This window comes from Salmo trutta, chromosome 8 (genome assembly GCF_901001165.1).
Source record: "Salmo trutta chromosome 8, fSalTru1.1, whole genome shotgun sequence".
NCBI classification, from domain to species: domain Eukaryota; kingdom Metazoa; phylum Chordata; class Actinopteri; order Salmoniformes; family Salmonidae; genus Salmo; species Salmo trutta.
In genome coordinates, this window is record NC_042964.1 from 8,443,186 (window position 1) to 8,515,274 (window position 72,089).

The window sequence follows — 72,089 nt, forward strand, 5'->3', positions numbered from 1 at the left end:
TTCTCTCCTCTAACCTCTCTCCTCTAATCTCTCTCCTCTCATCTCTCTCCTCTAATCTCTCTCCTCTAACCCCTCTCCTCTAATCTCTCTCCTCTAACCCCTCTCCTCTCATCTCTCTCCTCTAATCTCTCTCCTCTAATCTCTCTCCTCTGACCCCTCTCCCCCCTCCTCTAATCTCGCTCCTCTAATCTCTCTCCTTTTATCTCTCCTCTAACCTCTCTCCTCTAATCTCTCTCCTCTTATCTCTCCTCTAACCTCTCTCCTCTAATCTTTCTCCTCTTATCTCTCCTCTAATCTCTCTCCTCTAATCCCTCTCCTCTAATCCCTCTCCTCTCTCCTCTAATCTCTCTCCTCTCTCCTCTAATCTCTCTCCTCTCTCCTCTAACCCCTCTCCTCTAATCTCTCTCCTCTAATCTCTAATTTCCTCCTCTAACCTCTCTCCTCTAATCTCTCTCCTCTAATTTCTCTTCTCTAATCGCTCTCCTCTAACCACTCTCCTCTAACCACTCTCCTCTGATCTCTCTCCTCTGATCTCTCTCCTCTGATCTCTCTCCTCTCTCCTCTAATCGCTCTCCTCTAACCACTTTCCTCCAACCACTCTCCTCTAATCTCTCTCCTCTGATCTCTCTCCTCTGATCTCTCTCCTCTGATCTCTCTCCTCTTATCTCTAACCTCTTTCCTCTAATCTCTAATCCCTCTCCTCTAATCTCTTTCCTCTAATCTCTCTCCTCTAATCTCTTTCCTCTAATATCTCTCCTCTAACCCTTCTCCCCTCTCCTCTAATCTCTCTCCTCTAATATCTCTCCTTTTATCTCTCCTCTAATCCCTCTCCTCTCTCCTCTAATCTCTCTCCCCTAACCTCTCTCCTCTAATCTCTCTCCTCTAATCTATCTCCTCTAATCTCTAATCCCTCTCCTCTAATCTCTCTCCTCTAACCCTTCTCCTCTCTCCTCTAAACCATCTCCTCTAACCTCTCTCCTCTAAACCATCTCCTCTAACCTCTCTCCTCTAAACCATCTCCTCTAATCTCTCTCCTCTAATCTCTCTCCTCTAACCCTTCTCCTCTCTCCTCTAATCTATCTCCTCTCTCCTCTAATCCCTCTCCTCTAATCTCTCTCCTCTAACCTCTCTCCTCTAATCTCTCTCCTCTAACCCTTCTCCTCTCTCCTCTAATCTCTCTCCTCTAACCTCTCTCCTCTAACCTCTCTCCTCTAACCTCTCTCCTCTAATCTCTAACCTCTCTCCTCTAATCTCTCTCCTCTAACCCTTCTCCTCTCTCCTCTAATCTCTCTCCTCTAATCTATCTCCTCTAACCTCTCTCCTCTAACCTCTCTCCTCTAATCTCTCTCCTTTTATCTCTCCTCTAATCTCTCTCCTCTAACCTCTCTCCTCTAAACCATCTCCTCTAATCTCTCTCCTCTAACCCTTCTCCTCTCTCATCTAATCTCTCTCCTCTAACCTCTCTCCTCTAACCTCTCTCCTCTAATCTCTCTCCTCTAACCCTTCTCCTCTCTCCTCTAATTTCTCTCCTCTAATCTATCTCCTCTAACCTCTCTCCTCTAACCTCTCTCCTCTAATCTCTCTCCTCTAACCCTTCTCCTCTCTCCTCTAATCTCTCTCCTCTAATCTATCTCCTCTAACCTCTCTCCTCTAACCTCTCTCCTCTAATCTCTCTCCTTTTATCTCTCCACTAATCTCTCTCCTCTAACCCTTCTCCTCTCTCCTCTAATCTCTCTCCTCTAACCTCTCTCCTCTAAACCATCTCCTCTAACCTCTCTCCTCTAAACCATCTCCTCTAACCCCTCTCCTCTCACCTCTCTCTTGCATGTTTGCCTTTCTTTCCATTCTCTCTTCTCCAGCCTCCCTTTTCCCTCCTTTCCTGTACCTCCTCTCTTCTCCATTCTCTATTCTCCCGCCTGCTGCTGGAGTGGAATCAGGACCTCAGGACCCACCTGGAGCTCCAGACATCACTTCTCAGCCAGGAACAGCTCTCTCTCTCTCTTTCCTTCTCTCTAGCTCTCTGATGAGGCCTACTGTATGTTTGTTTATTTGGTATACTTTGCCTCCAGAGAGAAAGAAAGAAAGAAAGAAAGAAAGAAAGAGAGAGAGAGAGAGAGAGAAAGAAAGAAAGAGAGAGAGAGAGAGAGAGAGAGAGAGAGAGAAAGAAAGAGACACGGAGAGAGAGAGAGTGAGAAAGAGAGAGAGAAAGAAAGAAAGAAAGCAAGATAGAGCTCCTGAGATCCCAGACCTTTTTGAGGAGGAGAGCAGACGCTCCTCCAGACCAAAACCAGTAGTACGTCGCTCCAGTCTTCAAGAGAGACCCTAACTGTTTTCCCTATCAATCCATCTCTGTCTTCTCTGCTTTCTCTTGCTAGGTAGACATTAACATTACAGGAAGGTTGTATCACCCCTAAAACTGGACAGTTTTTAGAACCTTGTTTTGGAACCGTGACGACTCTCCAGTGGGGACCGCTGGCGAAGGGGGTTGCTGGCGAAGGGGGGGGTCGCCCTAATTCATCGTACGGGCAGAGGAAACAGGTCTTGTTGATACAGCCATTCGAGTCAACTGGATAACACATTAGGCCATACTAACTGGATCTGTGCTCTGCACCAGCTGTGCACGTGGCCAAAGAAACCATGCTGAGGTAACAACGAGAGCCCCCTAATAGGTATCGCATAGCCGTATTGGGAAGTGATTTACCTGAGCGGTGTGTAAACTTCATTATTAACCAGTCAACTTTGTTTAGGATTTGAGTATTATTTCGATAGGTCGTTGATTTTAGTTGGGTTTTGAGTTCCAACAACAGCCTATGACATACTGAACCAATGGAGACTGTGTGCTTAGAAGCCCCCCTGTGTTTTTCTTCAACACAGGAGCCCTATTCTGGCCAGACATGTTGAGAGATCAAAGGTCAAATTGGGGCTCATATGGTCCTCGAATCAGAACACATGGAACTGTCCTCTCTCTTCTTCTGCTCTCCTCCTCATCCTTCACTCATTTGCCCATTTGTCTCTTTTCTTTCAATATCATCCTCACTGACTTTGTCAGGTTGTATTTATCCATTCTTCTTACCTTCACACCTCCATCCCTCACACCTCCACCCCCACACCTCCACCCCACACCTCCACCCCCACACCTCCTCCCCCACACCTCCACCCCCACACCTCCTCCCCCACACCTCCACCCCTCACACCTCCACCCCCACACCTCCATCCCCACACCTCCACCCCCACACCTCCTCCCCCACACCTCCTCCCCCACACCTCCACCCCCCACACCTCCACCCCCACACCTCCATCCCCACACCTCCACCCCCACACCCCCACCCCCACACCTCCACCCCCACACCTCCACCCCCCACACCTCCACCCCTCACACCTCCACCCCCACACCTCCACCCCCACACCTCCACCCTCACACCTCCACCCTCACACCTCCACCCCCACACCTCTACCCCCACACCTCCACCTCCACCCCTCACACCTCCACCCCCACACCTCCACCCTCACACCTCCACCCTCACACCTCCACCCTCACACCTCCTCCCCCACACCTCCTCCCCCACACCTCCACCCCCACACCTCCACCCTCACACCTCCACCCTCACACCTCCACCCCCACACCTCCACCCCCACACCTCCACCCCCACACCTCCACCCCTCACACCTCCACCCCCACACCACCCCCCATTTCCACCCCCACACCTCCACCCCCACACCTCCACACCCCCACCCCCACACCTCCACCCCCACACCTCCACCCCCCACACCTTATCTTGATGTGAAATTACAAACCAGAACCCACACGATCTAATAAAATGAATGGCGCCGGCGAGGATGGCAGCTGTCTTATTGGCTCTTAACCAACCGTGCTATCTTGATCGTTTTTTTCACATTGTTTGTAACTTATTTTGTACATAATGTTGCTGTTACTGTCTCTTATGACCGAAAAGAGCTTCTGGACATCAGAACAACGATTACTCTCCTCAAATTGGACGAATAATTTTCTTTAATGAGTCAGACGGGAAGGATATACTCCAAACACCCGAATGGGCCCTCATCCCCGTCATTCGCTGGAGAAAGAAACTGAGATTTCACGGGAAAGTGATCGGGGTGCCTTGTGAGGATCTGGCGATGAGTGGCTAATCTGCCTTTTCCATCCTTCCTGCTAGCTAATGTTCAATTGCTGGAAAATAAATGGGATGATGTATATCCTACCAACGGGACATTAAAAACTGTAATATCTTATGTTTCACCGAATCGTGGCTGAACGACGACATTAATAACAGCTGGCGAGTTATACACTCTATTGGCAGGATAGAGCAGCAGCCTCTGGTAAGACACGGGGCGGGAGCCTATGTATATTTGTAAACAACAGCTGGTGCACGATATCAAAGGAAGTCTCAAGGTTTTGCTCACCAGAGGTACAGTATCTCAAGATAAGCTGTAGATCACACTATCTACCTAGAAATTTTTCATCTGTATTTTTCATAGCTGTCTGCATACCACCACAGACCAATGCTGGCACTAAAATCACACTCAATGAGCTGTATACCGCCATAAGCAAACAGGAAAACGCTCCTCCAGAGGCGACGCTCCTAGTGGCCGGGGACTTTAATGCAGGGAAACTTAAATCAGTTTTACCAAATTTCTATCAGCATGTTAAATGTGCAACCAACTCTAGACCACCTTTACTCCACCCACAGAGATGCGTACAAAGCTCTCCCCCATTTGGCAAATCTGACCATAATTATACTGTCACGTTCGTCATAATAATGGTCGAACCAAGGCGCAGTGTTCCACGTCATTTATTACAAAGTGAAACTTTAGAAAAATACAAAACAAATAAAGAATAAACGAACCGTGACTGCAATGCAACTACACATAAACAATATCCCATAACCCCCAAGTGAAAAACAAGCTACTTAAGTATGATCCCCAATTAGAGACAACGATTACCAGCTGCCTCTAATTGGGAATCATACCCAATCACCAACATAGAAAAACAAACCTAGAACCCCACATAGAAATAATAAACTAGACTAAAACCCCCAGTCAGGCCCTGACCTACTCTATCATAGAAAATAAGAGCTTTCTATGGTCAGGACGTGACATATATCCTCTTGATTCCTGCTTACAAGCAAAAACTAAAGCAGGAAGCACCAGTGACTCGGTCTATAAAAAAGTGGTCAGATGAAGCAAACAGGTCAACATTCACAAGGCCGCAGGGCCAGACGGATTACCAGAACGTGTCCTCCGAGCATGCCCTGACCAACTGGCAAGTGTCTTCACTGACATTTTCAACCTCTCCCTGTCTGAGTCTGTAATACCAACATGTTTCAAGCAGGCCACCACAGTCCCTGTGCCCAAGAACACTAAGGTAACCTGTCTAAATGACTACCGACCCATAGCACTCACGTCTGAAGCCATGAAATGCTTTGAAAGGCTGGTATTGGCTCACATCAACACCATTATCCCAGAAACCCTAGACCCACTCCAATTTGCATACCGCACCAACAGTGACCTGGCGGGTTGCATCACTCCCTGGTATGGCAACTGCTTGGCCTCCGACTACAAGGCGCTACAGAGGGTAGTGAGTACGGCCCAGTACATCACTGGGGCCAAGATTCCTGCCATCCAGGACCTCTATACCAGATGGTGTCAGAGGAAGGCCCTAAAAATTGTCAAAGACTCCAGCCACCCAAGTCATAGACTGTTCTCTCTACCATCGCATGACAAGCAGTACCGGAGCGCTATATCTAGGTCCAAAAGGCTTCTAAATAGCTTCTACCCCCAATCCATAAGACTCCTGAACATCTAATCAAATGGCAACCCAGACTATTTGCATTGCCCCCCCCTCCCTCTTTTATGTTGCTGCTACTCTCTGTTAAGAATAGTCACTTTAATAACTCTACGTACATGTACATATTACCTCAATTACCTCGACACCGGTGCCCCTCCACATTGACTCTGTACCGGTACCCCCTGTATATAGCCTGCACATTGACTCTGTACCGGTACCCCCTGTATATAGCCTGCACATTGACTCTGTACCGGTACCCCCTGTATATAGCCTCCACATTGACTCTGTACCGGTACCCCCTGTATATAGCCTCCACATTGACTCTGTACCGGTACCCCCTGTATATAGCCTCCACATTGACTCTGTACCGGTACCCCCTGTATATAGCCTCCACATTGACTCTGTACCGGTACCCCCTGTATATAGCCTCCACATTGACTCTGTACCGGTACCCCCTGTATATAGCCTCCACATTGACTCTGTACCGGTACCCCTTGTATATAGCCTCCACATTGACTCTGTACCGGTACCCCCTGTATATAGCCTCCACATTGACTCTGTACCGGTACCCCCTGTATATAGCCTCCACATTGACTCTGTACTGGTACCCCCTGTATATAGCCTCCACATTGACTCTGTACCGGTACCCCCTGTATATAGCCTCCACATTGACTCTGTACTGGTACCCCCTGTATATAGCCTCCACATTGACTCTGTACCGGTACCCCCTGTATATAGCCCCGCTATTGTTATTACTGCTGCTCTTTAATTATTTGTTATTCTTATCTCTTACTTTTTGGGGGGTATTTTCTTAAAACTACATTGTTGGTTAAGGGCTTGTAAGTAAGAATTTCACTGTAAGGTCTACACCTGTTGTATTCGGCACATGTGACAAATTCAATTCAATTTGATTTGATTTAATCAGGTCTTTTGGTTGTTGGCTGAAAGCTAGCTATGCTTCTACAGACTCTTGTCTTGTCTTCGTCTCGTATTCCCAACGCACAACACAGCTAAGGGGATTGTGCAATAAGCACAATCAGACAAAACGAGGGAGATGAAACAACTGAACCTGCTGATCTCAGATCAGATAACACCAGCATGTGGGTCCACTTAGCAGGGATGACTTTCACTCAAAACCCAATACCTGAGTGGGCAACCAGACATTGCTGTCATGAAAAAATTGATATTGCTCGATTTCGGTTGCAAGTAACACCTCCAACTCAACGGACCTTACAGGTGGGGACTTCGTGCTTGTTCTTGTCCATCACCATAGTAACACAGTCCCATCCAGACAGTGATTCTACTAGGAAAATACCTGAATTCACCAGAGCACGACCAAACAAGGCTTTTTCTCTCAGCCCGGTCGGTGAGTCGTCTTGTCTATGCTGGGGCATGTCTGACACGCCAACAAAGCAGTAGGGAGCTGGCTTGGACAGCCGCCCATCGATGGAAAGGAGAAAACAAGCATCATTTCACCATCGTGTCTCAATAAACACCATCTATAGAGTTCTTAACAAGTCTGAATAGCAACAGTCTGAATATCAACAAGTTTGAATATCAACAAGTCTGAATATCAACAGTCTGAATATCAACAAGTCTGAATATCAACAGTCTGAATATCAACAGTCTGAATATCAACAAGTCTGAATATCAACAGTCTGAATATCAACAAGTCTGAATATCAACAAGTCTGAATATCAACAGTCTGAATATCATCAAGTCTGAATATCAACAAGTCTGAATATAATATCTACAGTATATTGATAAGGTCATAGAGAAAACTTCATTTCCATTTCTCTGCTCCTGACTAGAACAAGAAACATCTTAAGTTTTCTCCCCATTTTCAAATGGGGATGATTGGCGTGTTTGGCGGACATGAAGCGCTCATAAAACAGCTAGTTTTGGCCCATTAAACCCAGGAGCTGGCCTGTGATTTGTACTGAGAGGAAATAAACTCTGTGTTCCTACTGCTGTTTTTAAATCAGCCCTGTAGTGTGCCTGTAGCTCATTATAACCATAATTATCTGTGATTGGATTAGCCAGCCATTTTGAATGGATAGCCACAGGGGTAACAGGGGTCATGCAGCATCTCAGTCAGGAGATCAGCTGACTGACTCATTACATTTGTCGGAGGGATGGATAAGTTATTTCCAGATGATCGGGTCAGCCGCTTGACCGCACCCCGTCTCGTTTGATGAAGGTGGTTCACATTCCCTCCATATCGGCAGATCAGGGATAGTTATATAGGGTACTACAGTACATTTCGCCGTAGGGACCTTCACCTCCCACATTGGTATTTCCCATAACACACTCTGGAATGTCTGACAATGACTATGCAACTTGGTAAAAAGTCTCACAGCTATTCAAAGGCAGGAAATCATGAATGTCTTGTGTAAATGTCTTTAATTGTTGGTGCAGAGAGCTATCAGAAGGTGGGCCGGTTTATCACAGAACCTGTCGTTCCAGCGAATCAAATACGCTTTCTTCAAAGCCCCAGCAGGAAGCTTCATTATTCTTTGGCAGTTTGGGGAGGCTTTTTTCATCTTCCCCTCCATATGTAAAATGAGTCACCTCAACAGGGAGGCAATTATGCAGGAAGACAGCTCAGTGGGAATGTGCTGAGAGGTTGGTTCCTGGAACAGATTGTGGGCTGGCAGGCCCCAGCATCTGCCAGTGTCTGTGTGGGGTGCCTACATGCATGGGCATTTGCACTTTAAGTCTAAAATTTCTCTGTAAAACAAATTCCTTGGAAATAGGACATACAGAGTCTTCCAATCTTCCAAAGCCAAGGGGATTTTACCTCACACACACAAACACACACACGTCTGACTCCTTGCATCCTGTATGCCATTGCATCATCATTGTGGGCCAGTCCGGCCGGTGCATCATCATCGTGGGCCAGTCCGGTTGGTGCATAGAGTGGAAGCAGGTACAGTCACCGTTTGTGCCTAGTTACATCCAAATTTGGATCGCTAGACATTCTGGAGCCATTCTCCTACTTACACTAAGTCATTGGTGTCTGTCAACCTTGTTTGCCAAGCAGAAAATGAATTCACGTCTCAGACACCTTCTCTCGGGGTGGTTATGTGGGTCCATGCATTAACTCTCACTGGATCCTAGAGTCTGTTTCAGAGGCTTTCATGGACACACACACACACACACACACACACATCCATGAACACACACACACACACTGTACAATCCCACCACCGCCTCCTCCCCAGACACCTCTGGCCCAATTCACAAACTCACCAGCTCTTTATATGAAACTCAGTCAGTATCATAAAACTAAGTCTAGTTTCGTAGTACTGCTTGATTTAACCGGTGGCTGAATCCCTCTAAGAAAATAAACCGTTTTTCTCTGACACCAAGTCTACTCCAGCCAAGTGGGCTGCACATTTTGGTTTATGCCCTAGCCCTACACAGCTGATTCAAATAATCAAAGCTTGATGATAAGTTGGTTATTTATAATGGCGCCGGAGGAGTTGGCTGCCGTTTTACGGGCTCTTAACCAATTGTGCTATTTTGTGTGTTTTTTCGCATCGTTTGTAACTTATTTTGTACATAATATTTCTGCCACCATCTTTAATGACCAAAAAGAGCTTCTGGATATCAGAACAACGATTCATCACCTCGAACTGGACAAAGATTTTTTCTTTAACAAGTCGGACGCAAAGGATTTACTGCTGATACCGGACCAGGCCCAAATCCCTGTTATTCACATGAAGAAGAGACGCCAATACAGGGGACGCAGGTGCCTTGTGAGAATTCGTCGGTGAGTGGGTAACCCGCCTCGACCATCTGTACTATTGGCCAATGTGCAATCATTGGAAACTAAACTGGATGAGCTCCGTTCAAGACTATCCTACCAACAGGACATTCAAAACTTTAATATCTTATGTTTCACTTAGTCGTGGCTGAACGACGATATGGATAATATACAGTTGGCTGTGTTGTCCAGGCATTGAGGGGTGGAGGGTTGTGTCTACTTGTCAATATCAGCTGGTGCACCAAATCTAATAATAAGGAGGTCTCAAGGTTTTGCTCACCTGAGGTAGATTATCTCATGATAAACTGCAGACCACACTATTTACCAAGAAAGTTCTCATCTATGTTTTTCGCAGCTGTCAATTTACCACCACAAACCGATGCTGGCACTAAGACTGCACTCAACAAGCTGTATAAGGCCATAAGCAAACAATAAAATGCTCATCCAGAGGCGGCGCTCCTAGTTGCTGGGTACTTTAATGCAGGGAAACTTAAATCCGTTTTACCTAATCTCTACCAGCATGTCACATGTGCAAACGCCTTGAGACATGGATTGTGTATGTGTGCCATTCAGAGGGTGAATGGGCAAGACAAAAGATGTAAGTACCTTTGAACAGGATATGGTAGTAGGTGCCAGGCGCACCAGTTTGTGTCGAGAACTGCAACGGTTTGTGTCGAGAACTGCTGGGTTTTTCATGTGTATCAAGAATGGTCCACCACCCAAAGAATGCCAAGCCAACTTGACACAACTGTGGGAAGCATTGGAGTCAAGATGGGCCAGCATCCCTGTGGAACTCTTTCGACACCTTGTAGAGTCCATGTTCACGACGAATTGAGGCTGTTCTGAGGGCATAAGGGGGTGCAACTCAATATTAGGAAGGTATCCTTAATGTTTTGTATACACTCAGTATATATACAGTTGAAGTCGGAAGTTTACATACACCTAAGGCAACTACATTTAAACTCAGTTTTTTCACAATTCCTGACATTTAATCCTAGTAAAACTTCCCTGCTGTAGGTCAGTTAGGATCAGCACTTTATTTTAAGAATGTGAAATGTCAGAATAATAGTAGAGAGAATGATTTATTTCAGATTTTATGTCTTTCATCACATTCCCAGTGGGGCAGAAGTTTACATACACTCAATTAGTATTTGGTAGCATTGCCTTTAAATGGTTTAACTTGGGTCAAACGTTTCGGGTAGCCTTCCACAAGCTTCCCACAATAAGTTGGGTGAATTTTGGCCCATTCCTCCTCACAGAGCTGGTGTAACTGAGTCAGGTTTGTAGGCCTCCTTGCTCACACATGCTTTTTCAGTTCTGCCCACAAATGTTCTATATGATTGAGGTCAGGGATTTGTGATGGCCACTCCAATATCTTGACTTTGTTGTCCTTAAGCCATTTTGCTACAACTTTGGAAGTATGCTTGGGGTCATTGTCCATTTGGAAGACCCATTTACGACCAAGCTTTAACTTCCGGACTGATGTCTTGAGATGTTGCTTCAATATATCCACATAATTGTCCCTCCTTTTGTGAAGTGCACCAGTCCCTCCTGCAGGAAAGCACCCCCACAACATGATGCTGCCACCCCCGTGCTTCACGGTTGGGATGGTGTTCTTCGGCTTGCAAGCCTCCCCCTTTTCCCTCCAAACATAACAATGGTCATTATGGCCGAACAGTTCTATTTTTGTTTCATCAGATCAGAGGACATTTCTCCAAAAAGTACGATCTTTGTCCCCATGTGCAATTGCAAACCGTAGTCTGGCATTTTTATGGCAGTTTTGGAGCAGTGGCTTCTTCCTTCCTGAGCGGCCTTTCAGGTTATGTCAATATAGGACTCGTTTTACTGTGGATATAGATACTTTTGTACCTGTTTCCTTCAGCATCTTCACAAAGTCCTTTGCTGTTGTTCTGGGATTGATTTGAACTTTTCGCACCAAAGTGCGTTCATCTCTAGGAGACAGAACGCGTCTCCTTCCTGAGCGGTATGACGGCTGCCTGGTCCCATGGTGTTTATACTTGCGTACTATTGTCTGTACAGATGAACGTAGTACCTTCAGGCATTTGGAAATTGCTCCCAAGGATGAAACAGACTTGTGGAGGTCTACAATTTTATTTCTGAGGTCTTGGCTGATTTCTTTTGATTTTCCCATGATGTCAAGCAAAGAGGCACTGAGTTTGAAGGTAGGCCTTGAAATACATCCACAGGTACACCTCCAATTGACTCAAATGATGTCAATTAGCCTATCAGAAGCTTCTAAAGCCATGACATCATTTTCTGGAATTTTCCTAGCTGTTTAAAGGCACAGTCAACTTAGTGTATGTAAACTTCTGACCCACTAGAATTGTGATACAGTAAATTATAAGTGAAATAATCTGTCTGTAAATAATTGTTGGGAAAATTACTTGTGTCATGTACAAAGTAGATGTCCTATCTGACCTGCCAAAACTATAGTTTGTTAACAAGAAATTTTTGGGTTGGTTGAAAAATGAGTTTAAATGACTCCAACCTAACCGTATGTAAACCTCCGACTTCAACTGTTTATACAGTGCATTCGGAAAGTATTCAGAACCATTGACTTTTTCCACATTTTGTTATGTTACAGCCTTATTCTAAAATGTATTAAATAAAACATTTTCCTCATCAATCTACACACAATACCCCAAAATGGCAAAGCGAAAACAGGTTTTTAGAAATGTTGGCAAATGTATTAAAACAGAAAGACCTTATTTACATAAGTTTTCAGCCCCTTAGCTATAAGACTCGAAATTGAGCTCAGGTACATCCTGTTTCCTTTGATCATCCTTGAGATGTTTCCAGTGGCGATTTTAGCATGTAAATCTTGGTGGGGCAAAAAATTAAAATGTGGGATGCATGCCAGCAAAGCCAGTACGCAACACAACACTAAATAATACATTAATAGCACTTTAACGGTGACAAACGGTGCCCACAGACTGTTTGGTCCAACATAAAGCTGACCCAACAGCAGAGTCCCAACAGCAGAGTCCCAACACCTTACCACTGCTACACCTGGCTTTCATTGGAGCCTTGTCTGGCAGCGAAACAGTTAATTCAGTCTCATTTACTGCCTTTAAAAAAAACATAGGTCATATGGCTGACTTGCTTAAACAAAATGTGGTTTCTACCCACAGTTAAGATGTACAAGAGGCAATCCGTAATTTCGATGAAGACATTAATGAGCGAGCGAGCAACGACGATATAACTATTTGTTCAGCCCTTTTGAAATGTACAGCGACAGAATTCAGAACATGGGCCGTTCGTGCAGTGTACTCCCTGTACAACAAGTCAGAACCGTAGGATAAATAAAGGGGGAAATATTGACAGACAATGAAAGCTCTTACAATATTCAATGATTACATTTCTCTAAAACAGGTTATAGGCTACATGTGCACAACCAAGTTAGAACAGTAGGCGAAGTTATGAGGTGAAAATAGACCAAATTATTAGGGTGAGGCACATTGAACGGCGTTTGGGTCTTTGCGTGTCAAAAAAGATACACGTCATATAACAATATCTGATGCATCAAATAACACAATTCTATTATAGAATGTTGTGTATGCTGAATTTGCACATGCAAGTCAAGCGCCACCACTACAATAAGTAGCACTGTCAAAGCTGTACAAAAAAAGTTGGCAAACAAGCACACACCGGGCCACGAACGATGTGTTTACAATACCACGTTGGTGAAAATAGACCAAATTATTAGGGTGAGGCACATGGGCTACTAACAGCTTACTACACAACATACACTTAGTATTACTTTCTTAGCTACAGTATACACATCTCCCTGGCATATTACATCATTTATGCAACAGCATACAAGACATTTTTGGACTCACCTTGTGAAGGTGGCGCAGCGGTCCCTTGTGAGCAAATTTTTTTATCACAATCTGCCATTCTCTGGATTTATGGTGGGAACTCTGAGAAAAAAAACACACAGCCACTCCATTGAATAGCAGGCTAACATTAGTGGTTGCTTTGCAATGCTTGCAGTTAGCCACTGATTCCTTCCAAACGAATTTGCGATTTCCAACTTGTTGTGTAATATTTATGTCCAATGGCCGATGAGCACCGATGCATTTTATCTATAATTTCTCTTCATTATTTATCTTCATATGACAATGATTAATAAGGATTTACCAGTAGATTGTCGACTTGATTCATGATGATGACTGCTAGCGAAGACTTTGAAAGTAAGATGTTGACATGATCAGTCCAATAAAAGCTACTGTACTTATAACGTTATTTGACGTCATATTATCTGTGGCCAATGACCTTGAGCCTTCTTGGATGGGCACTTCTAATATAACTCTATGGCAGGACCCAAAGGACTGAAATGTGGATGTCTACCCTTACTAAGCACTTAAACTTGGCGATGACGTACTGTCCCCTTGAGTGACAGAGCACTGAGCAAATCACGGCGCAATGCTCCTATTTTCTGCTGGCTCGCCCCACCACCACAGAAAGCACTGAGCTAGGCTGAAACACCTGCATTTGGGAGCTGCCTTACTCAAGAAAACAAAATAGAGACCATGTTTGTATATGGCTTTATTAACTAAATGATTCTAATTTAAAAAAACGGATAAAAACTGATATGTGACACGTATTAATGCCAAAAGAACATGCAAAACAGGCAAAAAAACATATTTTGTTGTTGTTGTTGTAGCTAAACAGGTGGTTCTCAAAACAGATGGTGCTCTGCCCTACCTGCTCTGAATGACGGGTTGCCACTGGACATTTGATGTATGGTTTGCCCCCGGAGACCATGTGTGTACGCAGCTTTATTAACTGAATTATATATGTTTCCAAACTGATATGTGACACGTATTAATGCCCCAATTGCCCTGAATGACGGGTCACCACTGGATGTTTCTATAACATGACTGGAGTCTACCTGCAGTGAATTCAATTGGTTGGACATGATTTGGAAAGGCACACACCTGTTAATGTAAGGTCCCACAGTTGACAGTGCATGTCAGAGCAAAGACCAATCCATAAGGTTAAAGGAAGTGTACGTAGAGCTCCGAGACAGGATTGTGTCAAGGAACAGATCTGGGGCAGTGTACCAAAAAATGTTTGCAGCATTGAAGGTCCCCAAGAACACAGTGTCCTCCAAGTTTGGCCTCCAAGTTTGGAACCACCAAGATTCTTCCTAGAGCTGGGCACCCAGCCAAACTGAGCAATTAGGGTAGAAGGGCCTTGGTCAGGGAGGTGACCAAGACCCTGATGGTCACTCTGACAGAGCTCCAGAGTTCCTCTGTGGAGATGGGAGAACCTTCCAGAAGGACAACCATCTTTGCAGCACTCAACCAATCAGGCCTTTATGGTAAGCGTCACAACTGGAAGAAACCTGGCACCATCCCTACGGTGAAGCATGGTGGTGGCAGCATCATGGTGTGGGGATGTTTTTCAGCGGCAGGGACTGGGAGACTCGTCAGGATCAAGGGAAATATGAACGGAGCAAAGTACAGAGAGATCCTTGATGAAAACCTGCTCCAGGGCACTCAGGACCTCAGACTGGGATGAAGGTTCACCTTCCAACAGGACAACGACCCTAAGCACACATCCAAGACAACGCAGTAGTGGCTTCTGGACAAGTCTCTGAATGTCCTTGAGTGGCCCAGGCACAACCTGGACTTGAACCTGATTGAACATCTCTGGAGAGACCTGAAAATAGCTGTGCAGTAACGCTCCCCATCCAACCTGACAGAGCTTGAGAGGATCTGCAGAGAAGAATGGGAAAAACTGGTGTGCCAAATAGGTGTGCCAAATACAGGTGTGCCAAACTTGTAGCGTCATACCCAATAAGACTCAAGGCTGTAATCATTGCCTAAAGTGCTTCAAAAAAGTACTGAGTAAAGGGTCTGAATACTAAATGTGATATTTCCTTTTTTTTTTTAATAAATTTGCAAACATTTGGAAAAACCTGTTTTTGCTTTGTCATTATGGGATATTGTGTGTAGATAGTTTTTCCCCCCTCTTCAATGTAATACATTTTAGAATAAGGCTGTAACATAACAAAATGTGGATTGAGTCAAGGGGTCTGAATACTTTCCGAATGCACTGTATCGCCCCCACATTTTTATTACAAACTTTGTGACTGACACCGGGGGCAAACCATACATCAAATGTCCAGTGGCAACCCGTCATTCAGGGCAGGTAGGGCAGAGCCTGTTTTGCATGTTATTTTGGCATTAATACGTGTGACATATCAGTTTTTATCATTTACATTTTTTTAATAATCATTTAGTTAATAAAGCCGTATACAAACATGGTCTCTATTTTGCTTTCTTGAGTAAGGCAGCTCCATAATGCAGGTGTTTCAGCCTAACTCAGTGCTTTCTGTGATGGTGCGGCAGCCAGCGTAAAATACCGAGCGGAGGGGTTGGTAATGTTCTCTAGCTGCGCAGTGATTGGCTCAGTGTTCTGTCACTCATGGGGACACTACGTCACTGCAAAATCTACGGGGAGAGCTCGAAAATTCAGGCCCTTTGGGTGCTGCAATAGATTTATATTAGAAGTGCCCATCCAAAGAAGGCTCAAGGTCATTGGCCACAGATAAAATGACGTCAAATCATGTTATATCTACCATAGTATGATTCATCATCATGAATCAAGTCGACAATCTACTGGCAAATCATTTTCAATCCTTGTCATATTAAGAGAAATTATAGATTAAATATAGCGGTGCTCATCGGCCATTGGACATAAACGTTACACAACAAGTTGGAAATCGCAAATTCAACAATGAGTGGTTTGGAAGGAATATGTGGCTAACTGCAAGCATTGCAAAGCAATCACTAGCCTGCTATTCAGTGGAGTGGCTGTGTGGTCCAAATCTGAGTTTAAGGGTCTCTTTTCCAAGCTTAAAAGGATAAACATTAAACATTGGCCATGCTGTCAATCCAGCATGACTTCTGTCATGTTCAAAACAACTGGAAACTCTGAAAAAAACGAGCTCCGATTGGGAAAATATGTTTTTGAACGGTCATCCAACTCTGAATTTCAAGTCGGGAACTAAGGCCTCTTTCTAGTGCTCCGACCTGAAGATCAGTGATGTCATGATTCAACCTTGTTTTTTCTGAGTTCCCAGTTGTCTTGAAAGCACCATAAATCCAGAGAATGCCAGACTTTGATGACAAACTTTGATGACAAACTTTGATGACAAAATTTGCCCACAAAGAACAGCTGCGTCTTCTTCCTGTTCAAGTGAGCACAACACAACAAGGTGATTCCAAAAATGTCTTGTATACTGACGCATAAATGATGTAATATGCCAGGGAGATATGTATACTGTAGCTAAGAAAGTAATACTAAGTGTATGTTGTGTAGTAAGCTGTTAGTAGCCCATGTGCCTCACCCTAATAATTTGGTCACTTTTCCCTTCCTAACTTAGTCAACTGTTCTGACTTGGTGGTGCACATGTAGCCTATAGCCTATTTTAGAGAAATGTCATCATCAAATATTATAAGAGCTTTCATTGTCTGCTTATATGCCCCCTTTATTTATCCTACAATTCTGACTTGGTGTACAGGGAGAATACTGTAAGAACGGCCCATGTTCTGAATTCTGTAGATGTACATTTCAAAAGTGCTGAACAAATAGTTATATTGACTACGTCTGTCCAAGCTTGCTCTATAACGTCTTAATCAAAATTACGGCTTGCCTCTTATCCGCTCATCATCCCCTTATGCCATAGTTTTTACATCTCAATTATCAGTAGAAACCACATTTGTTCTTCGGGATCGGTGTCCCTTCCACAGGACGGTTGAGCTAACGTAGGCTAATGCGATTAGCATGAGGTTGTAAGTAACAAGAACATTTCCCAGGACATAGACATACAGTTGAAGTCGGAAGTTTACATACACTTAGGTTGGAGTCATTAAAACTCATTTTTCAACCACTCCACAAATTTGTTGTTAACAAACTATAGTTTTGGCAAGTCAGATAGGACATCTACTTTGTGCATGCCACAAGTAATCTTTCCAACAATTGTTTACAGACCGATTATTTCACTCATAATTCACTGTATCACAATTCCAGTGGGTCAGAAGTTTACATACACTAAGTTAACTGTGCCTTTACACAGCTAGGAAAATGCCAGAAAATGATGTCATGGCTTTAGAAGCTTCTGATAGGCTAATTGACATCATTTGAATCAATTGGAGGTGTACCTGTGGATGTATTTCAAGGCCTACCTTCAAACGCAGTGCCTCTTTGCTTGACATCATGGGAAAATCAAAAGAAATCAGCCAAGACCTCAGAAAAAAATTGTAGACCTCCACAAGTCTGGTTCATCATTGGGAGCAATTTCCAAACGCCTGAAGCTCCCACGTTCATTTGTACAAACAATAGTACGCAAGCATAAACACCATGGGACCAGGCAGCCGTCATACCGCTCAGGAAAGAGACGCGTTCTGTCTCCTAGAGATGAACGTACTTTCGTGCAAAAAGTGCAAATTAATCCCAGAACAACAGCAAAGAACTTTGTGAAGATGCTGGAGGAAACAGGTACAAAAGTATCTATATCCACAGTAAAACGAGTCCTACCTCGACCTAACCTGAAAGGCAGCTCAGGAAGGAAGAAGCCACTGCTCCAAAACCGCCATAAAAGAGCCAGACTATGGTTTGCAACTGCACATGGGGACAAAGATCGTACTTTTTGGAGAAATGTCCTCTGGTCTGATGAAACAAAAATACAACAGTTTTGCCATAATGACCATCGTTATGTTTGGAGGAAAAAGGGGGAGGCTTGCAAGCCGAAGAACACCATCCCAATCATGAAGCACGGGGGTGGCAGCATTATGTTGTGGGAGTGCTTTGCTGCAGGAGGGACTGGTGCACTTCACAAAATAGATGGCATCATGAGGCAGGAAAATGATATGGATATATTGAAGCAACATCTCAAGACATCAGTCATGAAGTTAAAGCTTGGTCTTCCAAATGGACAATGACCCCAGGCATACTTCCAAAGTTGTGGAAAAATGGCTTAAGGACAACGAAGTCAAGGTATTGGAGTTGCCATCACAAAGCCCTGACCTCAATCCTATAGAAAATGTGTGGGCAGAACTGAAAAAATGTGTGCGAGCAAGGAGGCCTACAAACCAGACTCAGTTACACCAGCTCTGTCAGGAGGAATGGGCCAAAATTCACCCAACTTATTGTGGGAAGCTTGTGGGAGGCTACCCGAAATGTTTGACCCAAGTTAAACAATTTAAAGGCAATGCTACCAAATACAAATTGAGTGTGTGTAAACTTCTGACCCACTGGGAATGTGATGAAAGACATAAAAGCTGAAATAAATCATTCTCTCTACTATTATTCTGACATTTCACATTCTTAAAATAAAGTGCTGATCCTAACTGACCAACGGCAGGGAATTTTTACTAGGATTAAATGTCAGGAATTGTAAAAAACTGAGTTTAAATGTATTTGGCTAAGGTGTATGTAAACTTCCGACTTCAACTGTATCTGATATTGTCAGAAAGCTTAAATTCTTGTTAATTGAACTGCACTGTCCAATTTACAGTAGCTATTACAGTGAAAAATACCATGCTATTGTTTGAGGAGAGTGCACAATTATGAACATGAAAAGTCATTAATAAACAAATTAGGCACATTTGGGCAGTCTTGATAGAAAATCTTTAACAGAAATACAATGGGTCATTATATCAGTCTAAAAGTTTGCAAATTCACTGATGCCATCTAGTGGCCAAAATCTAAATTGCATCTGGGCTGGAATAATACATTATGGCCTTTCTCTTGCATTTCAAAGGTGATGAAAATGTGTTATATTCTCCTACATTCATTTCACATTTCCACAAACTTCAAAGTGTTTCCTTTCAAATGGTACCAAGAATATTCATATCCTTGCTTCAGGGCCTGAGCTACAGGCAGTTAGATTTGGGTATGTCATTTTAGGCGAAAATGTAAAAAGGGGCTAATCCTTAAGAGGCCAAGTCAGCCATATCAGCTATGTTTTTTAAGGCAGTAAATAAGGCTGAATTAACTGTTTCGCTGCCAGACAAGGCTCCACTGATATCCAGGTGTAGCAGTAGTAAGGTGTTGGGACTCTGCTGTAGGCACTAAAAGTTTGTGGGCACCATTTGTCACCGTTATAATGCAATTAATGTATTGTTAGTGTTCTGTTGTGTTGTCAAGTGGCTTTGCTGGCATGCATCTAACACATTTTTTTAGAGTTTGCCCCTCCAAGATGTACAAGCTAAAATCGCCACTGCAAATGTCACTCCTTGCAGGTCTGAAAATCCAGAGAAGTAAAACATGTTGATTTCTTCTAGGAGTTATGGGGAAACAAATCAATTATATTCGAGAAGACGGTTGAAATGGATTCCATTATTTGCAATGACACTCACTCACAACCCAATAGGTTGACGCAGATGTTTTATCGTAGCTCACTGCCCACTTCCATTTACATATGTGGATTTTGGGAGAGAGAGTCAGACAGGGATGTTGAAATGACAGAACGCAGAGGCAGTGTCAAAATGCTGCATGAATTGAGCTTTCAGTTCTGCGGCGTTGAGCAGTTGACAGTGAAGCGCGAGGAGAGCGCACACACGGAACAGGACCGGAGCTGGCAGCGCGTGCTGGCATGTCAGGGTGGTTCTTGAAAAGCAGATTCGCCGTTGCTGAGAGAGGAGGACCATTCGGATGGAAAGAAACTGAGCTCCAAAAACCAACCTGTCGAGCGACGTCCCACGTCCCAGACGAAACAATGAGGTTCGGGATTGATTTTTGGACTGTTTGCAGAGCAAGACAGTGACGTAAATCCAATGACTTTGGTAAGAACCACGTTTCAAACGAGGAATAAAACATTCCGACGGAAAGATGTGTTTTACATTCCACAACTTTAGATGAACGTTTAGGTGACTTCAAAGACACCAATTGCAGAATTTGAAGTGACTGGACTGGAATATCGTCGGCCTCCGAACACAAACGCTATCATTGGTCCAGAGTAGCAGAATAGTCTATTGAGAACAATGTGAACCCACTTCTGTTATCCCGGAACATGTGCAGCGCGCCACTGCACGCACGCTGTGTCCATTATGACAAACAGCAACTTTGTTGCAATGTGCAATGTAGCAAACAATGATGCTTTTCTTTTTTCGAGAGAGTGATATAATAATTGGAATGTTTTGGTTTTGATGCAGCGTAAACGAAGGGGGTGAAAATGTTTCTCTTCAGTTTCCTGGCAAGTTTATTCGCGTTTACTTCACCAACATGTGGCTATCAGATGTCATGGGAAAATTGGAATGGCAATTTGCAAAACCGAGTGAATGAACTTGACAGTCGAACTACTCAACCTCACATCATTTTCATCCTGGTGGATGACCAAGGCTTCCGGGACGTGGGCTACCATGGGTCCGAGATCAAAACCCCAACTCTGGACAGGCTGGCAGCGCAGGGAGTGAAACTGGAGAATTACTATGTGCAGCCTCTCTGTAGCCCCTCCAGGAGTCAATTAATGACCGGCAGGTACGTTTATCCTACTGTCTAGTGGCCATTCAGATGTGGTCAATGCACAATGCAAGTGTTAGAAATGTGTTGAAAGTGTTCTAAATGTGTTAAAGTCAAGAGGTGAGTAACTTGCTGACTAGACCAGCACACGCGTGAGTCGGAGTGGCCATCACATGCATGTTGATTTTGTCCATCCTCACCAACACCATGACAGGTTAAAATACCAAAACCAACCGTGAACCAACTACATTCATTTGATGGCAGGTCGAAACACACCTGAAACGTTCATGGACATTTAGCTAGTTAGCTGTTGCTAACTAGTTTGTCCTAGGAGATGAACATTGAGTTGTTATTTTACTTGACATGCATATGGGCCTCTTTTTAGTTGGTTCTTTGTCTAATTTTTACCAGGAGTCATAAAAAATAGTGTGTTTCTCTACTTCGATGAATAATCAACATATAAAAAGGGAAACCTAGTTTGTTTTTAGATAGTGGTCTTTAATCTTCCCGAGTGGCACAGAGGTCTAAGGCTAGAGTGCTAGAGGCGTCACAACAGACCCTGGTTCGATTACAGGCTGTATCACAACCGGCCGTGATTGGGAGTCCCATAGGGCGGCGCACAATTGGCCCAGCGTCGTCCAGGTTAGGGTTTGGCCGGCGTAGGCTGTCATTGTAAATAAGAATTTGTTCTTAACTGACTTTCCGAGTCAAATAAAAAAAAATACAATTTATGAAATGATTGAATATCATGTATGTGTGGGTTAAATGATTGAATAACATGTATTTGTGGGTTAAATGATTGAATAACATGTATTTGTGGGTAAAATGATTGAATAGCATGTATGTGTGGGTTAAATGATTGAATAACGTATGTGTGGGTAACATGATTGAATAACATGTATGTGTGGGTAACATGATTGAATAACATGTATGTGTGGGTAACATGATTGAATAACATGTATGTGTGGGTAACATGATTGAATAACATGTATGTGTGGGTAACATGATTGAATAACATGTATGTGTGGGTTAAATGATTGAATAGCATGTATGTGTGGGTAACATGATTGAATAACATGTATGTGTGGGTAACATGATTGAATAACATGTATGTGTGGGTTAAATGATTGAATAACATGTATTTGTGGGTTAAATGATTGAATAGCATGTATGTGTGGGTAACATGATTGAATAACATGTATGTGTGGGTAACATGATTGAATAACATGTATGTGTGGGTAACATGATTGAATAACATGTATGTGTGGGTAACATGATTGAATAACATGTATGTGTGGGTAACATGATTGAATAACATGTATGTGTGGGTAACATGATTGAATAACATGTATGTGTGGGTAACATGATTGAATAGCATGTATGTGTGGGTAACATGATTGAATAGCATGTATGTGTGGGTTAAATGATTGAATAGCATGTATGTGTGGGTTAAATGATTGAATAACATGTATGTGTGGGTAACATGATTGAATAACATGTATGTGTGGGTAACATGATTGAATAACATGTATGTGTGGGTAACATGATTGAATAACATGTATGTGTGGGTAACATGATTGAATAACATGTATGTGTGGGTAACATGATTGAATAACATGTATGTGTGGGTTAAATGATTGAATAACATGTATGTGTGGGTAACATGGATGGTGAGGTTTGCATTTAATCCATCGTCATCCCAGAGCGTGTCTGGTTATTGTGTCCTCTCATTCAAACCTATTAACTCATTTCCACAAATTCTGCCTTAATACAGGCGAGGTGGTCAACATGTAGTAGTGTATCGGAGGTGTAATTATTGTACACTTGATTACGAGAGTTAAAATCCCTTGGAGCATTATAACGCAGGGCCCTGTGAAATGCAATGTGACTATAAAGTCTATGCAGACCGACTGCAGAGTCACTGTATGTTTTCAAGACACTGAAATGCACACCGTATAAAAATGCTGGAAGCGCAACAAGATTGCAGCAAATGAAATTACAAAACACATAATTGGATGCCGGAGAACAAGGGTGCACGTCAGCACAGTAACAACTTAACTGTTTGCAAGTGGAGCCACTCTTGTCTTTCTCTATAGCAACCAGCTTGTGTTTTGGGTCCACGGACGGCAACGCCACAGATATATTAAAGAGCAGGGGTGAATACATAAGGGTAGCCTGATTGTGGTTTCACTTTGTAGTGTAGTTTATATGCCCACTTTATTTATCCTACGATGTTTCACATTTCACATCAGCATATTTTTCTCTCACACACACACACACACACACACACACACACAGGACTGTCCCTATAGAGATGCCTGCCTACGCCAGCATCTGTTTCGCTCCTTAGGAAACGGGAAGGTTGCTAGGCACCTCTTCTGGCTAGCGTCCGGGAAAATAAGGAGAAAAGTGTCCCCCTTTTGTCCACTCCACTCACCCCTCTTGTACAGTAAAAAGGGCTGCTACTGTGGTAGTAGCATCCATATGGAAATGTAGGTGTATATTCCATTATGTTACCAGGTTACTTCTGGGAGGATGATTGCAAGAGAGTGGTGGTGGGGGGTTGTATCTGTGATTCAAAACAGAAGGGGCTCCTCCAAAGAGGAGATTAGGGGCCCTTTAGAAGTGGTATGTGTGTGTGTGTGTGTGTGTGTGTGTGTGTGTGTGTGTGTCACTAATGTGCGGACAGCTATGGTACTGCAGTGTGCTATGTGCTGTAGGGACCAGACTGTGTTGATTTACCCTCCATGCCTTGCGGTGGGACTTCAGCAGATTGTCTGGCCAGTGATTCGTTCTATAGGGAGGTTCAAATGTCAAGATGTTCATGCTTTTCCCCGTTTGCGGGCTACAATATTAGTAACTTGAATATAGTGCTGGTTGTTGTGATCTTTAAACTTTTGTTCGACACTTAACGTCTGTATTGGACTGTACTCTACTGTACTCTACTGTACTGCATTGGACTGTACTCTACTGTACTGTATTGGACTGTACTCTACTGTACTCTACCGTACTGTTCTGTATTGGACTGTACTCTACTGTTCTGTATTGGACTGTACTCTACTGTACTGTATTGGACTGTACTCTACTGTACTCTACCGTACTGTTCTGTATTGGACTGTACTCTACTGTTCTGTATTAGACTGTACTCTACTGTTCTGTATTGGACTGTACTCTACTGTTCTGTATTGGACTGTACTCTACTGTACTGTATTGGACTGTACTCTACTGTACTGTATTGGACTGTACTCTACTGTACTGTATTGGACTGTACTCTACTGTACTGTATTGGACTGTATTGGACTGGACTGTATTGGACTGTACTGTACTGTTCTGTATTGGACTGTACTGTATTGGACTGTACTCTACTGTTCTGTATTGGACTGTATTGGACTGTACTGTATTGGACTGTACTCTACTGTACTGTATTGGACTGTACTCTACTGTACTGTATTGGACTGTACTGTATTGGACTGTACTGTACTGTTCTGTATTGGACTGTACTGTACTGTATTGGACTGTACTCTACTGTTCTGTATTGGACTGTATTGGACTGTACTGTATTGGACTGTACTCTACTGTTCTGTATTGGACTGTACTGTACTGTATTGGACTGTACTCTACTGTTCTGTATTGGACTGTATTGGACTCTACTGTATTGGACTGTACTCTACTGTACTCTACTGTTCTGTATTGGACTGTACTCTACTGTACTGCATTGGACTGTACTCTACTGTACTGCATTGGACTGTACTCTACTGTTCTGTATTGGACTGTACTCTACTGTTCTGTATTGGGCTGTACTCTACTGTACTGTATTGGACTGTGCTCTACTGCACTCTACTGTACTGTATTGGACTGTACTCTACTGTACTGTATTGGACTGTACTCTACTGTTCTGTATTGGACTGTATTGGACTGTACTCTACTGTACTGTATTGGACTGTACTCTACTGTACTGTATTGGACTGTACTGTACTGTATTGGACTGTACTCTACTGTACTGTATTGGACTGTACTCTACTGTACTGTATTGGACTGTATTGGACTGTACTCTACTGTATTGGACTGTATTGGACTGTACTCTACTGTTCTGTATTGGACTGTATTGGACTGTACTCTACTGTTCTGTATTGGACTGTATTGGACTGTACTCTACTGTTCTGTATTGGACTGTATTGGACTGTACTCTACTGTACTGTATTGGACTGTATTGGACTGTACTCTACTGTACTGTATTGGACTGTACTCTACTGTTCTGTATTGGACTGTACTCTACGGTACTGTATTGGACTGTACTCTACTGTACTGTATTGGACTGTATTGGACTGTACTCTACTGTTCTGTATTGGACTGTATAGGACTGTACTCTACTGTACTGTATTGGACTGTATTGGACTGTACTCTACTGTACTGTATTGGACTGTACTCTACTGTACTGTATTGGACTGTATTGGACTGTACTCTACTGTTCTGTATTGGACTGTATTGGACTGTACTCTACTGTACTGTATTGTACTCTACTGTTCTGTATTGTACTCTACTGTACTGTATTGGACTGTACTCTACTGTACTGCATTGTACTGTACTCTACTGTAATGCATTGGACTGTACTCTACTGTTCTGTATTGGACTGTACTCTACTGTACTGTATTGGACTGTACTCTACTGTACTCTACTGTTCTGTATTGGACTGTACTCTACTGTTCTGTATTGGACTGTACTCTACTGTTCTGTATTGGACTGTACTCTACTGTACTCTACTGTACTGTATTGGACTGTACTCTACTGTACTGTATTGGACTGTACTCTACTGTACTGTATTGGACTGTACTCTACTGTACTGTATTGGACTGTACTCTACTGTTCTGTATTGGACTGTATTCTACTGTACTCTACTGTTCTGTATTGGACTGTACTCTACTGTACTGTATTGGACTGTACTCTACTGTACTGTACTGTATTGGACTGTACTCTACTGTACTGTATTGGACTGTATTCCGATAGTTGCAGTAATTCCGTTACAGATTGTTTTGCTCCCCCATTGTAAACCACCCTTATACACCAGAGAGCCATATATTTGAAATGTGTTTTTCTCAACTGTCACCATATGTACAGGTTGTCTTGCCTCATAAATATTCATCTCTAGCTAGGGGACTGAATATGACTGACAGGTCAAAATAAACATCCAGATATCCTGGCGCACGTTGACATGTATGGTAAGGAAGTTCAAGTAGAGCTAATCTCAGCCATTTCTTCATTCTGATTCCCCATGTCACTGCCTCTGACTGGCCATTACAGGGAAGAGGTTAGTGCTTTATACTGATGAGAAAGAGAGAGATTACTGTGCGTTTCATCTACTGTGTTTACATCGTAGGAGCTGGTGGTGAGGCCTTTCAGTGGAAAGAGCAGCCGATGAAACATCCTTGCATGAAGCCCGATGAAGCAGATTTCTGGACTGTGAAGCACTCTCTATTGAATATGCTTTTAGTTCAGGAGTAGGTCTGCACAATCATCCCAGAATCTCTCTCAGCCCTCTTGTTCAACCCCGACGCTCCCCTCCCCTTACGACCATGCCCACACACTGTCGTTGCGGTCACTGATCCTAAAAAGGGAAGCTATCGTTGTGATGAGGACAGTGTTCTATGGGTAGCAGGGGTTTTTCCAGAATCAACTGGTTCAGTAGAGTTAGAGAGGGTCAGGATCGGATGTTTTCTGTCCCACTCAACCTGGACACCAGAAAGAAGCACAGCTTGATCCTTCACACACACACAGGTGCCCACTGTCTCCTGCCCTCTGGACCTTCTTTATCAGACATCAGTGACCTGCTGGCAGCATGCAAGACTGACCCTGCTCCTTTAAAAAACACATTTCAGTCTTCACCTCCGTCAACCTCATCAGGATATCTAGAGTGAGATAACGTTATGGAGTCAGCAATGGAGAAGAGTAGGAGACAGACAAGTGAACCATCATTGTGCTGCTGAGGTAATGCACTTAAAACGTCCCCCATGACAGGAGCTGCAGAACAGATTGGTACGGTTCCTGACCTCTCGGCAGCAGCTCTGAACGCGAGCGCCACGACCTATTAAACGATTGGAGGCTGTAGTGGAGCGTTTTCCTCCAAGTTCAGCGACTAATTTGACTCTTCAAACCCTGTGAACTCAGATATTCACTGGTCTCCCGGAGAGTCCAACGAGTGATGCCAAGGAAAAGGCAGAGGTTGCATTGGCCTGGCAGTGGGTCTGGTGTTCTTTTAAAGTTGAAGAATGTGGACTATGTCTGCGGAATGCATGAGACATGGCAAGACAATGGATGGTGCTGAAGATCAGTTTCTCTGAAATACCATCTCAGCGAAACAAGGCGGCTGGGACAAAGGAACTTTGTAAACACTTCTGTCAGTGTCAAAGATTGAGTATTTAACAGCTTGAGAGACGACAACAAACGTGTCCAGACAGAGCAGACGTGGGGCCTCTATCGCAGGTTTTTAGAGCCCCGATGTGGAATAAAGCATTCAGAAAACACACCTAATTTTCTTTGTCAAAACTTTGGAAACACAGATGTAGGATTTTAACTTGATCACCCTGTTGCTGTTGAACTTCCAGAGTGGCGCAGCGGTGTAAGGCACGGCATCTCAGTGTAAGAGGCGTCACTGCAGTCCCTGGTTCGAATCCAGGCTGTATCACATCCGGCCGTGATTGGGAGTCCCATAGGGCGGCGCACAATTGACCCAGCGTCGTCTGGAGTAGGCCGTCATTGTAAAAAAAGAAATGTTAAACTTGTAAGGTGAGGTTTAAAAAGGCTTCTGAAGTTTGTAATTTCCACTTTGAAATTTAAGACTTTATTTTTACCTCACATTTCCTGTTGCTGCAGGATTATCTTCCTGCTGTAGCAAACTGGTTCAAATTAAGATCCTACATCTGTATAACTCCAAATGGACATCCTCAGAAACACTACTTTAATATCGATTTATACGTGGCCAGCCTAATAAAAACGATTGTTAAGGGAGCCAGAATACCTTTCCTCCTCCATCTCCTGAAACATATACTCTCTCTCCCTCTCTCTATCTCCCTCCCTCCCCCCTCTTTCTTTCACTCCCTGCTTCCCACGGGGGACGACTCAGCGGTCACTCTTGACAACCTGCCAAGCAGGAGGAATCGACGTAAAGCTAAATTAAATGTTGCTATCAAAGGCCCACATCTCTGATGAACCGCTGTCAGTCAACAAACAAATAATTAGGACTGCACCCCAGGTGCCTTCTGGGTCGCGTGGAGGAGATTGCCAATGTGGATAGCAACCAACTTTTAAGGGCAGCTTTGTAAGACCAAACACTGTGTTCTCTTACAGTGTCGAGGCGCTGTAAGTTGTAACTATCAAACACAGAGCTACTTTTATCCCTTTTACCTCTCACCCCAGTCAAGTCTCATCTTCCACTCACCCACCTCCTGTCCCTGACTGTCCGCAGTCTCCCTGCTTCTCTCACTCACCCACCTCCTGTCCCTGACTCTGTCCGCAGTCTCCCTGCTTCTCTCACTCACCCACCTCCTGTCCCTGACTCTGTCCGCAGTCTCCCTGCTTCTCTCACTCACCCACCTCCTGTCCCTGACTCTGTCCGCAGTCTCCCTGCTTCTCTCACTCACCCACCTCCTGTCCCTGACTCTGTCCGCAGTCTCACTGCTTCTCTCACTCACCCACCTCCTGTCCCTGACTCTGTCCGCAGTCTCCCTGCTTCTCTCACTCACCCACCTCCTGTCCCTGACTCTGTCCGCAGTCTCCCTGCTTCTCTCACTCACCCACCTCCTGTCCCTGACTCTGTCCGCAGTCTCCCTGCTTCTCTCACTCACCCACCTCCTGTCCCTGACTCTGTCCGCAGTCTCCCTGCTTCTCTCACTCACCCACCTCCTGTCCCTGACTCTGTCCGCAGTCTCCCTGCTTCTCTCACTCACCCACCTCCTGTCCCTGACTGTCCGCAGTCTCCCTGCTTCTCTCACTCACCCACCTCCTGTCCCTGACTCTGTCCGCAGTCTCCCTGCTTCTCTCACTCACCCACCTCCTGTCCCTGACTCTGTCCGCAGTCTCCCTGCTTCTCTCACTCACCCACCTCCTGTCCCTGACTCTGTCCGCAGTCTCCCTGCTTCTCTCACTCACCCACCTCCTGTCCCTGACTCTGTCCACAGTCTCCCTGCTTCTCTCACTCACCCACCTCCTGTCCCTGACTCTGTCCACAGTCTCCCTGCTTCTCTCACTCACCCACCTCCTGTCCCTGACTCTGTCCACAGTCTCCCTGCTTCTCTCACTCACCCACCTCCTGTCCCTGACTCTGTCCACAGTCTCCCTGCTTCTCTCACTCACCCACCTCCTGTCCCTGACTCTGTCCACAGTCTCCCTGCTTCTCTCACTCACCCACCTCCTGTCCCTGACTCTGTCCACAGTCTCCCTGCTTCTCTCACTCACCCACCTCCTGTCCCTGACTCTGTCCACAGTCTCCCTGCTTCTCTCACTCACCCACCTCCTGTCCCTGACTCTGTCCACAGTCTCCCTGCTTCTCTCACTCACCCACCTCCTGTCCCTGACTCTGTCCACAGTCTCCCTGCTTCTCTCACTCACCCACCTCCTGTCCCTGACTCTGTCCACAGTCTCCCTGCTTCTCTCACTCACCCACCTCCTGTCCCTGACTCTGTCCACAGTCTCCCTGCTTCTCTCACTCACCCACCTCCTGTCCCTGACTCTGTCCACAGTCTCCCTGCTTCTCTCACTCACCCACCTCCTGTCCCTGACTCTGTCCACAGTCTCCCTGCTTCTCTCACTCACCCACCTCCTGTCCCTGACTCTGTCCACAGTCTCCCTGCTTCTCTCACTCACCCACCTCCTGTCCCTGACTCTGTCCACAGTCTCCCTGCTTCTCTCACTCACCCACCTCCTGTCCCTGACTCTGTCCACAGTCTCCCTGCTTCTCTCACTCACCCACCTCCTGTCCCTGACTCTGTCCACAGTCTCCCTGCTTCTCTCACTCACCCACCTCCTGTCCCTGACTCTGTCCACAGTCTCCCTGCTTCTCTCACTCACCCACCTCCTGTCCCTGACTCTGTCCACAGTCTCCCTGCTTCTCTCACTCACCCACCTCCTGTCCCTGACTCTGTCCACAGTCTCCTGCTTCTCTCACTCACCCACCTCCTGTCCCTGACTCTGTCCACAGTCTCCCTGCTTCTCTCACTCACCCACCTCCTGTCCCTGACTCTGTCCACAGTCTCCCTGCTTCTCTCACTCACCCACCTCCTGTCCCTGACTCTGTCCACAGTCTCCCTGCTTCTCTCACTCACCCACCTCCCTGTCCCTGACTCTGTCCACAGTCTCCCTGCTTCTCTCACTCACCCACCTCCTGTCCCTGACTCTGTCCACAGTCTCCCTGCTTCTCTCACTCACCCACCTCCTGTCCCTGACTCTGTCCACAGTCTCCCTGCTTCTCTCACTCACCCACCTCCTGTCCCTGACTCTGTCCACAGTCTCCCTGCTTCTCTCACTCACCCACCTCCTGTCCCTGACTCTGTCCACAGTCTCCCTGCTTCTCTCACTCACCCACCTCCTGTCCCTGACTCTGTCCACAGTCTCCCTGCTTCTCTCACTCACCCACCTCCTGTCCCTGACTCTGTCCACAGTCTCCCTGCTTCTCTCACTCACCCACCTCCTGTCCCTGACTCTGTCCACAGTCTCCCTGCTTCTCTCACTCACCCACCTCCTGTCCCTGACTCTGTCCACAGTCTCCCTGCTTCTCTCACTCACCCACCTCCTGTCCCTGACTCTGTCCACAGTCTCCCTGCTTCTCTCACTCACCCACCTCCTGTCCCTGACTCTGTCCACAGTCTCCCTGCTTCTCTCACTCACCCACCTCCTGTCCCTGACTCTGTCCACAGTCTCCCTGCTTCTCTCACTCACCCACCTCCTGTCCCTGACTCTGTCCACAGTCTCCCTGCTTCTCTCACTCACCCACCTCCTGTCCCTGACTCTGTCCACAGTCTCCCTGCTTCTCTCACTCACCCACCTCCTGTCCCTGACTCTGTCCACAGTCTCCCTGCTTCTCTCACTCACCCACCTCCTGTCCCTGACTCTGTCCACAGTCTCCCTGCTTCTCTCACTCACCCACCTCCTGTCCCTGACTCTGTCCACAGTCTCCCTGCTTCTCTCACTCACCCACCTCCTGTCCCTGACTCTGTCCACAGTCTCCCTGCTTCTCTCACTCACCCACCTCCTGTCCCTGACTCTGTCCGCAGTCTCCCTGCTTCTCTCACTCACCCACCTCCTGTCCCTGACTCTGTCCACAGTCTCCCTGCTTCTCTCACTCACCCACCTCCTGTCCCTGACTCTGTCCACAGTCTCCCTGCTTCTCTCACTCACCCACCTCCTGTCCCTGACTCTGTCCACAGTCTCCCTGCTTCTCTCACTCACCCACCTCCTGTCCCTGACTCTGTCCACAGTCTCCCTGCTTCTCTCACTCACCCACCTCCTGTCCCTGACTCTGTCCACAGTCTCCCTGCTTCTCTCACTCACCCACCTCCTGTCCCTGACTCTGTCCACAGTCTCCCTGCTTCTCTCACTCACCCACCTCCTGTCCCTGACTCTGTCCACAGTCTCCCTGCTTCTCTCACTCACCCACCTCCTGTCCCTGACTCTGTCCACAGTCTCCCTGCTTCTCTCACTCACCCACCTCCTGTCCCTGACTCTGTCCACAGTCTCCCTGCTTCTCTCACTCACCCACCTCCTGTCCCTGACTCTGTCCACAGTCTCCCTGCTTCTCTCACTCACCCACCTCCTGTCCCTGACTCTGTCCACAGTCTCCCTGCTTCTCTCACTCACCCACCTCCTGTCCCTGACTCTGTCCACAGTCTCCCTGCTTCTCTCACTCACCCACCTCCTGTCCCTGACTCTGTCCACAGTCTCCCTGCTTCTCTCACTCACCCACCTCCTGTCCCTGACTCTGTCCACAGTCTCCCTGCTTCTCTCACTCACCCACCTCCTGTCCCTGACTCTGTCCACAGTCTCCCTGCTTCTCTCACTCACCCACCTCCTGTCCCTGACTCTGTCCACAGTCTCCCTGCTTCTCTCACTCACCCACCTCCTGTCCCTGACTCTGTCCACAGTCTCCCTGCTTCTCTCACTCACCCACCTCCTGTCCCTGAGCTGATACACACTGGGTTACAGAGCTGATACACACTGGGTTGTAGAGCTAATACACACTGGGTTACAGAGCTATTACACACTGGGTTACAGAGCTAATACACACTGGGTTACAGAGCTGATACACACTGGGTTGTAGAGCTAATACACACTGGGTTACAGAGCTGATACACACTGGGTTGTAGAGCTAATACACGCTGGGTTACAGAGCTAATACACACTGGGTTACAGAGCTAATACACGCTGGGTTACAGAGCTAATACACACTGGGTTGTAGAGCTAATACACACTGGGTTACAGAGCTATTACACACTGGGTTACAGAGCTAATACACACTGGGTTACAGAGCTAATACACACTGGGTTGTAGAGCTAATACACACTGGGTTACAGAGCTATTACACACTGGGTTACAGAGCTAATACACACTGGGTTGTAGAGCTAATACACACTGGGTTACAGAGCTGATACACACTGGGTTACAGAGCTAATACACACTGGGTTACAGAGCTGATACACACTGGGTTGTAGAGCTGATACACACTGGGTTACAGAGCTAATACACACTGGGTTACAGAGCTAATACACACTGGGTTACAGAGCTAATACACACTGGGTTACAGAGCTAATACACACTGGGTTACAGAGCTAATACACACTGGGTTGTAGAGCTAATACACACTGGGTTGTAGAGCTAATACACACTGGGTTACAGAGCTAATACACACTGGGTTACAGAGCTAATACACACTGGGTTACAGAGCTAATACACACTGGGTTACAGAGCTAATACACACTGGGTTACAGAGCTAATACACACTGGGTTACAGAGCTAATACACACTGGGTTACAGAGCTAATACACACTGGGTTGTAGAGCTAATACACGCTGGGTTACAGAGCTAATACACACTGGGTTACAGAGCTAATACACACTGGGTTACAGAGCTAATACACACTGGGTTGTAGAGCTAATACACACTGGGTTACAGAGCTATTACACACTGGGTTACAGAGCTAATACACACTGGGTTACAGAGCTAATACACACTGGGTTACAGAGCTGATACACACTGGGTTGTAGAGCTAATACACACTGGGTTACAGAGCTATTACACACTGGGTTACAGAGCTAATACACACTGGGTTACAGAGCTGATACACACTGGGTTACAGAGCTGATACACACTGGGTTACAGAGCTATTACACACTGGGTTACAGAGCTAATACACACTGGGTTACAGAGCTAATACACACTGGGTTACGGAGCTAATACACACTGGGTTGGTTGATGAAGTGAACCTGTGGATAAGTGAAGCAAGGCCAACCGGTGAATAAGGGAATGAAGAATGTGTTAGGTAGGGTCTGGAAGAGAACGTATGATAGAGTTTAAGAGGAGTGTCAAGGCAGTAGCAGCAGAGTTAGATTGAAAGGGTGGTGTCAGTCAGAGAGATAGTGGAAGGCTGAGTGAATAGAAGTGAGGAGGGGGAGGGAGGAAGGGAATGAGCCAGAGAGATAGTGGAAGGCTGAGTGAATAGAAGTGAGGAGGGGGAGGGAGGAAGGGAATGAGCCAGAGAGATAGTGGAAGGCTGAGTGAATAGAAGTGAGGAGGGGGAGGGAGGAAGGGAATGAGCCAGAGAGATAGTGGAAGGGTGAGTGAATAGAAGTGAGGAGGGGCGGGAGGAAGGGAATAAGCCAGAGAGATAGTGGAAGGCTGAGTGAATAGAAGTGAGGAGGGGGAGGGAGGAAGGGAATAAGCCAGAGAGATAGTGGAAGGCTGAGTGAATAGAAGTGAGGAGTGGGAGGGAGGAAGGGAATGAGCCAGAGATAGTGGAAGGCTGAGTGAATAGAAGTGAGGAGGGGGAGGGAGGAAGGGAATGAGCCAGAGAGATAGTGGAAGGCTGAGTGAATAGGAGGGAGGAAGGGAATGAGCCAGAGAGATAGTGGAAGGCTGAGTGAATAGAAGTGAGGAGGGGGAGGGAGGAAGGGAGTAAGCCAGAGAGATAGTGGAAGGCTGAGTGAATAGAAGTGAGGAGGGGGAGGGAAGAAGGGAGTAAGCCAGAGAGCCACACTGCTCCAAGGCTGAATTTTATAAGCTTTAGAAAGCCGAGGAGAGGTTGCTTATTTGAACCATATGTAGGGAGGACGTGGAACAGTTACATGGTTGGCCCATGCAGCCGGGCCCGGGCCCAGGGATAGTGATGGTTTGGAAGCAGGTACAGGCCTAGAACTCGGAGGCTGGGTGGCCTGGTAGTTGTTTCCCCTTGTGCCTTGTGGGACACTGTGTTTGCAAGCTGCGTTTGGTGATTTGTGTTTAATGGCGTGTGCGTTTTGTTGGCCTAGTGGTCCAGTGGTTGTGTAAAGAAACCAAAGAGACAGCTAGTGTGATTACAGGGAAGGGAAGCAAAAGTAGGAAACAACTGCTAAAGGTTTTTACTGCCTGGCATGACTCCTTGTTGGGCATCGAAAGTGGAGCTGGCTGGCCTTCAGCCCTCAACCTTTGACACCTAGAGGCATGTTCATGCCATGAAATATGTTACAAGGTGTTTGTAAATGGGCTGTATTCAACACGGTGTGGGGCTGGGTTAGTGGGAAACATCTTCAATATGCTCATGACTCCAGTCGTCTTTTTAAGGGCCTAGAAAGACTAGAAAGTACAACTGTCCTTCAACCACTCAAGACCCGTACAAAGTCCAGGCCAATGCACCATTCCCTGTAAATCCCCAAATCCTATAGGTATAGATAGATATAGACCAGAATACTTTGGAATTCCACCTTGTGCCAGTCCACATCAAGATCTTCTGTTCAGATGACTGATCTATGTAGGAATCAGAGATTCCATGCATGACATGACATTCTCATTACACGTCAGTAACCTTTTGGTATGTGAGCACCAGCAACGCACAAGACTCCGGAGGGTTAGGAGCATATGATGATCTCACGAGCTTTCTACCTCACACAGGCTCCCTCCCTCCCTTTCGCATGAACACAGACACACACAGCTCTAGGATGCATCTGCACTTGTAGTTGTGTCCCATTGTGATTTTGTGGGGCTTGATCATCTGGAAGTTAAGATGCCCTCGGGGAGATATTGTTCTTTCCTCTCAATCCTAGATTTCAAACCTTGGCTTTAACACGAAGCTGGACAAATAAAAACAAATTAAGTGACGGCATGGAATGGAATATTGATTATATGCGCCGATAGAATCTAAACAAACTGGTCCATGTCTGGCGGAGAGGGAAGATAATGTAGCAGAAAACCTCCAGAAACAATGTTTTATGGGCATTTATCGACAAAGGAAGAGAATAAATATGGACATGTAATTGCTTGTGAAAAGAGCTATACGGAGATAATGGCCTATAGATGGAAACTAAAGCATTTTATGAAAGCTTGCTCTGCACATTCTATCTAGCGTTGTAAAGTCTGTTGAGATAAAGTCCACATATGTCGATTAATATATTATAGCTGTAGTCGAAGCCTACAAGCTCAGCTCCAAGTTCCACTACGGACCTCCAAAGAGCTCACTTCATTGAATCTCTCTAGTCTCTACCCTAAGACAGATGTTGGTTCTCCTCCTCTCTCTTTCCCATCCATCTATTAGTTCTTTGTAGACATATTGGATCCAGCTAATGATATTCAGTCAGCACAACAATGCTTCCTTTATTCCCCAGTGGGTGTATTTGTTGTGGAGTGGTGGGCAACAGTCCCCTGCTCAGACTACTAACTGGTGAGAAGCCATCATGCCAGGCCCACATGAAATCAACAAACAATCTGGTTCCCAGATCATCTCAGGCCCACATCAAACCAACACTCTGGTTCCCAGATCATCCCAGGTCCACATGAAGCCAACAAACACTCTGGTTCCCAGATCATCCCAGGTCCACATGAAACCAACAAACACTCTGGTTCCCAGATCATCCCAGGTCCACATGAAACCAACAAACACTCTGGTTCCCAGATCATCCCAGGTCCACATGACACCAACAAACACTCTGGTTCCCAGATCATCCCAGGATCACATGAAACCAACAAACACTCTGGTTCCCAGATCATCCCAGGTCCACATGACACCAACAAACACTCTGGTTCCCAGATCATCTCAGGCCCACATCAAACCAACACTCTGGTTCCCAGATCATCCCAGGTCCACATGAAACCAACAAACACTCTGGTTCCCAGATCATCCCAGGTCCACATGAAACCAACAAACACTCTGGTTCCCAGATCATCCCAGGTCCACATGACACCAACAAACACTCTGGCTCCCAGATCATCCCAGGCCCACATGAAACCAACACTCTGGCTCCCAGATCATCCCAGGCCCACATGAAACCAACAAACACTCTGGCTCCCAGATCATCCCAGGCCCACATGAAACCAACAAACACTCTGGTTCCCAGATCATCCCAGGTCCACATGACACCAACAAACACTCTGGTTCCCAGATCATCTCAGGCCCACATCAAACCAACACTCTGGTTCCCAGATCATCCCAGGTCCACATGAAACCAACAAACACTCTGGTTCCCAGATCATCCCAGGTCCACATGAAACCAACAAACACTCTGGTTCCCAGATCATCCCAGGTCCACATGACACCAACAAACACTCTGGCTCCCAGATCATCCCAGGCCCACATGAAACCAACACTCTGGCTCCCAGATCATCCCAGGCCCACATGAAACCAACAAACACTCTGGCTCCCAGATCATCCCAGGCCCACATGAAACCAACAAACACTCTGGTTCCCAGATCATCCCAGGCCCACATGACACCAACACTCCCTGGTTTGCATTCTGCTCTGGTGCCAGAATGGATTCCTCTCTGGTGCCCCTATGGATGATGAACATTAAATGATCGTTTCCATTTCTATCCTCACGGTCTGGACTTTAAAGATGAATTCTGATATATCAATATCTTAAATGTTATATTTAAAAATGAATATATCATTTTAAGGTCTCCATTTGTTATTTGCCAGTATTGAGAATCTCAGGACCCATTCAGATGTACTTAACACCGATGCTTCCTCAGTGTCTTCTACAACATACAGCTCCTTTCCTTTAGAAAGACACTAGGCGCTCTGTTTGTGGCTGGCGTTAAGCCAGCGTAATTGTCAAAAGCACACTCGATAGTGTTTTTGACCTGGTAAAGCCGTCGTTCTTCTATTTTCAAACCCTAGAGCCAGGATTGGTAATTTACCTGTTTTATATGAGCTCGCTTGTGCTGAGGTGGGGAGGCAATATCTGAGGTGTGTCCTTAAAAACGTGTGCCGAAGTGACAATTTCAGTATGCTCTGATGGGGATATTTAAGACCAAGCGAAAGCTGGTTTTAGCAGTAACGGGTTGGTTAAGGCATGGATTTTGACAGCAGAAGCGCTGCCTATCCAGCCGTGATGAACAGTACCCATATGCACATGGAACAAGACATGTGCTTTTTTTGTTCCCAACCCCAAGTTCAGCCTTTCCCCAACCACTTAAAAAAATGTGTGCCTTCATGTGAGAAGTTATCATGAATATTCATTTTGGGGGTGGGTAAACATAGTTGTACCAGATCCCAACACTTTCTCACTAAAGCATACTTACCAGAAGTCCAGTGGTACGCTCTGATAATAAAATGATGTGCATCACGAGCAAATATGGCTCTGTACAGTTCTCACAGTGATAAGGCTCAGTACAGTTAGCTCACAGTGATAAGGCTCTGTACAGTTAGCTCACAGTCATAAGGCTCTGTACAGTTCTCACAGTGATAAGGCTCTGTACAGTTCTCACAGTGATAAGGCTCTGTACAGTTCTCACAGTGATAAGGCTCTGTACAGTTAGCTCACAGTGATAAGGCTCTGTACAGTTAGCTCATAGTGATAAGGCTCTGTACAGTTAGCTCACAGCGATAAGGCTCTGTACAGTTAGCTCACAGTGATAAGGCTCTGTACAATTAGCTCACAGTGATAAGGCTCTGTACAGTTCTCACAGTGATAAGGCTCTGTACAGTTAGCGCACAGTGATAAGGCTCTGTACAGTTCTCACAGTGATAAGGCTCTGTACAGTTAGCTCACAGTGATAAGGCTCTGTACAGTTCTCACAGTGATAAGGCTCTGTACAGTTAGCTCACAGCCATAAGGCTCTGTACAGTTAGCGCACAGTGATAAGGCTCTGTACAGTTAGCTCACAGTGATAAGGCTCTGTACAGTTAGCTCACAGTCATAAGGCTCTGTACAGTTAGCTCACAGTCATAAGGCTCTGTACAGTTAGCTCACAGTCATAAGGCTCTGTACAGTTAGCTCACAGTGATAAGGCTCTGTACAGTTCTCACAGTGATAAGGCTCTGTACAGTTAGCGCACAGTGATAAGGCTCTGTACAGTTCTCACAGTGATAAGGCTCTGTACAGTTCTCACAGTGAAGGCTCTGTACAGTTAGCGCACAGTGATAAGGTTCTGTACAGTTAGCTCACAGTGATAAGGCTCTGTACAGTTCTCACAGTGATAAGGCTCTGTACAGTTAGCTCACAGTGATAAGGCTCTGTACAGTTAGCTCACAGTGATAAGTCTCTGTACAGTTAGCTCACAGTGATAAGGCTCTGTACAGTTAGCTCACAGTGATAAGGCTCTGTACAGTTCTCACAGTGATAAGGCTCTGTACAGTTAGCTCACAGTCATAAGGCTCTGTACTGTTAGCGCACAGTGATAAGGCTCTGTACAGTTAGCGCACAGTGATAAGGCTCTGTACAGTTAGCTCACAGTGATAAGGCTCTGTACAGTTCTCACAGTGATAAGGCTCTGTACAGTTAGCTCACAGTGATAAGGCTCTGTACAGTTAGCTCACAGTGATAAGGCTCTGTACAGTTAGCTCACAGTCATAAGGCTCTGTACAGTTAGCTCACAGTGATAAGGCTCTGTACAGTTAACTCACAGTGATAAGGCTCTGTACAGTTCTCACAGTGATAAGGCTCTGTACAGTTAGCTCACAGTCATAAGGCTCTGTACAGTTAGCGCACAGTGATAAGGCTCTGTACAGTTAGCTCACAGTCATAAGGCTCTGTACAGTTAGCTCACAGTGATAAGGCTCTGTACAGTTAGCTCACAGTGATAAGGCTCTGTACAGTTAGCTCACAGTGATAAGGCTCTGTACAGTTAGCTCACAGTCATAAGGCTCTGTACAGTTAGCGCACAGTGATAAGGCTCTGTACAGTTAGCGCACAGTGATAAGGCTCTGTACAGTTAGCTCACAGTGATAAGGCTCTGTACAGTTCTCACAGTGATATGCGGAAATGTGCCTTTTGAATTTTGTGTAACGTCAGTAGTCTAGTCAAGGAAGCATCATGCAAATATATTGTACCACCCAGCACATCTAGCAGGGAATGTATTTCATACCGACCACTCCCTTGAGATGATGTGCCTCTACATCGAGATGGGTGCAATTGCAGTCTGCAATTTGGGACGTTCCTGCATTATTCTTCACACTTCTCCCAGTCATATTTAAGGTTAGAACTACCTTTCTAAGTGTCCTGATACTTCTAGCTTGGAGTTGTATTTTTATGATAACATAGCTACAGTATTTGACTTTTTAATGTGTATAGTATTGCTTACTAGGTGTGTCCAATCAATTTTGTAACCACTCCCTCTTCAAATTAGGGCTAATTGGAAAAGCTGTTCAAAAGAAGACATTGTATTATTTCTTTGTACTCCCTGACGAAGGCCATGCAGCCGAAACGCGTTGGGTTTTTAAAACCTTGTTTCTATTGAACATGCCATACAAATAAAGGCATTTTAATTCATTATATGAAGAGTGCCTTGGTCCTCCTTTCTATTTGATGATCAATTCACCCCTTTTACCAAAGAGCACCTTCTGTCTACCAAAATGTACTATTGTGTACCTTAGTAGCGCTTCCCTTCCTCCTCTTTCTACTAGCAGTCGCCAAGTAGTCCAGACTATCGATAAAGGGTTTCTCGTGAGACCACAATCACTAAAGCTTTATTAAAAGACAAAACTGTGAGCGGACATCCCCTTTTTAACTATGTAGGCTGTTACATTATTTTAGACAGCTCCTGTTGTTATTGTGGATGTACGTACAGTACAAACCCCTCCATGTAGGTTAAATGCCCATCATGGAAGGAGATAAATGTTTCTAAAGAATGTCACAGGGTTAAGTTATTTTCCTTTAAGAATTTGTATTGTATTTGTTTTTGATTAAAAAGCAAGGCCCTTTACCCTGCTATAAGGAAGGCTGGTTCATCAACAACCTGCCGGGTCTTTCTGATCCTGCGTTAGCCAAGGAGCCGATACATAAAAGGTTTATGCTTGTGAGGCTTTTTCCGACATGCTTTTGCATTATTCCTAGTTCACATAGGCCTACCTGCAGTGAACACTCCATTCCGCTTGTATATATCGATCCCCATTTCCAAACGGCGCCTCCTGTCCGGTTACCAAACACATTCTCCTCCAAACAAAAGTTTCAGTTCTATAACACCATATCAACAGCAGGCCTAGGCTATATCTGGCTTGTCTCACAAGCCATGTCTCACACATGTCTCACACATGTCTCTCCCAATTTACAGGAGCCTAGTATTTTTTATTTGAGGAGAGTGCGATGCCTAAGGCCTATACTCGTTGAAGCCAATTACAACAATGTTGACTGTCAACAGTCCAAACATTTTGAGCCAACACTGGATGTTTTTGTTTTATGTTGCTACCACTCGTTACTGTAACCTATGCTATTTAATAAACTGTAGTATCCATCCACAGTGAACTAGGACTAGAATATTCCGTGCCCCCAGACGAATTGGAGATGATGACAACTCAAAGACCGTCAGTAACCGACAAAACTTGAGACAAACGAATGCCGTATTAAACAATGGAACGCCTTAATTGACCAGTGAGTGGCCAAGCCCTCATCACACCTACAACTTGTTTATTTATCAAAACCCAGCTCTTTTCACACTACCGGCAGCTATTGCGCTCATAATAATGGCTATGAAAATCGTGAAAATATTTTGGACACACCCCAGGACCAAAAGTGCTACCACCAGGGTTTATATTTCTCATTGCATTAGGTTTGTTAAAATAGAGCCCTTGGGGTTTAAAAGACAGATGTTGGGTGTACTATGTTGGGTGTACTATGTTGGGTGTACTATGTTGGGTATCCTATGTTGGGTATACTATGTTGGGTATACTATGTTGGGTATACTGTCCCTATCTCTGCTTGTTGAATGTACTGTAATTACACTACAGTCTTATGTTGATACAAACAGCAACACTCCTACCAAGTGTGTTGTTAATGGTCGATATTCGCTACCATAGTGGCCGTGCAGCGTTCGTTGAGAGACACATCTGCCACACAGCGGTTTAGGAGGAGAAGGAGAGGTGGAGGAGGAGAAGGAAAGGTGGAGGAGAAGGAGAGGAGGTGGAGGAGAAGGAGAGGAGGTGGAGGAGAGGAGGAGGAGAGGTGGAGGAGGAAGTGAAGGAGAGGTGGAGGAGAGGAGGAGGAGAGGTAGAGGAGAAGGAAAGGTGGAGGAGGAGAAGGAGAGGTGGAAAAGAGGAGGTGAAGGAGAGGTGGAGGAGGAGGTGAAGGAGAGGTGGAGGAGAGGAGAAGGAGAGGTGGAGGAGGAGAAGGAGAGGTGGAGGAGGAGAAGGAGAGGTGGAGGAGAAGGTGAAGGAGAGGTGGAGGAGAGGAGAAGGAGAGGTGGAGGAGGAGAAGGAGAGGTGGAAAAGAGGAGGAGGAGAGGTGGAGGAGGAGGTGAAGGAGAGGTGGAGGAGAGGAGAAGGAGAGGTGGAGGAGGAGAAGGAGAGGTGGAAAAGAGGTGGAGGAGGAGGTGAAGGAGAGGTGGAGGAGGAGAAGGAGAGGTGGAGGAGGAGAAGGAGAGGTGGAGGAGGAGGTGAAGGAGAGGTGGAGGAGAAGGAGAGGTGGAGGAGGAGGAGAAGGAGAGGTGGAGGAGAAGGTGAAGGAGAGGTGGAGGAGAAGGAGAAGTGGAGGAGGAGGAGAAGGAGAGGTGGAGGAGGAGGAGAAGGAGAGTTGGAGGAGGAGGTGAAGGAGAGGTGGAGGAGAGGAGAAGGAGAGGTGGAGGAGAAGGAGAGGTGGAAAAGAGGAGGAGAGGTGGAGGAGGAGGTGAAGGAGAGGTGGAGGAGAGGAGAAGGAGAGGAGGAGAAGGAGAGGTGGAGGAGGAGGTGAAGGAGAGGTGGAGGAGAAGGAGAGGTGGAGGAGGAGGAGAAGGAGAGGTGGAGGAGAAGGTGAAGGAGAGGTGGAGGAGAAGTGGAGGAGGAGAAGGAGAGGTGGAGGAGGAAGTAGAGGAGAGGTGGAGGAGAGGTGGAAGAGGAGGAGAAGGAGAGGTGAAGGAGAGGTGAAGGAGAGGTGGAGGAGAGGTGGAGGAGGAAGTAGAGGTGGAGGAGAGGTGGAGGAGAGGTGGAGGAGGAAGTAGAGGTGGAGGAGAGGTGGAGGAGAGGTGGAGGAGAAAGTAGAGGTGAAGGAGAGGTCGAGGAGAGGTGGAGGAGGAAGTAGAGGTGAAGGAGAGGTGGAGGAGGAGGTGCTCCACATATTCAGTTCACTGAGACAGACAGTCCTCCCACCTGACTGACTCCTGAGGCATAGTATACTGTACTGTATGGAGTTACACCTTCTGGAACAGCGGGGACTCTGAAGCAACACAAACACACATGCATACACACACATAATAACATACACACTATACACACGTACACATAGATTTAGTGTTGTAGATATGTGGTAGTGGAGTAGGGGCCTGAGGGCACACACTTAGTGTGTTGTGAAATCTGTTATGAATGTATTGTAATGTTTTCAAAATTGTATAACTGCCTTAATTTGACCAGATCTCTGGAAGAGTAGCTGCTGCCTTGGCAGGAACTAATGGGGATCCATAATAAACCCCAGGAAGAGTAGCTGCTGCCTTGGCAGGAACTAATGGGGATCCTTAATAAACCCCAGGAAGAGTAGCTGCTGCCTTGGTAGGAATTAATGGGGATCCATAATAAACCCCAGGAAGAGTAGCTGCTGCCTTGGCAGGAATTAATGGGGATCCATAATAAACCCCAGGAAGAGTAGCTGCTGCCTTGGCAGGAACTAATGGGGATCCTTAATAAACCCCAGGAAGAGTAGCTGCTGCCTTGACAGGAATTAATGGGGATCCTTAATAAACCCCAGGAAGAGTAGCTGCTGCCTTGGCAGGAATTAATGGGGATCCTTAATAAACCCCAGGAAGAGTAGCTGCTGCCTTGGCAGGAACTAATGGGGATCCATAATAAACCCCAGGAAGAGTAGCTGCTGCCTTGGCAGGAATTAATGGGGATCCATAATAAACCCCAGGAAGAGTAGCTGCTGCCTTGGCAGGAATGAATGGGGATCCATAATAAACCCCAGGAAGAGTAGCTGCTGCCTTGGCAGGAACTAATGGGGATCCATAATAAACCCCAGGAAGAGTAGCTGCTGCCTTGGCAGGAACTAATGGGGATCCATAATAAACCCCAGGAAGAGTAGCTGCTGCCTTGGCAGGAACTAATGGGGATCCATAATAAACCCCAGGAAGAGTAGCTGCTGCCTTGGCAGGAACTAATGGGGATCCATAATAAACCCCAGGAAGAGTAGCTGCTGCCTTGGCAGGAACTAATGGGGATCCATAATAAACCCCAGGAAGAGTAGCTGCTGCCTTGGCAGGAACTAATGGGGATCCATAATAAACCCCAGGAAGAGTAGCTGCTGCCTCGGCAGGAACTAATGGGGATCCATAATAAACCCCAGGAAGAGTAGCTGCTGCCTCGGCAGGAATTAATGGGGATCCATAATAAACCCCAGGAAGAGTAGCTGCTGCCTTGGCATGAACTAATGGGGATCCATAATAAACCCCAGGAAGAGTAGCTGCTGCCTTGGCAGGAACTAATGGGGATCCATAATAAACCTCAGGAAGAGTAGCTGCTGCCTCGGCAGGAACTAATGGGGATCCATAATAAACCCCAGGAAGAGTAGCTGCTGCCTCGGCAGGAACTAATGGGGATCCATAATAAACCTCAGGAAGAGTAGCTGCTGCCTCGGCAGGAACTAATGGGGATCCATAATAAACCCCAGGAAGAGTAGCTGCTGCCTTGGCAGGAACTAATGGGGATCCATAATAAACCCCAGGAAGAGTAGCTGCTGCCTTGGCAGGAACTAATGGGGATCCATAATAAACCCCAGGAAGAGTAGCTGCTGCCTTGGCAGGAACTAATGGGGATCCATAATAAACCCCAGGAAGAGTAGCTGCTGCCTTGGCAGGAATTAATGGGGATCCATAATAAATAGAAATACAAACAGAGACTACACCATTACCCTCACCACCACTTTTTTCTGATGTCCATTGGCTAATCCCTCTTCTGTCATTTAGCATGCAAACACACACGCAGGCATACGCACACACCCACACACACATACAGCTCGCACACATACGCAAACCACACACACCTAATGTCATTTTGCAAACCCTGGTCAGCATCTGTCTGACAGTTTAATGCTGTGTGAAAATGTTGAGTGAATGACTTAGGGGAACAACCAATTAAGTCTAAAACCGCTAAGAACATTCCAATGTTTCATCAACTAAACTAAATGTTTTCCAGGGAATGAATAGCCAGTTTCCCTAAAACACATACAGTAATGCTATCTGCTATTAAAGTTCAAGTTAAGTCAAGGGCAAGATTTTACTGCAGTGAGTACACTACAGTATTTGCATTTCCAAGATAAAGTTTTCTAAAATGACATGCAAAGACTTGAATAGAACTGTGTCCAAGTGTGAATAAAGCGAGTGTTTGGTGCTGTGGATACGTTTGAAATCATTTAAGATACAGCTAAGAAAGCCCTGGTTCGCAGACCACCGCATGCCTTCCCTCCAAATGAAGCCTCCTTTTTCAAAGTGCACACCGACCGCTTATGTTATTTACCATTTCCCTGGTGAGTGATTGCCTTTTTGCCACTGGCCACAGCAGAGAAAGAGGGATGAGTGTAGAAGGGGAGGAGGGGAAGGCAAGGAGGAAGGGAGAGAAAAAAGGGATTGAGGTAGTTTGGCTTTCTCTGTCTGATAGCAGGAGAGTCAGACAATGATGAAGTCAGTTCGGGGGTAATTGTAGCTGTTAAGTCATTTCACCACTACAATGACTTCATCCTCTGGCATATTGCTCTTGGACATCTCCTGTCTAACTCGCTCAGCTGTCAGTCTAAACCTGTTGGCTTTGGATTAAGTCCATTGCAATTAGAATTAGATTGAATAATGCATACTGTGTGTTATACCTAGCTGATTCTGTGCCGTCTCATTGCATTTAAAATGTCTGTGAAAGGATTCATTGTCAAGTGAAAGAAACAACCTAATCTGTCATTTTAGAAACTTAAACTGGATAAATTGTCATGTATTACCAGAACCTTGGCAGACTGTTTGGTTTATTTGATTGGAAATCATACCGAATCATATTCAAATTGTAGAAAAATGATCTTTCTAGTATAGCCTATACCTATCTGGAACTATTTCTGTGCACATCATATACCATAGAACTCTACAATTCAAGCATAGAATTCCAAGGATTCAAGGTTTAGGAAGCCAAGCTAACGGGTGTATGTCAGATAGTGAGGAAGGAGAAATCCCAACACCATGGTAGAATCATGGCAGGCACATACCTGTCGTACCACAACACTGCATCCAACTATATTATATTTAACTGTAAATGTTAGCAAACGCTTTATTTGATGTATGACTGGTTTTGGATACTCTGACTGGCCAGATGAGGATGGTCTCTCCCTCGGCGCTCTGGTTCTTCACAATGTTTATCCAAACTAGCTATGTTTCCTAGACACTGTCACCTTGGCCTTCTCTTTGGAGGTGTACTTTGTAGCATAGGTCATAGATAAGATTTGCTTGGTCGATTGGTTGATTGACTAACAGCCTTTCTTTTCTCTGTGTCACATGCAGGTACCAGATCCACACAGGCCTCCAGCACTCGGTCATCAGGCCCACCCAGGCCAACTGCCTGCCCCTGGAGAATGTCACACTACCCCAAAAGCTCCAGCAGGCGGGCTACGCCACGCATATGGTGGGAAAGTGGCACCTGGGCTTCTACAAGCGTGGCTGCATGCCCACTCAGCGCGGCTTCGACACATTCTTTGGGTCCCTATTGGGTAGTGGTGACTACTACAGCCACTATAAATGTGACGGTCCCGGCATGTGTGGCTATGACCTGCACGAAGGGGAGGAGGCGGCCTGGGAACAGGATAGGGGCCGATACTCAACCTTGATGTTCACCCAAAAAGCTGTGGACATCCTGGCACACCACAACCCCCAGAAACCCTTATTCCTCTACTTGGCCTTTCAGGCAGTCCATTCTCCGCTACAGGTGCCCGCTCGCTACCTGGAGCGCTACAAGTCCATCCCTAACTTACATCGTCGCAAGTACGCCGCCATGGTGTCCTGCCTGGATGAGGCCGTCCACAACCTCACGCTGGCACTGAAGCGCTACGGTTTCTACCACAATACGGTGATAGTGTACTCGTCAGACAACGGGGGCCAGCCCATGGCTGGGGGCAACAACTGGCCCCTCAGGGGGAGCAAGGCCACCTACTGGGAGGGGGGCATCCGGGCTGTAGGCTTCGTTCACAGTCCCCTGCTACTGAACAAGGGGACCCGATGCCGGGCGTTGATCCACATCACAGACTGGTTCCCCACCCTGGTGACCCTGGGGGAGGGGACCCTGGACGAAGATCTCAACCTGGATGGCTACGACGTGTGGGAAGCCATCAGCGAGGGCCGCCAGTCCCCCCGCCACGACATTCTGCACAACATCGACCCCATCTACACCAAGGCAAAGAACGGCTCATGGAAGGCCGGCTATGGCCTCTGGAACACGGCCATCCGAGCTGCTCTCCGGGTGGGCCACTGGAAGCTTCTCACGGGGGTGCCTGGCTACAGCGACTGGGTCCCTCCGCAGACCTTCTCCAATCTGCTTCTGACCAACCGCTGGCATAACGAATATGTCCGCTGGGACCAGGGGAAGTCCGTCTGGCTGTTCAACATCATAGCCGATCCCTACGAGAGAGTGGACCTGTCTCTTCGCTACCCACACATAGTGAAGAAGATGCTAATGCGGCTAGCACAGTATAATAGGACGGCCATCCCGGTGCGCTACCCGGCTAAAGACTCCCGCTCCAATCCTAACTTCAACGGAGGGGTGTGGGGACCCTGGTACAAAGAGGATGAAGATGATAGAGAGACTAACCTCCTTACCAACAACCTGGCCAAGAAGAGGCGGAAGAAGAAAGCGAAGAAGAGGAAGCTGAAGGACTGAAAGAAAGGTGGAGGACTAGTCTTTTTATTTATTGCTGTGACTTTTTGTTGTGAAAGACTTTTAGATGGTCAGATCTCAGGGATTGACACACGATCGGTCTTTAAAGATTGTCCTGCTCAATGATTTGAAGACTTTAATGGACTGGTGCTTTGGATATTACATGAACTCAATGGACAAATGGACCTATATTTGCCTCAGAGAGTAGGCTTTAAGGAAACAACCCACTTTAATCACTACTGTCAGACCCAGCACCTATGACCTCAAGACTATGGGTTAGGGCCTTTAAATAATGTTTATTTTTCTAGTTTTTGATTGCATGCTTGAACTTCTATGACCTTCCGATTTTTATTAGATTTCTGACATTTAGGCAAAGAGAAAATAAATATAGAATGAATCTTTGTAGACAGCACCATATATTTGGGCTAAAGAAAAATAAAAAAGATTAATAGTTATATTATATTAGCTGTTGATTGCAGTGTTGCAAGAAAATGAAAACAAAATGTAGGATTTATATTGGATAGTCAACTTAGATTTACTCTCTTTCATGAGTACAGTCCGTCTGAACTTAAAACAATCTATGTTCTCCCCATTAGTTCTGTCTAGTCTGGCACCAGGTAAACCTGAATGTAAAACAAATTAGCTAACAAAATAAAATAAATTGATGCAGATCTCTGTTTTTCTCATTCTCTCATTCCACCTCTGTCTTTCTCACCATCTTTCTTTCTCTGTAATTCCACGTCTCTCTCTCTCGCGCTCTCTCTCTCTCTCTCTCTCTCTCTCGCTCTCTCTCTCTCGCTCTCTCTCTCTCGCACTCTCTCGCTCTCTCTCGCTCAACGTCTCAAGTAGAGGTCGGCCGATTATGATTTTTCACCGCCGATGCCGATTATTGGAGGACCCAAAAAAGCCGATAACGATTAATCGGCCGATTTTTTTTTTTTTTTATTATTATTTTTATATATATTTATTTATTTGTAATAATGACAATTACAACAATACTGAATGAACACTTATTTTAACTTAATATAATACATCAATAAAATCAATTTAGCCTCAAATAAATAATGAAACATGTTCAATTTGGTTTAAATAATGCAAAAACAAAGTATTGGAGAAGAAAGTAAAAGTGCAGTATGTGCCATGTAAAAAAGCTAATGTTTAAGTTCCTTGCTCAGAACATGAGAACATATGAAAGCTAGTGGTTCCTTTTAACATGAGTTCAATATTCCCAGGTTAGAAGTTTTAGGTTGTAGTTATTATAGGTATTATAGGACTATTTCTCTCTATATGATTTGTATTTCATATACCTTTGACTATTGGATGTTCTTATAGGCACTTTAGTATTGCCAGTGTAACAGTATAGCTTCCGTCCCTCTCCTCGCTCCTACCTGGGCTCGAACCAGGAACACATTGACAACAGCCACCCTCGAAGCAGCGTTACCCATGCAGAGCAAGGGGAACAACTACTCCAAGTCTCAGAGCGAGTGACGTTTGAAACGCTATTAGCGCGCACCCCGCTAACTAGCTAGCCATTTCACATCGGTTACACCAGCCTAATCTTGGGAGTTGATAGGCTTGAAGGGGTGGGTATAATTTGTGGAACGTTCCAACAGGAATCTGTTCCAAAAAACGTAAAGTAAAAGGTTGCCAACCAACAACGCATACAAAGTAGCAACGCATACAAACCTAGCTAACTAGCTGCCGAATAGGCATCAACTCACCACGTAGCTTATTCTTAATGTTTGTCCATAGGCAAACAGACATGTGAGGACAGACATTTTTCGGAATAAACGTGATGAGTGAAAAACGCAATGAAATAGACCGCTCCCTACCCGGTATCTTATTCTGCCGCTATACAACTTTGTATGCGTTGTTTTTTGGCAACCTTGTTATTTACGAAGTTTTTGAAATAGATTCCTGTTGGAACGTTCCACAAATTATACCCACCCGGCTTGAAGTCATAAACAGCGCAATGCTTGAAGCACAGCGAAGAGCTGCTGGCAAAACGCACGAAAGTGCTGTTTGAATGAATGCTTACGAGCCTGCTGCTGCCTACCATCGCTCAGTCAGACTGCTCTATCAAATCATAGACTTAATTATAATATAATAAACACACACAAATTCGAGCATTAGGTCATTAATATGGTCGAATCCGGAAACTATCATCTCGAAAACAAAAGTTTTTTCTTTCAGTGAAATACGGAACCATTCTGTATTTTATCTAACAGGTGGCATCCCTAAGTCTAAATATTCCTGTTACATTGCACAACCTTCAATGTCATGTCATAATTACGTAAAATTCTGGCAAATTCGTTTGCAACGAGCCAGGCGGCCCAAACTGTTGCATATACCCTGATTGCGTGCAATGAACACAAGATAAGTGACACAATTTCAAGTTAGCAGGCAATATTAACTAAATATGCAGGTTTAAAAATATATACTTGTGTATTGGTTTTAAAGAAAGGCATTGATGTTTATGGTTAGGTACATTGGTGCAACGACAGTGCTTTTTTCGAAAATGCGCTTGTTAAATCAACACCCGTTTGTCGAAGTAGGCTGTGATTCAATGAGAAATTAACAGGCACCGCATCGATTATATGCAACGCAGGACACGTTAGATAAACTAGTAATATCATCAACCATGTGTAGTTAACTAGTGATTATGTTAAGATTGATCGTTTTTTATAAGATAAGTTTAATGCTAGCTAGCAACTAACCTTGGCTTCCTGCTGCCCTCGCGTAACAGGTAGTCAGCCTGCCATGCAGGATCCTCGTGGAGTGCAACGTAAGGCAGGTGGTTCGAGCGTTGGACTAGTAACCGGAAGGTTGCAAAAACGAATCCCCGAATCCCCCCTGAACAAGGCAGTTAACCCCCGTTCCTAGGCCATCATTGAAAATAAGAATGTGTTCTTAATCTGACTTGCCTAGTTAAATAAAAGTGTAAAAAAAAAATCGGTGGCCAAAAATACTGATTACCGATTGTTATGAAAACTTGAAATTGGCCCTAATTAATCGGCCATTCCGATTAATCGGTCGACCTCAAGTCTCAAGCATTTATTAAAATTTTTATCAGACCCATTTGTCTCATATTTTGGGCGGCAGTCAGTGTTTATTTGTGAACGGACAACTTTCTAGTGAAAAATACTATAAAGCTCAAATTTATCAGATTTATCAGTCTTAGTGTTGAACAGTAAAACGTTCAAGGGAAAAACAGAAATCCCATTAATGGGAACAACTGACATGGGATGGGTAGAGGAACGTAACTCGCAACCAATACGTCAAAGTGTTTCATTTGACTTCCTGTTCCATGGCGTGGTCAATAGACGTGTACACATGCACAAACGCACACTTATTTATTTTCTTTTCTATTTTGATCTTTTTTTTTTACTTCTTTATCTCCCCAATTTCGTGGTATCCAACTGGTAGTTACAGTCTTGTGTCATCGCTGCAACTCCCGTACGGACTCAGGAGAGACGAAGGTCGAGAGCCATGCGTCCTCCGAAACACAACCCAACCAAGCCACACTGCTTCTTGACACAATGCCCACTTAACCTGGAAGCCAGCAGCACCAATGTGTCGGAGGAAACACAGTACACCTGGCAACTGGGTCAGTGTGAACTGCGCCCGGCCCACCACAGGAGTCGCTAGTGCGCGATGGGACAAGGACATCCCTGCCAGCCAAACCCTCCCCTAACTTGAACGACGCTGGGCCAATTGTGCACCGCCCCATGAATCTCCCGGTCGCGACCGACTGCGACGGAGCCTGGACTCGAACCCATAATCTCTAGTGGGACAGCTAGCACTGCGATGCAGTGCCTTAGACCACTGCGCCACTCGGGAGGCCGAACGCACACTTTTTGATGAGGTACGCACCCCAACGTTTAAAACACAAAAGAGGTGCCATTGCTTCGTTTTATTTGTATTTTATGGCCAAATCAGTCATTTAATGATGCCAAATGACTGTTAAATGCCCCCTAAAGCTATATACAATGCTTGATGATGATAGATCCCCATCTAAATGTATTTCTATAAAAGTGTGTTGTTGTGAAGTGCTGCTCTTTACATGCATTGCACATGCTCGTATTAATGTGAGCCTTGTGCTTGGTGCTATTACTGGTGGTGCTACAATTGAGTAAAGAGACCCATTTCTGTAGCTTTTTCTTTTCTCTCCTGTAAATCTAAAATGTCTTATCGTTTTTAATCATGACCAGATCCCATGCTAAGCCGCTCTCCCCATGGGATGCACTGCAGGTCATAGCTCAAGAATGTAACCAGGACAACCAAATTGTTTGCTACTTTAAATCCAAATGACAAAGTAGAATTCCACAAAGTGGAATACCGGAATGCTAGCTCGGATTCCAACTAACCCAACAAGGTCTAGAAATACAATCTTTCCATACTATTTGATGGTCCCCATCCAGACAGCCAGAGATAGGGGCTCGCCGCTGGAACCCTCCCCAGGGCGTGATACACTCTTCTCCCATACAGACCACCCCACCTCCCCCTAACTCAATCCGTGCCAAGTCATGATCTCAAGCTAAACCACATAAACCCTCCTCTATTGTGGGTTTACCGGGGATAACCGACCGAGAAGAGTGTTTCCAATTCACATGACCCGACAAGAAAACCCCCTGCCCCATTGTCATAGCACAGATGAAAAGGGAAGCCATCTTCAATAATAAAAAATAATATTTTGTCATAGCTTATAAATAGGACCCAGAGTTTTACCTGACCAGGTCATGAGATCAGGAAAAACTCCAGGCTCCAGAAAAGACAGGTAGGAATTTTGCCACACCACTTTTGAACCTGTGGTGCCACCTCTGATTTTATCCATATATACACTATATACACATTATATACACATACCTCTGTTTTTATCCATATATACACTATATACACATTATATACACATACCTCTGATTTATCCATATATACACTATATACACATTATATACACATACCTCTGATTTTATCCATATATACACTATATAAACATTATATACACATACCTCTGATTTTATCCATATATACACTATATACACATTATATGCACACCTCTGTTTTTATCCATATATACACTATATATACACACACACCTCTGTTTTTATCCATATATACACTATATATACACACCTCTGTTTTTATCCTTATATACACTATATATACACTCACCTCTGTTTTTATCCATATAGACACTATATATACACCATATACACTATATATACACACCTCTGTTTTATCCATATAGACACATATATATATATATATATATATATATATATATATATATATATATATACACTATATATACTGCTTAAAAAATAAAGGGAACACTTAAACAACACATCCTAGATCTGAATGAGAGAAATAATCTTATTAAATACTTTTTTCTTTACATAGTTGAATGTGCTGACAACAAAATCACACACAAATAATCAATGGAAATCCAATTTATCAACCCATGGAGGTCTGGATTTGGAGTCACACTCAAAATTAAAGTGGAAAACCACACTACAGGCTGATCCAACTTTGATGTAATGTCCTTAAAACAAGTCAGAATGAGGCTCAGTAGTGTGTGTGGCCTCCACGTGCCTGTATGACCTCCCTACAACGCCTGGGCATGCTCCTGATGAGGTGGAGGATGGTCTCCTGAGGGATCTCCTCCCAGACCTGGAATAAAGCATCCACCAACTCCTGGACAGTCTGTGGTGCAACGTGGCGTTGGTGGATGGAGCGAGACATGATGTCCCAGATGTGCTCAATTGGATTCAGGTCTGGGGAACGGGCGGGCCAGTCCATAGCATCAATTCCTTCCTCTTGCAGGAACTGCTGACACACTCCAGCCACATGAGGTCTAGCATTGTCTTGCATTAGGAGGAACCCAAGGCCAACCGCACCAGCATATGGTCTCACAAGGGGTCTGAGGATCTCATCTCGGTACCTAATGGCAGTCAGGCTACCTCTGGCGAGCACATGGAGGGCTGTGCGGCCCCCCAAAGAAATTCCACCCCACACCATGACTGACCCACCGCCAAACCGGTCATGCTGGAGGATGTTTCAGGCAGCAGAACGTTCTCCACGGCGTCTCCAGACTCTGTCACGTCTGTCATATGTGCTCAGTGTGAACCTGCTTTCATCTGTGAAGAGCACAGGGCGCCAGTGGCGAATTTGCCAATCTTGGTGTTCTCTGGCAAATGCCAAACGTCCTGCACGGTGTTGGGCTGTAAGCACAACCCCCACCTGTGGACGTCGGGCCCTCATACCACCCTCATGGAGTCTGTTTCTGACCGTTTGAGCAGACACATGCACATTTGTGGCCTGCTGGAGGTAATTTTGCAGGGCTCTGGCAGTGCTTCTCCTGCTCCTCCTTGCACAAAGGCGGAGGTAGCGGTCCTGCCATGCTTTCCACCTGGCTACCTCACCTCAACCCCGGCCAACAGCTCTGCACCCCCCGCAGCAACTGGCCCAAGCCCCCCCCCTTCTCCTTCACCCAAATCCAGACAGCTGATGTTCTGAAAGAGCTGCAAAATCGGGATCCCTACAAATCAGCTGGGCTAGACAATCTGGACCCTCTCTTCCTAAAATGATCCGCCGCCATTGTTGCCTGAGGTGCACCCATGACCAGCTCGGATACCAGATTGCATAGTGGAGAAGTTACGGTGGGATTCAAAATGATCAGTGATCTGTTTGTTCACTTGGCTTTCGAAGACTGTTCAACCTCTCTTTTGTATCGTCTGAGATTCCTAAAGATTGGAAAGCGGCCGCGATCATCCCCCTCTTCAAAGGCGTCAGCTGTCAGAGCAGCTTACCAATCACTGCAGCTGTACACAGCCCATCTGTAAATAGCCCATCCAACCAACAACCTACCTCATCCCCATATTTGTTTTTGTTTTTCTGCTCTTTTGCACACCAGCATTTCTACTTGCACATCCTCATCTGCACATCTATCACTCCAGTGTTAATTGCTAAATTGTAATTAGTTTGCCACTATGGCCTATTTATTGCCTTACCTCCTTACTTCATTTGCACACACTGTATACAGATTTTTCTATTGTGTTATTGACTGTACGTTTGTTTATCCCATGTGTAACTCTGTGTTGTTGTTTTTGTCACACTGCTTTGCTTTATCTTGACCAGGTCGCAGTTGTAAATGAGAACTTGTTCTCAACTGGCCTACCCGGTTAAATAAAGGTGAAATAAAAATAAATAAATAATAATATGTGGCCCATGAGAGATCAGATTCTTATTTTTCAGCGGATCCTTTGCCCCCTGGAACTCATCAATGAAACGGTTTAAGCCATGACCCTCTCTCTCTCTTTTTCTCTCTCTCTCCATTTTCTTGTGATTCTTGGTAATAAAATCCGTTATTTTTGGGGAACAAAAACTGTGGGTACAATCCTTCCCGTAACTGTTTTGGGTAAAGGCGATCCATCAATCCAAGGTTAGGGTTAGTTCATAAAGCTTTGATAAACAGACCATTACCACCCATTTGGAATAATATAAGTTTAATAACACAGTAATACACTTTGATCTGTGTTAAGTAATATATCCTAGTTATTGTGGTAACTTTTCATTCAGCACTCATGCGAACAGCCATGTCTGTACGGTTTGGGTTTCTGCATGATCAAGGTGCAAATTAGAGAAGGCCAGATCAGCTGGCAATGACTACATCTGAACACCTTGACACAGCTAAGGTCCTGCTGTACATCGTCTCCCTCTCTCTCTCTCTCTCTCTCTCTCTCTCTCTCTCTCTCTCTCTCTCTCTCTCTCTCTCTCTCACGCTCCCTGAGCGATGAAAGATGATACAAAATGCCGTGCAGCTGTTGTCCAACAAAGAAAAAAATACAGAGATATTAATCCATGTGAAATCTCGTAAATGCAACCAAAAATGGCAAATGTAATTGGCACTCTTGCAAAAGCGCACACACCGCAAACACTGCAAGTCTGCACTCCCAAATCTCTTGGCAGGAACGTCACATTCCAATCAGGAGAAGTAATGGAGTTTTTAATAAGGGGTTCTATGGGATTAAAGATGGCCGCCGCCCCACTCATATTTGTCAATGGTGTAATGTGGTTTCCACTAGTTACTACAGCCACAAAGTAAAAATGTGCTATATTGTAAAAATTAATGAAAACAAAAAATATAATTTGGGCCTTAATTGAAGGTTAGGGTTAGGCATAAGGTTAGCAATGTGTGGTTAAGTTTAGGTTAGGTCACTGTTCTGCAACAATCTTAAACAATGGAAGTATTTTCTGTGCCAGACCGAAGGGTTAATGTTTGCTTTATAAATGTTGTTTTACGTTCTAAATCTAGAAAAACATGCTAAAATGCTAACAAAATTCGCTCTGGAGCATTATAAAGAGATATAAAACAAAACAAAAATAAGTTTGGAGATTTGTATTACATATTTGAATAATCAAATGTTAGAATTAAACAATCAAGGCCTTTAAACACTAAACACTTTTTATATTTTATTAAGATGTTGTTCCTTTACATAGACCAAAGTATCAGCTATCACACTATCAAAATATATACTTAACATTTTTTAAATATTAAGACAAATATTTGTGGGAAAAAAGTTGAGATTGTCCCGTCTTTCAAGAATCCCTGAGCTCTAAAACAGCAATTTTCTTCAGTCCTAATGGCAAAATGTGTAAAAAAGCATGGCATTATCTTTAGTGCTGTTCATCTGTCTTTCTTCCCCATAAAAAAATGTAAAACTAATAATAATTTGGTGGGGGGGACGCTCTGCCCAGGAGGAAGACGCTCCGCCCAGGAAGTGTCTTCAAGGTTAGTGATAGGATGTTACATCCATTGCCTGTGGGAACAGGAGCTGCCTTGCTTTGTTATTATGGGAAGTTTATGTAGGAACACACATTGTACACACACTTTGCGTGTCATACCTGCAGCTGGAAAAACATAGTGTTCTGTTGTAATGCAAAATTACAGCTCCACATACACAACTGAGTTAAGCCTAAATATTAACAGTGACATTTATTGGTCCTTGTGTGGAGTGTGGGCATTGGTGTGTGTGTGCTTAAGTACATGTGTGCTTCTGTCTGTACAGTGTGTGTGTGTGTGTGTGTGTGTGTGTGTGTGTTTGTGTGTATGGACGTATGTGTTTTGCAGAGACTGCATTCACGGTAAACACTGAATATGTCGGCTCAGTCTGAAATTACCTTTAAATTTCAATCACACTATATCGCAGATCTTTGATTGAATATATCCCCTAGTTCTATCCCTCTCCCCTCACTTGTCAGCGTTTGTCCCCTTCTCCCTCTATTTCAATCCCTCACGCTCTTCTTTGTCTACTCTTCTCCTGCTTGTCTTTCCATAGTCTTCTCCCTCCCTCTCTCCTTCCTTCCCCCCTTTCTCCCATTCTAACACAGGCCCAGGCCTGTGGTGGTGCTAGCCCTCCAGCTGTGATGTCAGCTTTAAGCTCTCTCCAATGAGGGCCCCAACACCCCCACCCCCAGTGGACCTATCCGTCTCTCAACAGCATGCTCTCTATCAGATCCGCTGACCACACGCCCTACTCTGCCCACTGAGAGCTGGGCTGTACCATTAGCCACAGGGGGGGAACGCCTTCTACTCCCATACAGAATACACCATGACAACGGCCAGGAGGATTTCCTCCTCCACTCTGACCCGGAGTCACTGATTATACTGGCAAGGACACTCTAAAGACTACACCCTCAACAATGAATGCGCTGACCAAAGGTTAAGGTTGAATCAATTCATCAACTCACCAGTCACACGCAACACTCAGAGGTGTGATGATGTCATAAATTATGGCTTTCTGTAACTTTGGTTGCAGGTTCGCAGGACGAACCATGAGAAAGGAATATCTCTATATGTCTATATCATAGGATATGCAGGAACTAGTGCTTCTGTTTACAATGATGTCATGGGTGACCCCTTCTGATCCTAGCCGTCTGTTGACCCTGGCCACTACCCATAGCTGACAATGGAAGGCAGGTCCAAGCGTGGAACAAGCATGTTTCCCAGGTTGAAAGGCAGATTTATTTTGCCAAATGACCAATGATGTAACCTGTGATGGTTGATGATTCACTGGCTCATCCTTCTTTGATTAATCACATTCAGTTTCTCAAAACACACATTGACTGTTTAGTTTGTCCAAATGATGCGTATGACATCAGTCTTCCACTTTTTCTCTGTCATCATGTATGAAACAGAAAGCAGACTGGGCGCCAGCAGGTTTTCACAGCGTTGTCTATATCAGTGGTTCCCAAACTGTGGGGTGCATCGCAATATATATATGTTTGAATCACTCAAATATCACATTAATAAATATTAGACATGGCAAAATGTATAGAATTGGACAGCTTTCTGTCAACTGACTCAGGAAGTGGAGGAAGTGTTGGACAGCTTTCTGTCAACTGACTCAGGAAGTGGAGGAAGTGTTGGACAGCTCTCTGCCAACTGACTCAGGAAGTGGAGGAAGTGTTGGACAGCTCTCTGTCAACTGACTCAGGAAGTGGAGGAAGTGTTGGACAGCTCTCTGTCAACTGACTCAGGAAGTGGAGGAAGTGTTGGACAGCGCTCTGTCAACTGACTCAGGAAGTGGAGGAAGTGTTGGACAGCTCTCTGTCAACTGACTCAGGAAGTGGAGGAAGTGTTGGACAGCTCTCTGTCAACTGACTCAGGAAGTGGAGGAAGTGTTGGACAGCTCTCTGTCAACTGACTCAGGAAGTGGAGGAAGTGTTGGACAGCTCTCTGTCAACTGACTCAGGAAGTGGAGGAAGTGTTGGACAGCTCTCTGTCAACTGACTCAGGAAGTGGAGGAAGTGTTGGACAGCTCTCTGTCAACTAGGCTGGAATGTTCCTCAGAGAAGCCAGTCATTTAAATCATCATTTTCAAGCACACACCCTATTCAGTAATAATCCAGGATGAGCCAGCATTTAACAAATAAATGCACTGACTGTGCATGTGTGCACACAAGTGTGTGGGTGTATAGTGTACTTGCGATGTAATGCATGTAGTGTGTGTGTAAAGAGCCTGGAGCACCAGGGAGTGTGGTACTCCTACAGCCCTCTATCTTTCTGGAGGTGAGGGTACCAGGGAGTGTGGTACTTCTACAGCCCTCTATCTTTCTGGAGGTGAGGGTACCAGGGAGTGTGGTACTCCTACAGCCCTCTATCTTTCTGGAGGTGAGGGTACCAGGGAGTGTGGTACTTCTACAGCCCTCTATCTTTCTGGAGGTGAGGGTACCAGGGAGTGTGGTACTCCTACAGCCCTCTATCTTTCTGGAGGTGAGGGTACCAGGGAGTGTGGTACTCCTACAGCCCTCTATCTTTCTGGAGGTGAGGGCACCAGGGAGTGTGGTACTCCTACAGCCCTCTATCTTTCTGGAGGTGAGGGTACCAGGGAGTGTGGTACTTCTACAGCCCTCTATCTTTCTGGAGGTGAGGGCACCAGGGAGTGTGGTACTCCTACAGCCCTCTATCTTTCTGGAGGTGAGGGCACCAGGGAGTGTGGTACTCCTACAGCCCTCTATCTTTCTGGAGGTGAGGGTACCAGGGAGTGTGGTACTCCTACAGCCCTCTATCTTTCTGGAGGTGAGGGTACCAGGGAGTGTGGTACTCCTACAGCCCTCTATCTTTCTGGAGGTGAGGGCACCAGGGAGTGTGGTACTCCTACAGCCCTCTATCTTTCTGGAGGTGAGGGCACCAGGGAGTGTGGTACTCCTACAGCCCTCTATCTTTCTGGAGGTGAGGGCACCAGGGAGTGTGGTACTTCTACAGCCCTCTATCTTTCTGGAGGTGAGGGTACCAGGGAGTGTGGTACTCCTACAGCCCTCTACCTTTCTGGAGGTGAGGGCACCAGGGAGTGTGGTACTTCTACAGCCCTCTATCTTTCTGGAGGTGAGGGTACCAGGGAGTGTGGTACTTCTACAGCCCTCTATCTTTCTGGAGGTGAGGGTACCAGGGAGTGTGGTACTTCTACAGCCCTCTATCTTTCTGGAGGTGAGGGTACCAGGGAGTGTGGTACTTCTACAGCCCTCTGTGTCTTTCTGGAGGTGAGGGCACAGCTGGGGTGCGTCAGCGCCAACCAGAGCCGACGTCATAGTGCCAGTCCCCTACCTCCCACGTGTCCACCCTTCACCCGTCATAGTGCCAGTCCCCTACCTCCCACGTGTCCACCCTTCACCCGTCATAGTGCCAGTCCCCTACCTCCCACGTGTCCACCCTTCACCCTTCAGATGAAAACCACTCAGGAGTCTCATTGCCTCTGAGGGCTCCGACCAGTTTATTTGGCAGCCAAGGTTTCCTATTGCCGAAAGTCTTAACAGAGGCAGAGAGGGGGGGAAAGTTAGAGCAGCGAGAGAGCGGGGAGGAGAGGTGGGGGGACCGACAAGGAAAGAGACAAAGAAGGAGGCAATGAAAGAGAGAGGGGGAGAGGAAAAAGTAAAAGTGGAGTTGCGGCCCTCCAAAGATTCAACAGCAGTATGGGCAGCAGGCGGGGCAGCAGTATGGGAGCAGTATGGGCAATAGGAAGGGCAGCAGTATGGGCAATAGGAAGTGCAGCAGTATGGGCAATAGGCAGGGCAGCAGAATGAGCAATAGGCAGGGCAGCAGTATGGGCAATAGGAAGGGCAGCAGTATGGGCAATAGGAAGGGCAGCAGTATGGGAAATAGGAAGGGCAGCAGTATGGGCAATAGGAAGGGCAGCAGTATGGGCAATAGGAAGGGCAGCAGTATGGGCAATAGGAAGGGCAGCAGTATGGGAAATAGGAAGGGCAGCAGTATGGGCAATAGGAAGGGCAGCAGTATGGGCAATAGGAAGGGCAGCAGTATGGGCAATAGGAAGGGCAGCAGTATGGGAAATAGGAAGGGCAGCAGTATGGGCAATAGGAAGGGCAGCAGTATGGGCAATAGGAAGGGCAGCAGTATGGGAAATAGGAAGGGCAGCAGTATGGGCAATAGGAAGGGCAGCAGTATGGGCAATAGGCAGGGCAGCAGTATGGGTAATAGGAAGGGCAGCAGTATGGGCAATAGGAAGGGCAGCAGTATGAGCAATAGGAAGGGCAGCAGTATGGGAAATAGGAAGGGCAGCAGTATGAGCAATAGGAAGGGCAGCAGTATGGGCAATAGGCAGGGCAGCAATAGTTGTGGCCTACAACTATAGTTGCTCTGCAATTATAAGGCTTTGGGTTTATCCCCAGAGCCCTACTCATGGTATTAGGCGAAGGAGGTAAAGTTTCCCATCACAATCTGATCCAACATCTGGACAGAAAGGAGAATATTGGGATGCATAGTCTACTACACTAGTGGGCTGAAATTCCATTATATGGCCCCTCTCACCATCTGTCCTCGCTTTTCATTTGTTTCATTTTATTTAACCTTAATCTTCTCCGAAGAATATTTTTGTTTTTGTTTTGTAACGAAGAAGCCGAGGTTCAATTCCTTCTGGGCCTTAGTGGTCTATTGTTGACCTTCCCACTGAAACAGACAGAGATATCAGAGGAGCTCCAATTCTTCATGTGAAGTCCACTCCCTGCATCAAGAGAAAGATGTACCGTTATTAAATGTCGTGTTATTTCATCATCCATTTTAATGGCGGGCCGCTTGGGAAATGTCAGAGCTTTGCATATTTAGGTAGGATTAAACTGTACGGGAAGAGAACATGATGACGTTTAATGTCAAACTGTCAATCATTATCAAACGTGACAGCACTGCATATGATGTTGTGTAGAATGTGTATTTATCAAACGTGACGGCACTGCATATGATGTTGTGTAGAATGTGTATTTATCAAACGTGACGGCGCTGCATATGATGTTGTGTAGAATGTGTATTTATCAAACGTGACGGCGCTGCATATGATGTTGTGTAGAATGTGTATTTATCAAACGTGACGGCGCTGCATATGATGTTGTGTAGAATGTGTATTTATCAAACGTGACGGCGCTGCATATGATGTTGTGTAGAATGTGTATTTATCAAACGTGACGGCGCTGCATATGATGTTGTGTAGAATGTGTATTTATCAAACGTGACGGCGCTGCATATGATGTTGTGTAGAATGTGTATTTATCAAACGTGACGGCGCTGCATATGATGTTGTGTAGAATGTGTATTTATCAAACGTGACGGCGCTGCATATGATGTTGTGTAGAATGTGTATTTCTCAAACGTGACGGCGCTGCATATGATGTTGTGTAGAATGTGTATTTATCAAACGTGACGGCGCTGCATATGATGTTGTGTAGAATGTGTATTTATCAAACGTGACGGCGCTGCATATGATGTTGTGTAGAATGTGTATTTATCAAACGTGACGGCGCTGCATATGAAGTTGTGTAGAATGTGTATTTATCAAACGTGACGGCGCTGCATATGACGTTGTGTAGAATGTGTATTTATCAAACGTGACGGCGCTGCATATGACGTTGTGTAGAATGTGTATTTATCAAACGTGACGGCGCTGCATATGACGTTGTGTAGAATGTGTATTTATCAAACGTGACGGCACTGCATATGACGTTGTGTAGAATGTGTATTTATCAAACGTGACGGCACTGCATATGACGTTGTGTAGAATGTGTATTTATCAAACGTGACGGCACTGCATATGACGTTGTGTAGAATGTGTATTTATCAAACGTGACGGCACTGCATATGACGTTGTGTAGAATGTGTATTTATCAAACGTGACGGCACTGCATATGACGTTGTGTAGAATGTGTATTTATCAAACGTGACGGCACTGCATATGACGTTGTGTAGAATGTGTATTTATCAAACGTGACGTCACTGCATATGACGTTGTGTAGAATGTGTATTTATCAAACGTGACGGCACTGCATATGACGTTGTGTAGAATGTGTATTCATATGTGTCAGTTGCGTCTAATCACTGTCAAAATATGAGGGATCACAATTCATATGGAAATATGTTCATCCTAAATTCTACATGGAAAGATGTTGTCCTTTCTGACACGTGTTACTGTGTAAATCAAATCATTTATTTGAGACATTTTCTCCTGTAGCCCATGTCAGAAACTTTCCCGAACATCTTGGCTTCATAAGCAGTTGTATGAGTGATCACAAACACACACGCACGAACGGACGCACACACGGACACACATGGACGCACGCGTGGATGCATGCACGCACACACATATATGGAAGGAGTATAGCATGAGGTACCAGAGTGCCAAGTCTAGGACAAAAAGGCTTCTCAAAAGTTTTTACCCCCAAGCCATAAGACTCCTGAACAGGTAATCAAATGGCTACCTGGACTATTTGCATTGTGCCCCCCCCCCCCCCCAACCCCTCTTTTTATGCTGCTGCTACTCTCTGTTTATCTTATATTCGTAGTCACTTTAACTATACATTCATGTACATACTACCTCAATTGGGCCGACCAATCAGTGCTCCCGCACATTGGCTAACCGGGCTATCTGCATTGTGTCCCACCACCCGCCAACCCCTCTTTTACGTTACTGGTACTCTCTGTTTATCATATATGCATAGTCACTTTAACCATATCTACATGTACATACTACCTCAATCAGCCTGACTAACCGGTGTCTATATGTAGCCTCGCTACTGTTATAGCCTCACTACTGTATATAGCCTGTCTTTTTACTGTTGTTTTATTTCTTTTAAAAAAAAAATATTTTATATATGTTTTATTTCTTTACTTACCTATTGTTCACCCAATACATTTTTTGCACTATTGGTTAGAGCCTGTAAGTAAGCATTTCACTGTAAGGTCTACACCTGTTGTATTCGGCGCACGTGACAAATAAACTTTGATTTGATTTGAGGTAGTGGAGAGTTGGGTAAGTTGAGCCATTTTTTACATTCAGCATCACTCCATCAAGGGAAATAGTATTCTTTCTAACAAATATATCTGCATAGATTTCAGGATGTGTAAATAATCAGAATTCATGTAAACGTGACAGGTTTGAAAACAGCTTATGGGGTAAGTATTGGGTAAGGTGAACCGCGGGACAGGGTAAGCAGCTTACACATTTCTGTACTAAATGAAATATTACCACTACCTTTTAAAAACCATGTCTATCTTTATTTCCCAAACACAATTCAACACCATCACAATCGCTTTTTTGTCTTCTAATCATTTTAAGCATATTTTAACGCAGGCTTAACACCTAATAAACACTTTGTACTGTTTTAAAACACTTTTAACATAGGCTAAGCCTGTTGTTAACTTACATTCCAACAATAATGCCTTGCATTAAGCCCAGGAAGAAAACACTTCAACTTGCTAAACTTTCCATTTGCTCAACTTACCCCATGTTCATTGGCTTAACTTACCCCAAGGCAAATATTTTGACTATATTAGCCCACACAGGTACAAGGATGGCCTTTCATCCTAGGTTTAAGACCTCATATCGAAGCTTAAAGAGACCACAACAGATGTATAGAACAGTCTTAAAATGATCTACTTTGGTTTAGATACAAGCATTATGAAACCTCTAACACAATCAATTCTTCTGTTTTTTGGACCAAACTTGCTTAGCACTTTTTCCATGTGGTTTTTGCTTCACAGACATCATGAAATGATGATATCTTCCTAAATATTTGGTATAATGATTGTGGTTTCCTAGAAACAAGGGTGGCTCAACTTACCCCCCTTTCCCCTAGGCATTATGTACTGCCAGTCACCCCTAACATGTAAATAAATAGGATGTTTGACTGACTCTCCCTTTTTATTCTGTAACAAATGATCCTGATTTCTTCCTCCTCATATGGTCAGAGTCTGGCCATAGCCTGACATTATCCTCATATGGTCAGAGTCTGGCCATAGCCTGACATTATCCTCATATGGTCAGAGTCTGGCCATAGCCTGACATTATCCTCATATGGTCAGAGTCTGGCCATAGCCTGACATTATCCTCATATGGTCAGAGTCTGGCCATAGCCTGACATTATCCTCATATGGTCAGAGTCTGGCTATAGCCTGACATTATCCTCATATGGTCAGAGTCTGGCCATAGCCTGACATTCTCCTCATATGGTCAGAGTCTGGCTATAGCCTGACATTCTCCTCATATGGTCAGAGTCTGGCCATAGCCTGACATTCTCCTAATATGGTCAGAGTCTGGCCATAGCCTGACATTATCCTCATATGGTCAGAGTCTGGCCATAGCCTGACATTATCCTCATATGGTCAGAGTCTGGCCATAGCCTGACATTATCCTCATATGGTCAGAGTCTGGCCATTGCCTGACATTCTCCTAATATGGTCAGAGTCTGGCCATAGCCTGACATTCGGATCAGTTTATTCTGTGTATGTGATAGGTCACTGGGAATGAAAGTTAATGTGGTCAGTATTGGTCAGTTGTGGTCATACAGGACATGACCATCATCAGGCAATAAATGGAGCAGTGATGTCTAGACTGAGCAGTGAGACATGGGGCAGGGCAAAGTGCATGCACCATCCTTAAATTCCCACAAGAGGGCGGTATGAGTCCAGAAATCAGTAGGCTTGTGTTGTGGTTCCCAAACTTTTTTGGTTACTGTACCACCAACTGAATGATGCTCTAACCGGAGTATCCCTGAAGTACCCTCTCATGTGCATTTGGTCTCATGAGTCTTCTCAAGTACCCCCTGTGGATAGGCCAAGTACCCCCTGTGGATAGGCCAAGTACCCCTGTGGATAGGCCAAGTACCCCCTGTGGATAGGCCAAGTACCCCCTGTGGATAGGCCAAGTACCCCCTGTGGATAGGCCAAGTACCCCCTGTGGATAGGCCAAGGACCCCTGTGGATAGGCCAAGGACCCCTGTGGATAGGCCAAGTACCCCTTGTGGATAGGCCAAGTACCCCCTGTGGATAGGCCAAGTACCCCCTGTGGATAGGCCAAGGACCCCCTGTGGATAGGCCAAGTACCCCCTATGGATAGGCCAAGGACCCCCTGTGGATAGGCCAGGTACCCCCTGTGGATAGGCCAAGTACCCCCTGTGGATAGGCCAAGTACCCCTGTGGATAGGCCAAGTACCCCCTGTGGATAGGCCAAGTACCCCCTGTGGATAGACCAAGGACCCCCTGCGGATAGGCCAAGGACAGGGGTCCCCTGCAGATAGGCCCCAGGGGTCCTAGTACTCCTGTGTGGGAACCACTGGGCTAGTGCACAGAGACCTCAGTTTTTCCAAATATAGAACCTTGTCATGGGTGATGGAGCTGATGCAAATATGGTAAGAAATATGAATGGCATTCTGGGAAATAATCGAATGTCGCCTGTATGACTATAATCTCTATCATATGATGGGACGGAAGTGACACTATTTCTAACAATTTGACAGAGCAGAACAATATGCATTTGGTCTAGTGCAAAGGGGTAGACAACCCTGGTCCTGGAGGGGTAGGGAACCCTGGTCCTGGAGGGGTAGGCAGCCCTGGTCCTGGAGGGGTAGGCAGCCCTGGTCCTGGAGGGGTAGGCAGCCCTGGTCCTGGAGGGGTAGGGAACCCTGGTCCTGGAGGGGTAGGCAGCCCTGGTCCTGGAGGGGTAGGCAGCCCTGGTCCTGGAGGGGTAGGCAGCCCTGGTCCTGGAGGGGTAGGCAGCCCTGGTCCTGGAGGGGTAGGCAGCCCTGGTCCTGGAGGGGTAGGCAGCCACTTCATGTTTTGGATTGAACCAACCAGGAAACCAGGGGTGTTGAATTTAGGCCATTGAACTGATCAATTAACTCAGTTGGTCAGATGTGGTGCCTAGTTAGAACAAAATCCCACTGTACCTGTGGCACTACGGGAACAGGGTTGCCTACCCTTTCATGGAGAGCTGTGACACACTCGTCTGGAGAGGAGGCCGTTTGTTTAACGAGATATTTGCTCAGAAATTGTGCAATGGGTGTGATTGGTTCTCTCAAATGTTTTTTTGTTTTTTTCCACTCGGGGGTTCAGAGCTCTCGTTTGGATTTGAGAATCCAACCACTGTAATGGAAGGGGGTGGCGCTCGGGGGCTGTGAGTGGCTGTGCATGTCGATGTTTGAGTAGGAAAGACACAGAGGAGAGCCAACCAGTAAAAGCACAGCCCCCTTCATTATTGTGCCGATAACATCAAAGAGCCATCCCAGACTCTGAAGTCAAGAGGACTTAGAGTGTTAGGTGTTAGCCAAACTAAGTGCCATTGACCCCGGCCTATAAGAATATCACAATTGACGAGGGTTTGAGTATAAATAACTGCCCTTCAGATTCGCACTCCTCACACTTTTCCTGTCTTCTCACCCTAGCCATTCAATAAAACCACAATAAATACTAATTGAAATACACACAACAAACGTTTAGATGTTTAAATTTGTTGGATTACTTTTCGCCTGTATGCATGCATCACAGGCGGTTGGTGGCACCTTAATTGGGGAGGACGAGCTCGTGGTAATGGCTGGAGTGGAATAGGTGGAACGGTATGAAATGCATCAAACACGTGGTAGATGGCATTCCATTCCCTCCGTTCCACAGATGATTATTATGAGCCGTTTTCCCCTCAGCAGTCTCCTGTGGTCAGTGGTGTAGTGAAGTTTCGCGAGACCCCACTACAAGGTCTGTAAAAATATTTGTAGGATATTTTATTTTACCATGGGGCAGAGAGTAAAATGTGCAGTTTTATAGCTAATCTCATGCTATTTTACACATTTTGCCATGAGGGTCAGAAAAAACGTATTTGTTTTACTGCTCAGGGATCTTGAAAGACGGGACAATCTAACCCTTTTTTTCACAAATATATAAAAATAAAATGAACGTAACATATAGTGCCTTTGGAAAGTATTCAGACCCTTGACTTTTTCCACATTTTGTCAGGTTACAGCCTTATTCTAAAATGGATTAAATTGTTTGTTTCTTTCCTCATCAATCAACACACAATATCCCATAATGACAAAGCAGAAACAGGTTTTTAGACATTTTTGCTATATTATTTTACAAAATGTACTAAATCTATACTATATCACTACTATATCACAATTACATAAGTATTCAGACCCTTTTCTCAGTACTTTGTTGAAGCACCTTTGGCAGTGATTACAGCCTCAAGTCTTCTTGGGTATGACGCTACAAGCTTGGCGCACCTGTATTTGGGGAGTGTCTCCCATTCTTCTCTGCAGATCCTCTCAAGCTCTGTCAGGTTGAATGGGGAGCGTTGCTGCAAAGCTTTTTCCGGTCTCTCCAGAGATGTTTGATCAGGTTCAAGTCCGGGCTCTGGCTGGGCCACTCAAGGATATTCAGAGACTTGTCCCGAAGCCACTCCTGCGTTGTCTTGGCTGTGTGCTTAGGGTCGTTGTCCTGTTGGAAGGTGAAACTTCGCCCCAGTCTGAGGTCCTGAGCACTCTGGAGCAGGTTTTCTTTAAGGATCTCTCTGTAGTTTGCCCCGTTCATCTTTGCCTCGATCCTGACTAGTCTCCCAGTTCCTGCCGCTGAAAAACATCCACACAGCATGATGCTGACACCATCATGCTTCACCGTAGGGATGGTGCCAGGTTTCCTCCAGACGTGATGCTTGGCATTCAGGCCAAAGAGTTCGATCTTGGTTTCATCAGACCAGAGAATCTTGTTTCTCATGGTCTGAGAGTCTTTAAGTGCCTTTTGGCAAACTCCAAGCGGGCTGTCCTGTGCCTTTTACTGAGGATTGGCTTCCGTCTGGCCACTCTACCATAAAGGCCTGATTGGTGGAGTGCTGCAGAGATGGTTGTCTTTCTTGATAGTTCTCCCATCTCCACAGAGGAACTCTGGAGCTCTGTCAGAGTGACCACTGGGTTCTTGGTCCTTCTCCCCTAATTGCTCAGTTTTGCAGGGCAGCCAGCTCTAGGAAGAGCCTTGGTGGTTCCAAACTTCTTCCATTTAAGAATGACGGAGGCCACTCTGTTCTTAGAACCTTCATTGTTGCAGCAATTTTTTGGTACCCTTCCCTAGATCCATTCCTTGACACAATCCTGTCTCGGAGCTCTACAGTCAATTATTTTGACCTCATGGCTTGGTTTTTGCGCTGACATGTACTGTCAACTGTGGAACCTTATACAGACAGGTGTGTGCCTTTCCAAATCATGTCCAATCAATTGAATTTACCACAGTTTGACTCCAATCAAGTTGTAGAAACATCTCAATGATGATCAATAGACAATTTGCCAATTTGCAGTCTACTAATGATTTGTAATTATGTTCCGACCCCCTGACCATCCACTCTAGAAAAATAGACCCGCGGCTGAATTTGGTTGATGATCCCTGGGCTACAGTCGTTGATAAATGTAGGCCTCTTTACAGTGAGGGTCCGTGGTTACAGCTAGGGGGAGGCGTTGTACTCTACAGTTTTCAAAATCAGGAAGCGCTCGATAGAAAAAGTATCGCACTCAAAGCGAAGTGTAGGCAGGCACAGATAATAGAAGGGACGCGTTCCTCTGCCCAAGCGTTGCTGACGTATGCCAAATCTTACAACGTCTGAATAGGTATGTTAAGTTTAACTAACCACATCATATGTTATAGCGATCTGCCAGTCGATGACACAGTCGATGATGTCGCACGCAACCATTGGTTAATGCATGTAACTTCTGCGCAGGGGAACGCGACCCGAGTATCGACGTCCTTGATAACCCGTGAACTCCGTGCCAAGAACAATTCCTGGATTCGGAAACTGGCCCGGAAAAGTAAAAAGATTTGCAGTTAATTTTTATTCTGTGAATTTGTTTTATCGTTTCAGAGGAGACAAGTATCACTTTGAAACATTGGAGACTGCGGTTTAAAGTCCCGACCGAAAGAGACAGTCTTCCCTCTCTGCACGCGTCGTTTGCCATGGCTTTGACAACCTGTACCAGATTTACCGACGAGTTTAATCTCTACGAAGAGCTGGGAAAGTAAGTATTACAATGTTTTTGTTATTTCTCTCCAATACATATCTGCATTGGATTATGTTTAGCTACTGGTGCCCTAAACGGGTGGTTATTCTAGATTACCTGTTACCTGTGTGTGGTGCACAGAAACCGTACCCGTTGTATTCAAACCGTACGTTTGGTCTTCAAATGTATATTTGCTAACTTTTCTTTCCAAAACCTTCGTTGCGTTTGTTTGGATATCTTTACTGAATGTTTACGTAGTATTTCAATCGCTCTTGACATCATTTTCGTCTAACAAGTCACCGCCCTTTCAGTGGAACAACAACTGTATTGGGGCGGTCATTTCCTAGTGGTGAGCTGTAGTAAATGGTAGTGTCTACATTTATGGAGAAATCCCTTGTTTTGCCAGCTGTGATGTCATTCCTTGCTCACAGCAAAATGAAATGGACATAAATGTGACTTATTGATGCACTGATTTGCTATTGCCAAGCGGCCCAGCGCACATGCCCATTCCGACAGGGTATTATTGCCTATTTATAATCATAAACCAAATAATAAATGCCATCGTTTTAGCAACAATGTAAACGCATCGATATGAGTGATGGGGTTTAAATGCATAGTAGAGCGAAAGGTTACCGCGTTAAATGTTTTTAAAAGCAGCACTAACCCTGGTGACTGAGAAGAATCCCTTGGCATTACTGACTGTAGTCTGCCCTACTTTACCAGCAAAGCACGGCGTCTTTGCGGGGTTGGGGACAATTAGGTCACTTACGCGGTCTTCAGTGCTTTTTCCAGCGTGAGGCAGCATCTTCTAGCCTAGGCCTACTCTCCACAGTGGTCCACCGATCATGGGCCTCTCACAGCCATCCCCATCTGAGTTTGACCATAAAAACTTGAATTCATGTCTACACCACTGACACAAAGAAACGAAATATAGATGCATGATTTCAATGTATCCCTATTTCTTTGGCGTTGTATGCATCAGGTTAAATACAGCAATTAGGTTTGGTAATCATCAATTAGGTTTGGTAATCATCCTCTCCATACCCATACCCATCCATACAACTAGCAATGAGGAATCGGCCCCCCGGAACTGATTGAATCGGCCCGGAATCAAAATGAATGACTGTCCAGAATCGGCCCAAGTACATCGGGCTGTTTCCGTCTACCAGAATTCAGCGGACTTGCCGGCATCTTACCAGAAGCGGCCCGATGCAAATTTAAATAAATGTATACACAATTCTGATTTTAGTAATTTGAAATATTACTATTATACATGTTATACGTACAAATTATACCCATTCACAAAAAAACAATTTGTGTCCAGAGGAAACACGATACACCTGGTGACCGTGTCAGCGTGCATGTGCCTGGCCAGCCACAGGAGTCACTACAGCGCGATGGGACAAGGATATCCCGGCCAAACCCTTCCCTAACTCGGACAACGCTGGGCCAATTGTGCGTCGCCTCATCGGTCTCCCGGTCGTGGCCGGCATTGGTCTCGAACCAGCATCTGTAGCAACACGATGCAGTGTCTTAGACCGCTGCGCCACTTGGGACTATGGCGCTATGGCGTCTCAAAATGGACAAACAGTACTATTCCCAGTTTTTAAAGCGAAGGTCTTGTTTTAAGGTAGTATGCAAGCACACTCGGCTAGTTTGGCTAGGTGCCAGCTGAACTGCAGCATACTGACGACTTAACTCTGCCATGGGTCGTTGGACAAAGCCTATGGGGAAAATAAAAGGCATTTTAGGATAAACGCTGAAAATAAAGTCTGTGGTAAACACAGGCTTAGGAGCTCTTATACATTTTGTTCAATAATAATCTTCAAATAAAATGTTATTGGTCACATACACATGGTTAACAGAAGTTATTGCAAGTGTAGCGAAATGCTTGTACTTCTAGTTCCGACAGCGCAGCAATATCTAACATGTAATCTAAGAATTCCACAACAACTACCTAATACACACACACATCTAAAGGGATGGAATATGAATATATGGATGAGCAATGACAGAGCGGCATAGGCAAGATGGTGTAAAATACAGTATATACATATGAGATGAGAAATGCAAGATATGTAAACATTATTAAAGTGACTAGTGATCCATTTATTAAAGTGGCCAATGATTTCAAGTCTGTATCTAGGCAGTGACGTGTTAGTGATAGAAGCTGTTTTTCAGCTCGAGGTTCCAGCTTTGATGCACCTGTACTGACCTCGCCTTCTGGATGATAGAGGGGTGAACAGACAGTAGTCCGGGTGATTTGTTGTCCTTGATGATCTTTTTATCCTTCCTGTGACATCGGGTGGTGTAGGTGTCCTGGAGGGCAGGTAGTTTGCCCCCGGTGATGCGTTGTGCAGACCTCACTACCCTCTGGAGAGCCCTGCGGTTGTGGGCGGTCCAGTAGCCATACCAGGCGGTCATACAGCCCGACAGGATGCTCTCAATTGTGCATCTGTAAAAGTTTGAGGGCTTTAGGTGACAAGGCACATTTCTTCAGCCTCCGCTGTTGCGCCTTCTTCACCACACTGTCTCTGTGGGTGGACCATTTTCAGTTTGTCCGTGATGTGTACACCGAGGAACTTTAACTTCCACCTTCTCCACTGCTGTCCCGTCAATGTGGATAGGGGGTGCTCCCTCTGCTGTTTCCTTGGCCATGCAGTCATGGGTGAACAGGGAGTACAGTAGGGGGCTGCGCACGCACCCTTGTGGGGCCCCAGTGTTGAAGATCAGCAAAGTGGGGGGGC

General features: G+C 45.4%; 2 protein-coding genes across 13 annotated transcripts in view; both read left to right on the plus strand.

The window, feature by feature from the left end:
- Positions 1-20,092: 20,092 nt before the first annotated feature.
- LOC115198133 (arylsulfatase J-like) lies at positions 20,093-48,205 on the plus strand. The gene is made up of 2 exons (XM_029759842.1): positions 20,093-21,086; positions 46,167-48,205. Exons 1-2 carry the CDS (start codon positions 20,782-20,784, stop codon positions 47,533-47,535), a joined length of 1,674 nt encoding a protein of 557 aa, XP_029615702.1. The 5' UTR covers positions 20,093-20,781; the 3' UTR covers positions 47,536-48,205.
- A 20,658-nt stretch (positions 48,206-68,863) lies between these two features.
- The window catches only part of LOC115198135 (calcium/calmodulin-dependent protein kinase type II delta chain), a 101,782-nt gene continuing 98,556 nt past the window's right edge, over positions 68,864-72,089 (plus strand). For 4 of the 12 annotated variants that reach the window (XM_029759853.1, XM_029759856.1, XM_029759854.1 and 1 more), the window contains exon 1: positions 69,063-69,360. In XM_029759853.1, the coding sequence (XP_029615713.1) occupies positions 69,299-69,360 (62 nt within the window). In that variant the 5' untranslated portion in view covers positions 69,063-69,298. Of the gene's footprint in view, positions 68,956-69,058; positions 69,361-72,089 lie in introns of those variants that run through there. The other 8 variants (XM_029759849.1, XM_029759844.1, XM_029759848.1 and 5 more) reach the window with 5 other exon arrangements.

Bases quoted from the DNA above. Each gene is read 5' to 3' on its own strand.
- LOC115198133 (XM_029759842.1), top strand. From the start codon at position 20,782: ATGTTTCTCTTCAGTTTCCTGGCAAGTTTATTCGCGTTTACTTCACCA. The intron at 21,087-46,166 runs GTACGTTTATCC...TGTCACATGCAG, and splicing joins AGTCAATTAATGACCGGCAG to GTACCAGATCCACACAGGCC.